Source organism: Temnothorax americanus, unplaced genomic scaffold (assembly GCF_048541705.1).
Source record: "Temnothorax americanus isolate GAGA-0224 unplaced genomic scaffold, ASM4854170v1 Scaffold7, whole genome shotgun sequence".
Classification (NCBI taxonomy): domain Eukaryota; kingdom Metazoa; phylum Arthropoda; class Insecta; order Hymenoptera; family Formicidae; genus Temnothorax; species Temnothorax americanus.
The window spans coordinates 6,887,984-6,950,972 of record NW_027509792.1 but is presented as its reverse complement, the minus strand read 5'-3'; the positions used below and the strand labels follow the sequence as shown (position 1 = coordinate 6,950,972).

The following is a 62,989-nucleotide window of genomic DNA, read 5'->3' as shown; positions in this document are numbered from 1 at the left end:
CCCCCCCCCCCCCCGGCGACCCCCCCCCGTTTTCCCCCCCCCCCCCCTCCCCCCCTTCCACCAATTCCCCGCCCCCCCCCCCCCCTACCCCTCCACAATTTTTCCCCCCCCCCCCCCCCCCCGCTACCCTCGCCACCATTTCCCCCCCCCCCCCCCCCCCCCCCCCGGGCCCCCCCGCCCCCAAATTCGCCCCCCCGGCTCCTTCCCCCCCCCCCCCTCCCCCCCCTCGGAGCTCCCGATTGACTTTATTGTAATCTACTGACAAGCGATTTTTACCCCAAAAACGGCGTTTTAAAATTCCCAAATTTTCGTTTTTTTGGTCGGAAAAACCCCACGTCGTCCGGAGGGCTTTTTTCAATATCGCTGCCCCTAAACGTATGGGGCAGGATAGGGGGAAAAAAAGGGAAAAGTAAAAGAAAAGAAAAAAATTTTCTCTTGTTTTTTAAAGTAAAAAAACATTTTTATTCTTTTTTCCCAGTCGGTCCATATTTCCTCCCACCGCGTTTAACGGCCCCATATTTATGCCAATTTTTATTGATAATAATTGCCATTCTTCCCGGATGGCCCCTTCCTTCGGGGGGCAGCAATTTTTCAACCCCGAGGGGCCCCCGGCCATTTTAGTCGAAAAGGTGCGGAAATTAACGCCTTTTCCCGGATAGGTGGATGGGTCGTGGTCCCCAATCGCCTGGCCGGCACGGTCGCCTTTAAAATTATTAACTTTTTTGTATGGGTAAAATAAAAAGTCAATGGGGAGCGGCGTAGGTGGAAAAAACGGGTACTGAACTTTGTTTTGGGGCCCTTCGTATATTACCCGACTTGGGGGCACCTGCGACCAAAATATTGTACGAAGGGGAACTCTGCATAAAAAGGAGGGGGGGGCCTTTTAACAATTTTTTCATTAAATAATAAAGGGGTTTTTGGGCCCAAAAACCGGGGGAAAAAACCACTATTAAAAAAACCCCCAAAAGCTATCTACCGCAAGGTGGGGAAAAAAGGTGCGTTCATTTTCCCCATAAAAAAGGCGGGGGCTAAAAGCCCCCCCTACATTACCGTAGTTCTTACGCCTTACGTAAAAAATTACTACAGATGTTCGTTACGCGCACGTAGGGAAAAAAATCGTGTAAATTTCCTTTTTTCCCCAAATTTAATTATTTTCAATTAAAATCCATAAAAACCTATTTTTATTTTCTTAACATTTTCATATGTTACATTTATGAAAACGAAACTATAACTTAACTTTTTATTGCGTTTTTTCTGTAGAAATTAAAATTTTTTTTGATTTTTTTAATAAAATTTTTTTTTAAAATAGAAGTCTTTGGGCTGTCACCGCAGTAAAACCCCTCGGAGTACTCTCAGATTTATTCTCGCAAATATCTTTCCCCGGAGATATATCTACCCGGGGAAAGAATCGCCGCTCTCGGCGAGCGAACTTGTCAAGACCTACTTGCAAATCGCACGAGTTATTTATTCGGAGATTCAGCTCCCAAAATCGGACGCTGTTCTATTTTGAGAGCTACATGTTGGGTAAAATGGGAAAGGCAAAAGTTGTTCCTTTGATACATAAAAGGGAAATTTTTTAAAAATGCGGAAAATAACATTGTAAAAAAAATATTTTTTAAAATACGGGGCAGAAAAAAAAAAAAATTTTTAAAATTTTTTTTTGTGCTGGAATAATTCCCGAAAAAAATTCATAATTTAAAAAGAAAATTAGGTAGGAATATTTTTAATACATTTTTGAATTACTTGGTCAATAATTAGTTACACTTTAGTTTTACATAGTTTGCACGTTTTAGTTACAGTGTTGAAATTAAATACATTTTTACATCGCGAATTAAATACATTAAAAAAAATATATATATATATATTTACATATAAAAATCTAATATCAAGGTATTTCGCAAACTAAAAACTAAATAATAATATCGCACTATGTATTCCACTTCACAACTTGTAAGTCTGTAGAAACTTTTAATTGTTGGGAGTCTTCAATCTTAAGCTCTCTAATTTAGAGCACATCCGGCACCTGCGATCAATCCATTGCTTGACCCAGAAGGTCTTTTTGTTGTTATTTAACATCCTTTTCCTTTTTAAAATAATGCTAGCCACTATAGCAACCGCAAGTTCTTTCGTTTTACGGCGACATTATGATTGTCACCACTCTCAGACATCAAACTAAAAAAATACGTAAGTGGATACGGTTTTGAGAGAACTCTCCGAAAGAATACTCTCCGGATCCCCGCGAGATGCTCGCGAGAATACAATGTCAAAAAATTTATCTCAAATGGACAGTGTCAGATAACTCTCGAGAGATATTCTCGAGAGTTTTAAGGCGCGTGTCCCACCTGCGAGTAACTAACTCTCCAGAGTAGCTCTCGAGAGTTATTCTGACACTGTCATTTGAGAGTAATTTTCTGACATTGTACTATTTTAAAAAGAAAAAGGGTGTTAAATAACAACAAAAAGACCTGCTGGGTCAAGCAATGGATGGATCGCAGGTGTCGGATCTGCTCTAAAATTAGAGAGCTTAAGATTGAAGATTCCCAACAATTAAAAGTTTCTACAGACTTTACAAATTGTGAAATGGATACATAGTGCGATATTATTATTTAGTTTTCTGTTTGCGAAATACCTTGATGTTAGATTTTTACTGTAAATATTAAATATATATTTTTTTTTATGTACTTAATTCGCGATGTAAAAATGTATTTAATTTTAACGCTGTAACTAAAACGTGCAAAGTATGTAAAATTAAGTGGTAACTAATTATGACCAAGTAATAGAGACAGTGTATTAAAAATATTAAAATATTATTATTTTAAAATTCTTTAAATTTAATGAATTTTTCGCACTTTATTCGCAAAACATAAAAATTAAAAAAACTTTTATTTCTGTCACAGTAGTATTCTACAATGGTTCATGATTTCCGCATTATTCAATAAGTTCCTTTGTGTCATCATGTAGCTCTCAAAATACGAACAGCGTTCGAGCTTGGCGAGCTGATCTCCGAGAGTAAAATAACGTCGTGTCGATTTGCGAGTAGGTCTTGAAAAGTTCGCTCGCCGAGAGCTGCGATTCATTCTCCGTTATAGGTACTCTTTAGGAATATGTCCATTTGCGAGAATCAATCTCGAGAGCTACTCTCGAGAGTTTTACTCGCAGGTGGACACGCACCATTAAAGTTATTATAACATAAACAAAAGTTAAAGTAAGGCTTGTGGTAAACCTCGTAAACTTTGACATGCAAAATAATTAAATTTACTAAAATTAAATGTTTTTATTACACATAATTCAAGCTAAACTAATTAATATTATCTAAGGCGTAAGACGTTACGGCAATGCCTATGCAATAGCCAATACGTGTGCTACCTACTGTTACTACGTTTACGCGGAGTAAATTATTGTAAGTTACTACAAAATCCCGTTTACGCGAAGGAAAATCCCGTTTACGCGAAGGAATTATCGTAAGTTTAGTATGGGCTGGCTCTAATACTTTTTCGTCGCAGTGTATAACATCGAGTCGCTCGACGTTCGCCGCGCCGCGCCGCGCCCCGCTCGCCATTCGTCTCTCGACCCCCACCGCTCGCCGCGCGCCGGGCACCGTGCCAGCCCAGCCAGCCGCCGAGGCCCGCCTCTATCGCTCCTTGTGCGCGCATTCGCTCAGACGTTTTATTTAATAACTCGTTAACTATTGCGAATTTTGCAAAATGGTACGAGACTTTTCTTTTCAGTTTGACCCAATCTACCCCTCCTATTCGAGTGGTTACTTTTATTTTTGACACCCACACTGGGAAACACGGATTTTTTGTCGGGCCAATAGCAACTGATTCTGATAGATTTTTTTGCCGTAGAATCCGAATCTGAAAACAAAAATAATGAATTGGCTCTATTTTTTAAGAAATACGGTGCTCCCGTTGTTTTTCTACAGATGTTCAAAAATGACTAAAAACACGTTTTTTGGCACTTTTGACACCGTTTATTTAAAAAACCAGAGCCAATTTAGTATTTTCAAGGCCAGCTTCTTGTTCAGCGAAACCAAATTAGTAAAAAATACCTATTCCCTTAAAAACAATCTAAAAACGATAAGATTTTGTTGACCAGTGTAATATACTTATTTCTACATAAAAAATAATAATGTTTTTAAGAATTTATAATATGCATCTGGATTGTTTTCAATTATGATATTAGAAATAACAAAGCCACAAAAATGTTTGAATTAATGAAAGATAATTTTTAATTTTTAACATAAATTACGAGAATTGTTTTATATGTATATATGAATCTTAATGGATGCACCAACTTTTTACCATAGGAGATGAGTTACCGACCGCAACTGTAATGAACCGAACGATCCATAGGTGACACCAGCTTGAATCGACCGCTTCGATCGACGAGTCCGAGGTGATGTACAAACAAGTTAAAAACTGTGAATCAAATAACGTATATCGTGTGTACATACTTTTCTAACATATCCAACTGTCTTACGCATTTTCTTTTTACATATAATTTTATTTAATAACACGATTTCTTATTATTCTCCATCTATGCGCAACGTATTTACCGCATGTACTCTACGTTTACGCAAGCGTTACTTTTGTAGTGACTTACGACGCGAAGTAAATTATCATTCCGTACAAAATTACCTTTTTAAAAAAAAGGTAAAAAAAGGCGCCAAGTACACGTATAGTAGTGTATATGTTGTTACCTAAAAAAAAAAAGAAAGTGGTAGTATTATACCTCGAAAAAACCTAAGTAACAAGTGGTAGATCTTTATATCTCGAAAAATCTCGAAAAAATCTAAGCAGTAGTATTTTTATTTCCGAAAAATTATAACCCAAGTGATACACGTCACAAAATTATGTTACCTTATCAAAAAGAAGAGTCGCGCTTCAAGTGATCTATTACAATTACAAAAAAGAAATGATATCTCTTTAAGTTAGAGCGCCAATTACAGAGAGAACATGTATATTGCCTCAAAAAATAATTGTTGCACTACATTGAAAAATCTTTACATTGTGTCAATTAGAAAAGAATGTATAATAACAATTTTAAAAGATTAAAAAATTTTATTTAAATTTAACAAGGGAATACAAGATATTTAAATACAAAGTTATTTACATGTGTATTTTTTAATGGCCACAAAGAATTACAGAAGTAACAGTACAAAATAAAAATATTTTATTAAAATACATAAATTTTTCTTGTAAAAAAACTTGGCGCTGCTAGACCTCGAAATTTTAAATAAATAAATAAACTTATTCTATACTTAATTATAAGCCGCATTATCCGCCGTCCGCGTAGTCACGCACACCCATATCACTCACTCCCACATCCACGCTGATAATCATTTAATATTACTCCCATTGTATTCTTCTCTGAATTATTTTTATTTATTGTTGTTTTTATTTATTTAAAAGGTCTAGCAGCGCCAAGTTTTTTTACAAGAAAAATTTATGTATTTTAATAAAATATTTTTATTTTGTACTGTTACTTCTGTAATTCTTTGTGGCCATTAAAAAATACACATGTAAATAACTTTGTATTTAAATATCTTGTATTCCCTTGTTAAATTTAAATAAAATTTTTTAATCTTTTAAAATTGTTATTATACATTCTTTTCTAATTGACACAATGTAAAGATTTTTCAATGTAGTGCAACAATTATTTTTTGAGGCAATATACATGTTCTCTCTGTAATTGGCGCTCTAACTTAAAGAGATATCATTTCTTTTTTGTAATTGTAATAGATCACTTGAAGCGCGACTCTTCTTTTTGATAAGGTAACATAATTTTGTGACGTGTATCACTTGGGTTATAATTTTTCGGAAATAAAAATACTACTGCTTAGATTTTTTCGAGATTTTTCGAGATATAAAGATCTACCACTTGTTACTTAGGTTTTTTCGAGGTATAATACTACCACTTTCTTTTTTTTTTTAGGTAACAACATATACACTACTATACGTGTACTTGGCGCCTTTTTTTACCTTTTTTTTAAAAAGGTAATTTTGTACGGATATCACGCCTTTTTGTAGTGTTACGCAACTTAATCTTATAAACAATATATCTTAAAATTTCATAAACCGTATATAATACAAGGTATGAAGCTAAAAGTGTTACGGACTATTATTTCTAAAGAAAACAACAATTTAATATTTTGCTCAGTTTTTTAAAAATAATAATCTGTAACCCTTTTAATTGTACACCTTGTATATATTTTTCAATTTCAACATAAAACATAATCGCAATAAAGCATGATTAATGTTAATAAGTCGTTAACTGTAAAATTCTTTATTTATTTTTATTTGCGTGTCTTACTGAATGTTGTTCGCAACTGTATATGTACCGATATCTTCAGGTATCGATATTTTTGATAATTATTTTTACGTCAGACATAATTTTAATTCATCCAATTTTTATTATGTCTAAACATAATTTTTGTCCAATTTTTATTATGTCTAGACATAATTTTAATTCAGCGATTTTTATTATGTCATGACATAATTTTAATTCTGCCGCTAGGGAAATTTTAAGTCGATTTTTATGAATCAAGCTTGAATTCAATGTTTAGGTGTCCCAGGTTGCTGATGACGAGGTCCACATAGCGCGCTCTATAGTTTTCGGTGTCCAGGTGTATTAATACCTTGAACTTGATGGCCACGTGTTCCAAGTTGCCGATGACGAGGTCCACATAGTGCGCTTCGTAGTTTTCGGTGTCTACATGTATTAATACCTCGAATTCGATATCTACGTGTCCTACATTGGGTGTGTTCAGCCGATACTTTGCTAGCCTAGCAATCGTGAGCAGTCGCTCGTTTTCGCTCGTTTCCTCTTTTTTGACTTACTGGATTAAAAAGAGAAGAAACGAGCAAAAACGAGCAACTGCTCACGATTGCTAGGCTAGCGGAGTATCGGCTGAACGCACCCATTCAGATTTAAAGTTATTAATACACCTAGACACCAAAAACTATGAAGCGCATTATGTGGACCTCGTCATCAGCAACCTGGGACACCTAGACATCAATTTCAAGGTATTAATACACGTAGACACCGAAAACTACGGAGCGCAATATGTGGACCTTGTCATCGGCAACCTGGGACACCTAAACATTGAATTCAACATATTATTACACCTGGACACCGAAAACTACGAAGCGCACTATGTGGACCTCGTCATCGGCAACCTGGGACACGTAGACATCAAATTCAACGTACGATTACACCTGGACACCGGAAACTATGAAGCGCACTATCTGGATCCCGTCATCGGCAACCTGGGATACGTGGACATCGAATTCAAAATATTAATACACGTAGACACCGAAAACTACGGAGCGCACTATGTGGATCTTGTCATCGGCAACCTGGGACACCTAGACATCGAATTCAACGTACAATTACACCTGGACACCGAAAACTATGAAGCGCATTATCTGGACCTCGTCATCGGCAACCTGGGACACGTGGACATCGAATTCAAGGTATTAATACACGTAGACACCGAAAACTACGGAGCGCACTATGTGGACCTCGTCATCGGCAACCTGGGACACCTAGACATCGAATTCAACGTATGATTACACCTGGACACCGAAAACTATGAAGCGCATTATCTGGACCTCGTCATCGGCAACCTGGGACACGTGGACATCGAATTCGAGGTATTATTACACCTGGACACCGAAAACTACGAAGCGCACTATCTGGATCTCGTCATCGGCAACCTGGGACACGTGAACATTGAATTCAAGGTATTAATACACGTAGACACCAAAAACTACGGAGCGCACTATGTGGGCCTTGTCATCGGCAACCTGGGACACCTGGACATCCAATTCTACGTACTATTACACCTGGACACCAAAAACTATGAAGCGCATTATCTGGATTCCGTCATCGGCAACCTGGGACACGTGGACATCGAATTCAACGTATTATTACACCTGGACACCGAAAACTACGAAGCGCACTGTGTGGACCTCGTCATCGGCAACCTGGGACACGTGGACATCGAATTCAAGGTATTAATACACGTAGACACCGAAAACTACGGAGCGCACTATGTGGACCTCGTCATCGGCAACCTAAGACACGTGGACATCGAATTCAAGGTATTAATACACGTACACACCGAAAACTACGGAGCGCACTATGTGGACCTCGTCATCGGCAACCTGGGACACCTAGACATCAAATTCAACGTACGATTACACCTGGACACCGAAAACTACGAAGCGCACTGTGTGGACCTCGTCATCGGCAACCTGGGACACGTGGACATCGAATTCAACGTATTATTACACCTGGACACCGAAAACTACGAAGCGCACTGTGTGGACCTCGTCATCGGCAACCTGGGACACGTGGACATCGAATTCAACGTATTATTACACCTGGACACCGAAAACTACGAAGCGCACTGTGTGGACCTCGTCATCGGCAACCTGGGACACGTGGACATCGAATTCAAGGTATTAATACACGTAGACACCGAAAACTACGGAGCGCACTATGTGGACCTCGTCATCGGCAACCTGGGACACGTGGACATCGAATTCAAGGTATTAATACACGTACACACCGAAAACTACGGAGCGCACTATGTGGACCTCGTCATCGGCAACCTGGGACACCTAGACATCAAATTCAACGTACGATTACACCTGGACACCGAAAACTACGAAGCGCACTGTGTGGACCTCGTCATCGGCAACCTGGGACACGTGGACATCGAATTCAACGTATTATTACACCTGGACACCGAAAACTACGAAGCGCACTGTGTGGACCTCGTCATCGGCAACCTGGGACACGTGGACATCGAATTCAACGTATTATTACACCTGGACACCGAAAACTACGAAGCGCACTGTGTGGACCTCGTCATCGGCAACCTGGGACACGTGGACATCGAATTCAAGGTATTAATACACGTACACACCGAAAACTACGGAGCGCACTATGTGGACCTCGTCATCGGCAACCTGGGACACCTAGACATCGAATTCAACGTACGATTACACCTGGACACCGAAAACTACGAAGCGCACTGTGTGGACCTCGTCATCTGCAACCTGGGACACGTGGACATCGAATTCAACGTATTATTACACCTGGACACCGAAAACTACGAAGCGCACTGTGTGGACCTCGTCATCGGCAACCTGGGACACGTGGACATCGAATTCAAGGTATTAATACACGTAGACACCGAAAACTACGGAGCGCACTATGTGGACCTCGTCATCGGCAACCTGGGACACGTGGACATCGAATTCAAGATATTAATACACGTAGACACCAAAAACTACGGAGCGCACTATGTGGACCTCGTCATCGGCAACCTGGGACACGTAGACATCGAATTCAACGTATTATTACACCTGGACACCGAAAACTATAAAGCGCACTATCTGGACCTTGTCATCGGCAACCTGGGATACATAGACATCAAATTCAAGCTTGATTCATAAGAATCGACTTAAAAATTCCCTAGCGGCACTTTCTGCCAAGCATAGAGAACCTACTTTTCCGTTGACTCAATATTTATTATATATATACCTAATTTTTACTTAAATAGAAATCTTCCTCCTGACCGATAAGTTTATCGACCTAATTTTGAAATACGCGCGCGATATCGAAACTGGCGATACCTGCGCCGCCAGCGGCGAAAAAGTGAAAGTGACGTTCTCTGTTTGTTACATGTATGTTATAATGAATGCGAGCGGTTGACGTAGAAGAAAGTATCTTAAAAATAAATTTTCACATTTGGACTTTGCGTCGCAATATCTCCGCTCGTAAGGCACGTAGCGGAATATTATGAGAGAAACCCCCCCCTAATTGGACCCCAAGCTATCGATCAAGCCTACTTAGAACTTGATCCGTTCACTCGTTATCGAGATCTCAACATCTCGGGTACTCGCAACCCGTCGCGTCGCGTAAAAGAGTCACGGTCGGTCTCGCTCCGCGTGTACTTGGCGCGAGACACTACCGTGTCTCTTGATAGTTACCACAAAATTCTGTTTACGCGTAAGAATTATTGTAAGTTACTACAGAAAGTAACGCTCGCGTAAACGTAGTAAGAGTATCTTTTTTATACGATTTTTTTTTAATATTTATATTTTAATACAGTTTTACTTGGTGGCGATTTTTTTTCACGCTTACGCGGAACATTTTAGCGCGTAAAAAAAGAGTTAAATATAAGCGGAAAAAAAATAAAAATATTTTACCATTCTTATACAAAATTGAGCAATTTTACTTTTCTATAAGAAATACTTTACTGTATACTTTATATGGATATAAAAATAATAATGTAAAAAATTAGAAGTAACAACAAAAAGGAGTTTATTTTGATCTTTTTGTTAAATGCTTTAACTTTCACAATTTTTAACATTTTTACAATTTTTGAACGTCAACCGGTGGGGAATACATTTAAATTTAATACCCTTTTTGCGTTTTTCATTTCAGGCACGCCGTACAGGAGCTACTCTAGCTACACCGTAGTCGAGCGCGCGCGCGAAGAGATGACTCATAACTCCTATATTTCTTAATATTTTTCCATATAAAAAATACTGTAAATGCACTTAAACATGTACTTCAATATCGTATACACCATAAACCTGATTGGCCTACCACTTTGTCACAATTAAATCCTGAAATTGACCCTCCGCTAGACTGTACTACCCCCTTAAACTGTCATTCCGGAATCTTAGGTTTGAATCCCGTTTCCCGTCAATGTGTTTTCAAAAATTGTAAAACAATGCGTAATTTTAATTAATAAAATAAAATATGCAAAACCACGAATATAAATTAAACTATAAAAATATTTAAAAAAAATAAGACATTTGAAAATATAAAAAGAAATTTTTTTTTATTTTTTGCACCGGAATCATTACTGATTTTTATCGTAATGGTTACTGTGAGATCCGTACTGGTTACTGAAAGAATGTTTACTGTAGTAGCGCGTAATGGTTACTGTAAGAAAGATTAAAAGTTGAGAATGAGCAAAAATACAGGAATTATTACTGTTTTTCGGTTCTTAGTGCAGTAATTAAGTTTGCACAACGCGACTTGCTAGTGCTCAAGATCTGAAGGATTTAATTATACGAGCTTGTTGTGCGATAAGTCCACGGGTCTTGCGCCGGGTGCATCGTGTTAAAAAAGACTACATTTTGTGAGAGGCTGGAGGGAAACCATTTATTCGAGCACGCACACTGAGGTAAAAACATGATAAATTGGTAATGTGTTGCGTACGGTCACACGTTGATGTAATTTTTCATCTGTGTGCGTTTTTACACGCAGTATGACTTTAGTACATCTGTTTAAACCTTTATACTGAAAAAGGTCTAAAAATGTGGTACATTACGGGTCCAGGCAAAAAAACCTAAAGCGCTATTGGTGGCACTTCAAGGGTGGAGCGGAAGTCCACTGTTATTACTTCTAATTTTTTACATTATTATTTTTATATCCATATAAAGTATACAGTAAAGTATTTCTTATAGAAAAGTAGAATTGCTCAATTTTGTATAAGAATGGTAGAATATTTTTATTTTTTTTCCGCTTATATTTAACTCTTTTTTTACGCGCTAAAATGTTCCGCGTAAGCGTGAAAAGAAATCGCCACCAAGTAAAACTGTATTAAAATATAAATATTAAAAAAAAATCGTATAAAAAAGATACTCTTACTACGTTTACGCGAGCGTTACTTTCTGTAGTAACTTACAATAATTCTTACGCGTAAACAGAATTTTGTGGTAACTTATGATAATTTACTTCGCGTAAACGAGTGAATTCGTAAGTCACTACAAAAGTAACGCTTGCGTAAACGTAGTACATGCGGTAAATACGTTGCGCATAGATGGAGAATAATAAGAAATCGTGTTATTAAATAAAATTATATGTAAAAAGAAAATGCGTAAGACAGTTGGATATGTTAGAAAAGTATGTACACACGATATACGTTATTTGATTCATAGTTTTTAACTTGCCTGTACATCACCTCGGACTCGTCGATCGAAGCGGTCGATTCAAGCTGGTGTCACCTAATGGATCGTTCGGTTCATTACAGTTGCGGTCGGTAACTCATCTCCTATGGTGAAAAGTTGGTGCATCCATTAAGATTCACCCATTGTGTACGTATATGTAGGGTTACGCAATTTTCTTGGATTCTGATATCGTTTTTAAAAATGATTGGATTAGATATTGCAAATCTTTAATTACGATTAATATATATGATAATATAAAACGAATATTTTTCCTAATAATTAAGTTTTGAAAATATAAGGAGGTTGGTTGCTGTCACATTGCAGGGCAGGCGGCGAGAGGGGACCATTGCGAGAGAAAACTCTAAATAATCAAATTTTTCGACGCATGAAATAAACGAGTTTTAGCAAATAAATATGTGGAATGCATTTAATTAGCTGTTTCTTAAGGTTTTAAATTAAGGTTCTTAAAGTTTTAAATTAAAGTTTTAAAGTTGTTTGTACAATTAAAATCAAAATGCGTTGCAATATGCAATATGCACTATGCAATATGCTGTTTTATTTTTACAATTTTTTGATAACTATCAATCTTCGTAAAAGTCTTTCCTAAATATATAAAAAATTATTTGCATCTATTCTCATTAAATTCTTGTCATTTTTAATAGGCTTTCGAGAGTTACATTACAGGTGTCGTAATATTTTTGCGTAATTATTTTTGCGTAATTACTCGACAACCATGCAGATAATTGTCTTCAACTTTGGCATGGACGACAGATTCCTATATAGACAATATCCTCCATAAATTTGAACTAATTCTTATCATATTGATTTGAACAACCAACCTCCTTAATGTTAAAAAAAAATTATTACAATTATTCCACCGTCCATGATCGCTCGAACCAAGATCCGCCTTGTTAAAAAGATTTTCTTGAAATTCTTTTAAATTGTCGCTGTTAGGAAATCGGCCAGCAATACCAGAGATTACAATTTCTTCTTCAGCATCGACGTTATACAAGTTCGGTCGATTCATAGTATCTTTATTTTTTCGAAACAGACAAGTTCTACAACCAATTGTCATTATTTATTTTTTGAAAAAAGAGAACAGACATAAATGTAAAATAAAGAAAATAATCAAATACAATTTAATATTATATACATATACGTACCAATAAAGAGTGGAAGCACCGTGGCAATTGAAACGCTCAAGAGTGAAGTCGAAACTAAATCATATCTCCTCTATATTTATAGTTTTTGTGTTATGTATTATACTTCTACATACATGATAATGACGCAGCCGATTAAAATTGTAAATGTTTGAATAACTGCGACGCTTCCGTGATATTTACCACACAATCGTGGAAATTATTGAGGAGTTTGCCAATGCGTATAATAACAGAATGAATTCAGAAAGAGAATATAAAAAAATTACTATGTGTTATCATTTTATGCTTGTGAGTATTATTATTGTGTGAGTTTTAGATATGTTGTAAAATAATTTAATTAAAAAGGTAAAACAATTGTTATTTTAATATCTGATATGTAAAATATAATTATTATTTATATTATATATTATACAATATATATCTTCACGTAAGTATATATATATGAACTAACATAGTTAGAACATTCTAAGTTTATTGAAAAAAAAAAAATGTTCCTTATATATTTTACATCAATTATTTTCAATTTAAATAGAGATATACAAGCTAGAATATATGCTGGCAAGCGTAAATCTACTTATTGTACGAAACTTGCACGCATACACGCACGCATTGTATTTGCTCTAATTTTGATTTTATTCGGATTCTTTTCTCACTAATTGAATATTCAATATATTAACTCACAAGTTACAGCTTAAATAAAATAAACTAAACTTTAAAACTAATTTGAAGATACAAAGTTACGAATATACGTTTCTTATTCTCGCGTTCTCTGAACTCTGGTGAGTGTGTGACTTTACTTTCTTTGTCCTGACTGTTATTTCTGTTTCAATCATATCACAAACTATGATTATTATTAATCAAATGTCACTTTTTCGTGGAAAGTTTCACTGCTGATTATTCTTCGATTTTGACTGTTAGCACATCGCTGAAGACGACTCAAAACACAAGCGAACCGTCCGATGTATTACAATTATGTATCTTATTAGTTATTAAAGGTTGATATAACGTTAACTTACGCACTGTTGACCGTGTCCCAAATCTTTTTACTTGCTACTTGTTAATTTCATTATCAAGTTTTTAATTACTTACCCATTTATTTTAATATAAACTAGCATGCCCCGCCGGGCTTCGCCCCGGCCCCGGTAAATTTTTTTTTGTTATTATGCTATTCGGGGCGGAGACGAATCCAACAAATCATAGATCATTAAAATCTGTCCAGCCGTTCTTGAGTTATAAATGGTGTAACTAACCCGACTTTGTTTTATATATATAGATATATTATAATTATTTTGCATTGTATTTTACGCATGCTATCGTGTACTGACTTAACACATTGGAATATCCTTGTTTAGATTTTATTTAGACACATATAATTTGCATAATTATTAATGTCTACTAAAGTGATTACCAAATAAACGATAATATACTTTTAACACAATCACTTTTTTATTCTCAGGGCAAGCGACAATGATTAAATTAATCGTACGTATAAAACAACTAATTACAATGTAATTCAATTCGTAATTTGTAGCGTTCTTACAATTCAATATACGTTTAATGCAATAACCTATATCATTAATTGAAATTTATATATTGTTCTGGGACATTAAATTTTTTACTGTCTAGACATTGTCATATCTACTTTATTTGCATAATGTATTCACGCATTTACGCATTCACAATAGGAATAATATCCGCTAAACTTTAATATCTGACGCATATGTAAAATCATTTTCAAATGTCAAGCGATGTCAAGTAAACGGAAAAAGAACTAACTACGTCAATGCATAAATGTCAAGGTGCTATGTATGCCAAGTTTGTATGGAACTTTCCGTCAAGCTTTTGAGTAAAATATCTCTGAAACTTTTAACCAGCTTTCTGATAATTTGAGGGCATTTTTCTGACATAATCGATATAAGCTGTCGATTGCGAGCTGTTTAACCAGTCCGAATAAAATCGGTACAGTCAATTCCGAGATTTTGATTACGTAAAAAGTGATATTTTTTGCGTTCTATTTTCAATTTTACTCATACTATAATAACACATTCAGTGATTTTGTCCCTCAAAAGGTTTTTAGAATGTGTACTATATTATTAAAATTATGCAATGTAAGTAAACATTGATATGCATACAATATATACGTAATAATTTCTGATGACGCTGGCAAGACAAACCAGAGAGCGTGGACGAAGAGGAAAAAAGGGAAAGAGAAAGGAAGAGGGAGAGGGAGATTGAGCTTTATTAGCCTTCTCTTAGCTATTTTTTATATCAAATGTCTTTACATCAATTCTCAATTCTTCTACATGAGGTACAATATATTCTTTTAACATACGTTTAAATAGTTCGATTCTTTCACATTGCTTTAATTCTGTCGTTATACATACCGATAAGTCTATATATTGACCTAATTTACCTACTAGATCGATAATAATGCGCGCGCGACTTATCGGAAATCAAGAGCTATCTACCGTTAAAAGTAATAAAAGTTACGTTTCTCTGATTGAGAGACGACGACGTATAGTATCTTAATAAAAAAATTTTCACATTTGGACGTTGGGTCGAAATATCTCCGCTCGTAGAGCACAAGGAAAAAGTAAAAATTAGAAACAAAAAATTAAACAATAAAAAAATTGTTTAAAAAAAAAAACTCCCGACTGCTGCCTAACTAGGTTAAATTAAATGCAAAAAATAAAAATTAAAAAAATTTAATAACTGCAAATTAAAAAAAGTAAAAACAAAATTTAAAATTGTTAAAAACAAGAACTTATATAAAAAAATTTAAAAACAATAACTTATATACAAAAATTTAACCAAAAACAGGTTCAATTATTTGGTAATAAAAATGTATATATATATATATATATATATATATATAATACACATATAATAATAAGTATAAAATACAAAATTAAAACTTCTAAAAAAATTTAAAATAATATTAATTATAAAATATTTATATATTATATATTTATATATTATATATATTATATATTTATATATAATAATTACCATATTATTAATACAATTGACACACTATTAGAAAGTATTATCTAATAACAAATATGATTAAAAATATATACAAATACTTGATTACTTACTCTTACTACAATTTATTCTTCTTATTATTATATTATAAGCATTACAGATATAATTATTAATTGCATATTTTAAAAGAGCAGTCGGGAGACGCCACGCCAAATTTAATACTTAATATTTCAACATATATTTTTGCTTCTCTTTTTTTGTACGCAGTTATACAACTTAAATACAGAATTTTCTTTGACATCTAAAACGTGATTGAGAAACACTTGGCGTGGCGTCTCCCGACTGCTCTTTTAAAATATGCAATTAATAATTATATCTGTAATGCTTTTAATATAATAATAAGAAGAATAAATTGTAGTAAGAGTAAGTAATCAAGTATTTGTATATATTTTTAATCATATTTGTTATTAGATAATACTTTCTAATAGTGTGTCAATTTTATTAATAATATGGTAATTATTATATATATAAATATATAATATATAATATATAAATATATAATATATAAATATTTTATAATAATATTATTTTAAATTTTTAGAAGTTTTTAATTTTGTATTTTATACTTATTATTATATGTGTATTATATATATATACATATACATTTTTATTACCAAATAATTGAACCTGTTTTTGGTTAAATTTTTGTATATAAGTTATTGTTTTTAAATTTTTTTATATAAGTTCTTGTTTTTAACAATTTTAAATTTTGTTTTTACCTTTTTTAATTTACAATTATTAAATTTTTTAAATTTTTATTTTCTGCATTTAATTTAACCTAGTTAGGCAGCAGTCGTGAATTTTTTTTTTTTAACAATTTTTTTATTGTTTAATTTTTTGTTTCTAATTTTTTTTTAAATTATGTTTTGTTTTTAATTTTTTTAATTAAATTTATTTATTATAAGTTTTTGTTTTTAAATTTTTTTATAAATTTTTAAATTTTTTTTTATTTTTTGTTTTTGTTTTTGGTTAAATTTGTTTTTGTATAATTTTTTGTTTTTAATTTTGTTTTTAAATTTTATTTTAAATTTTAGTTGAATTTTTTTTTTATAAATTTGTTTTTATTTATTAATTTTTATTTTCTACATTTAATTTAACCTGGTTAGGCAGCAGTCGAGTCTTTTTTTTTAAAACAATTTTTGTTAATTTGTTTTCTGCTTTTTTATTAAATTTTTTAATTAATTTTTAGTTTTTTAAATCTGTTTTTTATTAATTAATTTTTAGGTTTTTATTTATTTTATATTATTATAATTTTTGTTTACTTATCTTTTTGCTGCTGTGTTGCGAGGTTTTAATTATTTATTTATTTTATACTTTTAAAAACAATATATACATATATTTCTATGTGCTATGCAGAAACATATTTTTTTATAATATACATATAAATAGTTAAAAATATAGGTACTAGGCATAATCTAAATCTTATACACAATAGTATGAGATTAATTATGACTTAAGTAATTTTCTCTATTTTTTTAACATTTTTAATGATTTTTATTTATATATATAATAAATTTACAATTATATATATAACCATGTATATATAGGGTATTAGGTAATAATAAGCGGACCACTTCTCGTGGACAGGAAGAGCGATTTAAACTGAATCAATTTAAACGTCTTTTGTCGTACTGTAAGTTTCTCAATAATTAATGAGAAATTAATTAATAAAGATAAGAGAATTAACCAGTGTGCATCCACACGATTTGCCGAGAAGGAGCAGCCCAACGTTTACGTTACTATGTGCATAGCGAAATATTATGAAAGAGGAGTGCTTTATAAACAATAATGACAATGAGTGTCACTTATGTATAATTAATAATTTTTGTTATAAACATTAGCGTTCCTCCCAATGTCTCGTCGCGGCCTAATAGCAACGTTAAACATTTGACTGCTCGATCCTTCTCGTCGAATCGCACAAACGCATCTTGATTCGCGTATCTTTATTAATTATTTTATTATTAATTATTGAAATACTTACAAAACAGTAAGACTTTTCGATTCAGTTTTACCCGCTCTAGCTGCCCATCACGAGCAGTGATCCGCTTAATTATTACTTGACACCCTGTATGTATACACACATATAAGATACCTGATACCACATGGTATTTCCGAGGAAATGATTCAATAAACAAACTTGTATTAGGCAGTGTATTACTGTTTATCACACTATTTATTATATTTTTATTTAATTTTGGAAAGATTAAACTTGTATAAACAAACTTAACCTTTAACTACCGGCCAAATATGACATGTGAAAGTAAGTGAGCAATAGAGGCAGCAGCGCGCGGCGATAACATATCGTGCACGCGCGCATATTCAATGAGCGTGCTGCGATGAATAGAAAAGATAGACGTTCTGCCGAAGCCCATAGATCTCCATAAAATCTCACTAAAATCCGCCCATTGGATGCATGTCCATTGGGTTAATCAATTTCCTCTGTACACCTCAAGTCTGATGTAGCCAAATTAAGAGAACATATAAAAGTAATATAAATCGATCGGTTTTTTTCCGCTTTTTATTAACCAACGATTAATGAAATTATCCGCTATAAAAACACTGCTTTATCATAAAGAAACTTATATAATATAGACGGAATCCCTATCAGTATGTTGTAGTTTTCGAGACTAAGGTACAAGCTTCGGATATTCGGTTCGGCCTCCTGAAACGCATACTCCCTTGTCTTTTTCCTTTCGCCAACCGAGGTTGGCAGCAAGTGTTCAGTCCGGGAGAAATAAAAATCGATTACTAAACTATACATCATTTCTAATATTAAACTGTAAATAGGCCACATCTAGTAGAATATATATCAATAACAAAGAACAGAAAGACCTAACCGGAGCCCTCCGAGGGTGGTGATGTGCGGGGGGGGGGGAGGCGCCGGGTGGACGACTTGGTTCGAGGGTCTGAGGGTCGCCGGTGGGTGGGTGGGTGTGACGGGCTCGTTGGTGAGGGAGCTGTGGGGGGGGGGGTTGGGTCCGGGTCGAGCGTGGTCGGCATGTTTATTAATATAATCAACACATATCGCCTTGACAAGGGGTACCGCGCGAATAAACATCGTGCCGCACGCGCGATATCCACTTAGCGTGCCTGCGATGAATAAAAAGATAGACGTTTGTGACTGTTCCCGAAGCCATAGAGGCAAACTAAAATCCCTAAAACTAAAATAAAAAAACCCCCTAAATGAACCCCATGTGGATGCATGTCATTGGTTAATCAATTTCCTCTGTAACTCAGTCGATAGCCAATAAGAGAACATATAAATGTAATATATCGTTTTTTCGCTATTTTATTAACACAACGATTAATGATAATTATACGCTATAAACCCTGCTTGATCAATAAGAAACTTATATACGGAAGCACATATCAAAGTATGTTGTAGTTATCGAGAACTAAGGTAACAAAGATTCGGCCTCCGTGAAACGCATACTCCCTTGTCTTCGCCAACCAAAGGTTGGCAGCAGTCGAGAGAATAAAAATTGATTACTTAACTATACATCATTTCTAAAATATTAAAAATGTAAATGGCCAATAATGCTGATTTCACGGCGGTGTTTCGTTCACTATGCACTGCATGTCAATAAAATTAAGCAACTCAGCTGAATATTTAAATAAAAAATGAAACAAAACTATAGAATATTCAATCGGCAAACAAAAGTAAGAAAACACCATTTAGGAAATACAAATATACTCGAATCAAAGATATTTTCAAGAAAGAATTATATGTAACATTTATCAGCAATATATATTGACAACCGTTATGTCGACATTTCAAGTGCAAGTTGTACCATTGCAAAGAAATAACCGTAACTCAAGACAGCACGCACTAGAACGAGGAACGTTACAGTATAACGCGCTGGAAGGGGTGAAGCGTTTCCACGCATCTGCGCAGTCCGCTGTCACGCGCGCGCAATCCTCTTCACAAAGTATTTCTTTATGGGAAATAAACATCTGTTATTATTATTACGTTGCTGGCATATTCAAAATCGATTACATTAATATCCGCAATCAACATTATAGACATAAATTATGAAATTTGCGTTGAAATTTATATATCAGAAAATATAAAATGTGAAATATTCAATCGACCAACGAAAAGAGTATAGGGGAATGCATACTCACTGATGTCTCCACCCTGGTAACCATATCCGATAGAAAACGATTAAAAACGGCTATATCTGTGTCGTTTTTAATCGTATCTTATCGGTTCTATCGTTGCATATTTAGAAAACAGATAAAACATTAATCGAATCGAATCGGTTTCTATCGTTTTAGGTCCGAATAAGAAAATAACTATACAAATTTTATAGTTATGAATCGTTTTCTATATGTACAATTATTGCCCATCTGAATCAATCGTATATACATGTTTCTTAATGTTAATACCCGAGCTCTCATTTTGCCTACTCTTACGTCGTATAAGCAAATGCCAAAGATCGACCACGAGCTATTCCCTCACTTGCGAGATTTGCAATTAGCGGATGCGGATCCATCTAACCAAGACCGTATTGACTTATTGATAGGCGCGGATATCTACGGTTCTATCCTATTAGAGGGGTTACGCAAAGGTTCTGAAACAGAACCAGTCGCCCAGAGAACCATCTTCGGCTGGGTCATATTCGGTCCTTACAGTTCCATTAGGAATGTGGACAAGACTACTAGTCTGCACGCCACGGTGTCTCCTTCGGTGGACGACGAACTTCGCAAATTCTGGGAGTTAGAGGAAATTCCCTTTACGCGACCGCTCACTAAAGAAGAGGAATATTGCGAAAATCTTTTCGTGTCAAGCCACTATCGACGACCCGATGGGCGATATGTAGTCCGACTGCCCTTTAAAGGGGATGCTGTAACTGAATTCGGGAACTCTTTGCAGATTGCAGTTAAATCTCTGATTCGTCTAGAAACTCGTCTGTCGAGAGACCCTGCCTTGCATGAGGCCTACAATCGTTTCTTAAATGAATATGAGCAACTTGGGCACATGGCTCGAATCACGCCTTCAGACCAAGTTGGAAGTTCGACGTTCTACATGCCCCACCATCCTGTTCTTCGCGAAGCTAACAGTTCAACCCCGCTGCGAGTTGTGTTTAACGCTTCCAGCCCTACTAACGTCGGGCTTTCTTTAAATGACCAACTCCTAGCAGGTCCTAAGTTACAAGAGGATCTTACTTCTATACTCTTACGTTGGAGAACACATCGATACGTATTTATTGCCGACATTGCCAAAATGTTCCGGCAAATATTAGTCCATCCCTCTGATACCGATTATCAGAGGATAGTATGGCGCCCCTGTCCTAATGGCCCAATAGTGCATTGCAGGTTACTCACCGTTACTTACGGACAGAAACCATCACCTTATCTAGCCAAACGCTCTTTGAAACAGTTATGTAATGACGAAGGGGCAAGGTTCCCACTAGCTGTGTTGGTACTCGAGGAGAGCACGTACGTCGACGACGCGCTGTTTGGAGCGTACGAACAATCTCAAATACTTGAAATGCGCAATCAATTAAATAATTTATTGAAATTAGGAGGCTTCCAGATGAAAAAATGGGATACATGTTTCTTTATGAATCTCCGCGTTATAAGGAAGCCCCTTTTTCGAGTCGTCAGTTCTCTTCGTTAGTAGTTGCAGGAGAAGGAATGAAGTAGTTCTGTATAGAGAGTTCGCTTACGTTTAATTGTACAGTTGTTTTTGCTGTCACAGATTGAGTCACAATGCCTTGGCGCAGTACAGTCTGCAGTAATATCGCAGAGGAGGGAGTGCTTACGCTCCTTATAATTATTTAGCGGACGTCGCGTAACGAGAGTATTAGCCTCGTGCGTTCACTGGGCGTGCTCGGAGCCGACTCTTTTTCCTTCTCCCGAATTCGGAGCTTAGATCGCTACCGCAATCGGCGCTTTCGGTATCGCCCGATCACTGCTGTCCTCTTGCGCCTATTTTCATAACCATCGCAGACTCATTCCCGAACATCCCGCTCGCCTCTCTCCGAAGGAGAGATAGAAAATGTGTTATAACAGCGCGACCCTTGTACGAGATCGAGTTATAGGATGAACTTAACTTACGTAGATCTACGATTTACAGATATATAACTTATAGATATATACTAGGAATTCAGTTTACACATACAACTTAAACCTAGGAGAAGATACTTATTAATCTATTTAATCTTGAAACTACACAAACGAATACAAAGGGGGACGGATTGGGCACGCCGCCCGCCGTGTAACTACTCACTTTTCTGAGATTCGTTATGAGAGATGGGTAAACGGCACAGTTTGGTGATGGGCCGCTTATAGATTCCCGAGACGGTTTTGACGTCTACCACCCGTACTCGTCCGTCTTGGTCCGGATACAACTTTTGTATCCGTCCCAGTTCCCACTTAGTAGGAGGTAGTAGCTCATTTCGCACAATTACAAGCTCGTCTTTAGCTAAGTTAGCACAGCTCTGTTGCCACTTTGTTCTCTGCTGTAACGTATGCAAATAGTCTGTTGACCATACTTTCCAAAACCGTTCCTGTACAAGACGCACCCGCTGCCAACGATCGAGTCTTCCCTCAGATAGATCCAGCACTGACTGTTCCGGTACTGATATCAAAGGGCCTCCAATCAAAAAAATGACCAGGAGTGAGAGAGGAAAGGTCATTGGGGTCATCAGACAAGGCAGCGATAGGCCGAGAATTCAAGCAGGCTTCTATTAGCGTTAAAAGAGTAGTGAACTCTTCGACGGAAGGAGTGTGAGAGCCCATTATTCGTTTCAAGTGATGTTTTACGGACTTAACTCCCGCTTCCCACAGACCTCCGAAGTGCGGGGCGGAGGGAGGAATGAATTTCCAAATCACGTTGTCGGTAGCCAGATGGGCTTGTAGATTCGTATCGCTAGAGAGTACTTTGAAGGCTCTGGCCAGTTCACGGTCGGCTCCATGAAAATTGGTTCCGTTGTCGCTGTAAAGTACCGAAGGAAGACCACGCCGAGCCGAGAATCGTTTAAAGGTGGCTAGAAAGGCGCCGGACGAATAGTCATTTACCAACTCGAGATGAATTGCGCGAGTAGAGAGGCACACAAAAAGTGCAATGTACGCCTTATAGGTCTTTTGGCCGCGACCTACTTTGGGCATAATTTTAAATGGACCGGCATAATCAACACCACAATGCTGGAAGGGGCGCGCCGGAGTTACTCGCGGTTTAGGTAGAGAACCCATCACTTGGGTTACGGGGTCTGCTCGTTGGCGAACACACACTACGCAATTTCGTATGAGGGACCTGACTAAATTTCGAGCAGTTATTATCCAAAATTGTTGTCTTATAGTTCGGAGCGTCAACTGCGTTCCTCCGTGGAGGCAACGTTTATGGGCTTGCTCCGCTATGAGGTCCGAGATTCGGTGTCGAGGTAAAATGATGGGGTGCCTTTCTTCGAACGAGAAAGGCGCGTGTTCTAAGCGCCCGCCTACTCGTAATAGTCCGTCCGAATCAATGAACGGAGTCAAACCTTTCAAACGACTGGATTGCGGTAGGGGCTTTGACAACTTAAGCGTTTTAATCTCTTCGGCAAAATATAGATCCTGGACCTTGGCTATCCAAAGGGAACGAGCTCGCCTAATGGCGTTAGCTAGTGAGATTGTTTCGCTTTTCGGGATGGTGCTCGAAGCGCCTACACGTTTTCTGAGGTTATAAGAAAATATCATGCAGTAAGCTGTTATTCGAAGAAGGCGTGGCCACGAAGAGATTTTCGTCGGTAGGTCCCATTCGAGAGACTCGCGTTTTACTGTCAGAACTTGAACGCTCTTTCTTTCCGGGATAGTCTCTGCCGGCATCGCAGGATTATGCTCCGGCCACGAAGTAGAGTGTTGGCTGAGCCAAGGGGGTCCCTTCCACCAAAGCAGCCTTCCTCTGAGAGTAGTAGCTTCTACTCCTCTGGAGGCACAATCAGCAGGGTTCAATTTTGAATTGACGTATCCCCATTTAGCGAGAGGTAATCGCGTTTGTATATCAGACACTCGATTCGCGATGAATGTTTTCCAGAGGGACGGGTGCTGTCGCAACCAGGCAAGAATGTTCTGAGAGTCCGACCAGCAATACACCGGCACGGATAGCAATTTAAGAGCAACTTGTACGAATTTAACGAGTCGAGCGAGCAGTGCAGCAGCGCAGAGTTCTAGTCTGGGGATGCTAACAGTTTTAATAGGTGCAACTTTGGTTTTACAAATCAGCAGAGTTACGTCAAATTGATCCATGGAGGTTATTACTCTAATGTAAACTACAGCAGCATACGCTCGGCTGGAAGCGTCTGAGAATCCGTGTAGTTCAAGACCTAAAACTTCTGGGCCCTGCGTAGTCCACCGAGGGATCGAGATCTCTCGTAGCTGCTGTAAGCCGCTATAATATGTATCCCACCACTCTAATAGGTCGGTGGGCAAGGGTGTATCCCAATCGAGTCTTCGCATCCACAACTCCTGAAGAAAGATTTTTGCGGAAACTACCACGGGAGCGATCAAGCCTAATGGGTCAAAAATGCGAGAAATAATTGACAACACTGATCGTTTCGAAGCCTCTTTAGGCTTGCAAAACTTGAGGGAGAATGAGAAGGAGTCGTTGGAAGGATTCCAAGACAAGCCTAACGCCTTAAGAGAAGCGTCTTCTTGAAAGGACACACTAGAGAGATCCAGACGTTCACTTATAGGCACATCAGCGAGAAGCTCCTCATGGCTAGACGCCCATTTTTTCATCTGGAAGCCTCCTAATTTCAATAAATTATTTAATTGATTGCGCATTTCAAGTATTTGAGATTGTTCGTACGCTCCAAACAGCGCGTCGTCGACGTACGTGCTCTCCTCGAGTACCAACACAGCTAGTGGGAACCTTGCCCCTTCGTCATTACATAACTGTTTCAAAGAGCGTTTGGCTAGATAAGGTGATGGTTTCTGTCCGTAAGTAACGGTGAGTAACCTGCAATGCACTATTGGGCCATTAGGACAGGGGCGCCATACTATCCTCTGATAATCGGTATCAGAGGGATGGACTAATATTTGCCGGAACATTTTGGCAATGTCGGCAATAAATACGTATCGATGTGTTCTCCAACGTAAGAGTATAGAAGTAAGATCCTCTTGTAACTTAGGACCTGCTAGGAGTTGGTCATTTAAAGAAAGCCCGACGTTAGTAGGGCTGGAAGCGTTAAACACAACTCGCAGCGGGGTTGAACTGTTAGCTTCGCGAAGAACAGGATGGTGGGGCATGTAGAACGTCGAACTTCCAACTTGGTCTGAAGGCGTGATTCGAGCCATGTGCCCAAGTTGCTCATATTCATTTAAGAAACGATTGTAGGCCTCATGCAAGGCAGGGTCTCTCGACAGACGAGTTTCTAGACGAATCAGAGATTTAACTGCAATCTGCAAAGAGTTCCCGAATTCAGTTACAGCATCCCCTTTAAAGGGCAGTCGGACTACATATCGCCCATCGGGTCGTCGATAGTGGCTTGACACGAAAAGATTTTCGCAATATTCCTCTTCTTTAGTGAGCGGTCGCGTAAAGGGAATTTCCTCTAACTCCCAGAATTTGCGAAGTTCGTCGTCCACCGAAGGAGACACCGTGGCGTGCAGACTAGTAGTCTTGTCCACATTCCTAATGGAACTGTAAGGACCGAATATGACCCAGCCGAAGATGGTTCTCTGGGCGACTGGTTCTGTTTCAGAACCTTTGCGTAACCCCTCTAATAGGATAGAACCGTAGATATCCGCGCCTATCAATAAGTCAATACGGTCTTGGTTAGATGGATCCGCATCCGCTAATTGCAAATCTCGCAAGTGAGGGAATAGCTCGTGGTCGATCTTTGGCATTTGCTTATACGACGTAAGAGTAGGCAAAATGAGAGCTCGGGTATTAACATGATAAAACTCGGAACTGCAAGGGCTTAATGTAATGAATGTACGATAATTGGAGACATTAGAACACCGACCTCCTAATCCCGTGACGCGAACTTTAGTTTTCTGACGCTTAGAATGCAAAGCCTGTGCTGCCCTTTCCGTTATAAAGGTGGCTTCGGAACCTGTATCTATTAGCGCCCGTATCCGTAGCGCACGACCTTCAGTCGTCCTAACTAAGACTCTGGCCGTGGCGAGTAAGACTGGAGTTGTGATTGGATTGGAGACCCTTTCAATCTGCACCTTTAATGCCACCGTGGAATTCGGCTCACTTACCGGAACGTCAGACTTAGAATCATTAGCTTTCGAAGTTTCCAATTCCTTCGAAGAATTAGGCTCGTTTCCGTAGTGTAGAAGCGAGTGGTGTTTCCCTTGGCAGTGAGTGCATCGCTTCTGTGAAGGGCAGGTACTTGGAAAGTGTCCCCTTCCGAGACAATTATAGCAACAGCGCTGTGTCTTTACAAGATTTTTCCGCTGATCTACGGAGAAAGATTTAAATTTACTACACTGATACAAAGCATGAGGTTCTTGACAAGCCATACATTTGTGAGAGACTTTTGAGACGAGGGACTTCGTGGTTCCTGTACGGGGATTTTTACTATTAGAATCGTTTCTGACGTCGGAGATGGCTTCGAGCGCACGCATTTTTCCGACTAGAAATTCACTTAATGTTGAATAAAGCGGGGGATCATTTGCACCTCCTAACTGTAGTTCCCATTCCCGCATAGTACGAGAATCTAATTTACGCACCGTTATTGCAACCACAAAGTCATCGTCCACTCGGCGACCAATATTTCGCAAGGCATGCAAGGAATCATTAATCGTATCGTAAACACGCTTTAGTTCCGAAGCTGATTCGGATTTCATTGAAGGCAAATCTAGAATCGAATTTAAATGAGCTGTTACTATCGCACGCAGATTGTCGTATCGCCTTTGTAATTCGGACCACGCGGTTCTATAATTTGCGTCCGTTATCGAAATATTTTTTATCACGAGCGCAGCCTCTGCCGTCAAGCTAGCCTTTAGATAGTGTAAACGTTGTACGTTAGAGAGGTTCTCGTTTGACGCGACCAATGACTCGAATAAATCTCGAAAATTCGTCCATTCGGTATATTGACCCGAAAACTTAGGGAGATTAATACGTGGCAACGGTATAGCGACAGGATTGCTTTCGCTTATAGTAGAAGAATGAATATTATGACTATAAGTCGTTACGGGTTTTTCCATTTCGTCTAAGGCCTGAACCAGGAAGTCCGCCGCTTCTAGGTAAGTATCTTCCGCAGCGGAGAATTCGTCCTCCACGAAGTAGGGGAGAGCGGTCCGTTGCTCCGTAGTTGCAGCAGTCTTGATCTCGGCGTTTAGAGTTTGGCATTGTGTCCAACGCTCCTTCAAGATAACCAGCCGGCTTCTTGTGACGGCGGGAGTACGTAGCTTCATCGCCATCTTCTTGTAATTTTCAATAGTCCGTTCGATAGAACGGATAACATCTTGTTGTTCGGCCAGGAGTCGCTCCATATTTGATATGTGTGTGAATTGAGTACTTCAGCCAGTTGTGACACCAGAAAATATGAGAGTCACTGTTATTGTAAGAGGAATTCGGAGACTCCGAGAGCGTAACAGCAGAAAAAAATGTTTATGTGTTAGTCCTTGGCGAACGAGCTGACGTGGCCCAGAACATTCCTCGAGCCTTGAACTCGGCTAACTTGCGAACGACTCGAATTTTAAGTCTTCAGGATTCACGGAGGCCGGTCTGAATCCGGCTCGAAGGACCAAATGTTTCTTTATGAATCTCCGCGTTATAAGGAAGCCCCTTTTTCGAGTCGTCAGTTCTCTTCGTTAGTAGTTGCAGGAGAAGGAATGAAGTAGTTCTGTATAGAGAGTTCGCTTACGTTTAATTGTACAGTTGTTTTTGCTGTCACAGATTGAGTCACAATGCCTTGGCGCAGTACAGTCTGCAGTAATATCGCAGAGGAGGGAGTGCTTACGCTCCTTATAATTATTTAGCGGACGTCGCGTAACGAGAGTATTAGCCTCGTGCGTTCACTGGGCGTGCTCGGAGCCGACTCTTTTTCCTTCTCCCGAATTCGGAGCTTAGATCGCTACCGCAATCGGCGCTTTCGGTATCGCCCGATCACTGCTGTCCTCTTGCGCCTATTTTCATAACCATCGCAGACTCATTCCCGAACAATACACGATATAATATGTATCGTTATTTATGGTAATAATTTTACCGTATGCATTAATACGGATATATAAGAATGAAATGATAGACATTTTATCGATATTTATATGACTTAACCGAACCGATACATCTATCGTTTCTTATCAGGATTTTCTGACATACAACTTATCATCTTCTTTATGGCAGCAAATCGGTTCGTTTTCTATCGTATATTAATGATATAAATTGAATCGTTTGAAAACCTTCTACTTTGCATACGTTTGTATAAAGTTAAAGCGATAGACATCTCGTCGATATTTATACGACTTAACCGAACCGACACATCTATCGTTTCTTATCAGGATTTTCCGACATACAACTTATCATCTTCGAAAACAAAGTTCGTCGAAGTATTTTTATGTGTGTGTGTGTGTGTGTGTGTGTGTGTGTGTGATTTGTTATTAAGATTAAAATAATAAAATATTTTATTTGTATTTTAGTGCAATTTTAAATAAGACGTTTCTAATGTAAATGTTGTTTTTATTTCTCTAATAACCGTGAAAATTTTGGCCCTTGGCTTCCTGGTGCTGTTGTCGCAATGGTAGAAGCTTAATTATTTCAAAAAAAAAAAAAAATGCAGTTCTTTCTTTATCATAGAAAGATCTCTGATACGGTTTATTTTTCTTTTACACGGTTATAATCCGGTGGCATGCAGAGTAGCAAACATCTAAAGATGTTCTGACTGATATATAGCTGAGAAATTTCAAATTTTTCCAATTTTTTTCTGACAGGGCATCGTAAATAAACGGTTCACTATTAACCATATTAAAAAGACAATTATAGCTACTTTAATACCATTAAAAATTATAGAAACCGATGCACCACTAATAAGAAATTTAGGATGCAAGCCCATGTGTATTGTATCGAGAATTTTTTATAGAGTATCGTGAATAAACGAAACTTCAATTATGTTAAAAACTGATTGAGACCGATATAAAGGTAATAAGAAATTTCCGATAGAATCCCAAGTATTTTGCAACGTGAGTTTCTGATAAAATACCGTAAATAAATGATTCACTAATTATATTAAAAACAATAGAAACTGATATATAGCTGATAAGATATTTACGATAGGATTCCAAGTATTTTGTAACGTGAGTTTCTGATGATAGAGTACCGTAAATAAACGATTCACTAACCATATTAAAAACGATAGAAACTGATGTGCAGCTGAGAAGACATTTACGATAAGATTCCAAGTATTTTGTAACGTGAGTTTCTGATAGAATACCGTAAATAAACGATTCACTAACCATATTAAAAACGATAGAAACTGATGTATAGCTGATGAGACATTTACGATAGGATCCCAAGTATTTTGTAACGTGAGTTTCTGATAGAGTACCGTAAATAAACGATTCACTAACCGTATTAAAAACGATAAGAAATTTTTTTATCGTTTTCTATCGGAGATGGTTACCAGGGATGGCTTCTCCCTCGGGCACGCAACCACAATCTACTGAAATGCTGTTAACGTCTATACTGTCAGGGATGAAGGAATCTGACAAGAAATTGATTACATTTATGGAGGATCAACGAGCTATGAGTAAGGAATCGAATAATAAACTGGCGGCTTTTATGGAGGATCAGCGTAATATTAATAAAGAGATAAACAACAAACTGAGCAAGCTGAACCTTATCGCAGAAACAGTTGCTCAAAACTCTCAGCGTATTACCAAGCTGGAGCAGGATTGCTCGACTCAGGCGCGTGATATCCAAGCTCTAAAAACTGCTCAGGCGCGTGATATCCAGGCTCTAAAAACTGCTCGGCCCTTTGAGCGTTTCGAAGACAAAAATAAGTTAATCGTTTCTGGACTGCCTGCGGCGTCATCGATTGCCCCGATTGAGCTTGTCGGCAACGTATTTAGTGGCCTTGATATACAGCATCTCTCCTGCCACATTCTTAATGTTAGACCCATGACACGGAAATCTCAACCCGTAGCAACTCCCGGCCGTTCCACGAAGACTGGTGACAGTGGTTCGCTTGTCGTCACCGTGGCGTCTGGTGCTGTCCGTGATATTGTGATTGCCAAAAAACGTGCACGACGCACGCTGAGGCAGAGGGATGTTTGTGGCAATGACTCGGATAGGAGCGTGCACGTAAATGAGTTGCTCCCTAAAGACATTTACGAATTGCTTCAACAGACGAAGCGTGTAGCCAAAGACAGATCTTACGCGTATGTCTGGGTGCGGGGTGGTCGTGTTCGTGTCAGGCGCTCTGAAGGTGAGCCCGCAATTCTGATTTCCTCTAAGGCTGATCTCGATAAGCTTGTTTGATGTGTTGACACCAGTCACTTGGCGTTGTCTGATAAGGCTATATCATCATCTACACATTGTTGCTCTACTTCAGGGACCACTTAATTTCACGTGGCCCAATTTAACGCCAATTCTCTGCGTGGTCACATTGAATTCATCAGACTATATTTCAACGCCAACCATTATCATGTAATTTCTGTGTCTGAAACTTGGCTTCATGCGGGCGTTTTTGATGACCTTGTGGCCCTAGATAATTATTTTTTGTTACGTCATGACAGAGCAGGACGAGCGGGCGGAGGAGTAGCATGCTATATAAATAAATTGCTTAAAGTTAAAGTTGTAGCTACCTCCAGTAATCTTAACGATAATTCACCTGAGTATCTAATTATTGAGATACGCTTTCCGGATGGCGAATCAGTGCTATTTGCGTCTATTTATAGAAGACCTTAGGCCCTCTTCTTTCATGACTTTGTTGAGACATTAACTAGATACTCACACCTGTATAAAAATGTAATTATCGGAGGTGATTTGAATTGTGATTTATCATTGACCAGTTATAAAACGAACTACTTGCGTGAGCTTATGTCCAGCTTATCATTACACATTATTAATTCTGAACCTACTTATCACCGGCTACCTCAGACTCATGGCTCGATGTTTTGATTATAGATGATGCTGAAAAGCTTTTATCTTTTGCTAAATCTCAGAGTCCTTTTATTGCTGATCATGATATAATAGAGTTATATATGTTACTAAATTCTAATTCGATGTCTGAGCGCACTATTTCGCGGCGAAACTACAGGGGTATTGACTGTTCTGAGTTCTTAGATTATTACCTTGTATCCATTGCTGGTACAATGCGAATTGAAATTGATGAAGTGTCTAATGACGCTGATGTTAATAGATTCTGCGAAGTGATGTCTCGCAAGTGTTAAACCTGTTAAAGGCACTGGATACTTTTGCTCCCACTCGTGTATTTACAATTAAGAAGCTTCCAGTGCGGTGGCTGACGGGTGATCTTAGGACTCGGATGCGTACTCATAATCAGCTATATAAGCGGGCAAAACGCTCTAATAGTTTACTTGAATATGCTACTTATAGACTTTTTCGCAATCAGCTTAATGAAGACATTAGACGCGCTAAAAGTGAGTTTCAACTTAAATCTCTTGAAAACATCACCGATCCTTCAAAACTTTGGAGAGAACTTGCTCGTCTGGGTCTAGTGAAGTTTACCTTGGTTTCTCGTTTACATTTCATTACTCTTCATCAACTGAATTCTTACTATGTTTCTGTTTCCGCCACTCTGTCACCTTGCTCATTTACCGACTTTATTTCCGCTATTGATCTGGTCCTTTGACTATCTCAGCGTCCTGAGTTTGTTTTCTCTGCTATAACGTCTGACATGATCCATAAACTGGTTTCTGCGAGACCTCTTCATTCATACGCATCAGGTGTGGATGACTTACCTCTTTACATTCTGCGTATGTCTAATTTAACCGCTCACTAGAAACCTCGATCTTCTTTTCCATCTCAGTGGAAGCGGGCGCTTATCCGTCCTCTCTCAAAGATTCGGATTCCTTTATCCCCATCGGATACGCGACCGATAGCTAATCTGCCTGAACTGTCGAAAATACTCGAAAGGATCGTTGCTTTGCAGATCACAGATTATTTAAATAAATATAATCTCATTAATCCTAGACAGTCTACGTATCGCTCGAGTCATAACACCCAGTTTGCTCTTCTGCGAGTGTGGAATAAGATCAGGAGGGCGATTGACAATAGATTCATATTGATTATGATTCTTTTTGATTTTAGTAAAGCGTTTGAAACAGTTCCGCATCTTCAACTTCTTATCAAACTTAAAGAGTTAGGAAACTAACCCAGTCCTTATATGGATTTATTCATATCTGACAAGTCGTTCTCAGGCGGTGGTTGATGATGCGGAGGGTCTCTCGTCTTGGCTTTTTACGTCGTACGGAGTGCCGCAAGGCTCTGTTTTGGGATCGCTTTTGTTTTCCTTGTTCATAAATGATATTGGCAGAGTATTGTTGTATTCAGAGCATATGATATTTGCAGATGATGTACAGATATATCGAGCGTGTCCACCCTCTGATATTTTTCACAATCTCAGCTTGATCTCTAAGGATGCAAACGCTATCTTTGATTATGCCTCAGTAAATGGTTTGAAACTAAATCCTGTTAAATCCAAGGTAATTATATTCGGCAGCAATAGAAACACCAATAATATTGATCTCAACCTTTTACCACTTATCATAGTTAACAACGTACCTTTACCATTTGTTAGTGAGGTGAAGAATTTAGGGGTCGTTTTTGAGTCAAATCTCTTTTGGAGGAAGCACATTTCGCTTGTCTCGCAAAAGGTTCACTGGGCGCTATATAAGCTTAAGTTTAACAAAAACTCTCTCTCTCTGAGCTTAGAATCAAGTTAGTGATGACTTTAGTTTTACCTCATTTGGATTATTGCTGCCTTGGGTATCATGGCCTAAGTGAGGAGCTGAACACAAAACTGCAGAGACTCGTAAATTTTTGCATCAGATTTATTTGCAACTTACGACGAGATAAGCATGTTACTCTGTACAGACGTCGCCTGGGATGGCTTTCAGTCAAAAACAGACGTCTTTACTTTCTTGGATGTCAGATGTACCGCATACTTTATATGCTCTCACCTGTGTATTTAAGGGAGCTATTTACACCTCTTGATTCATCGTTTAGGAGATCCAAACAATTAGCCACTTCTTCAAATCACATTTTTCATATCCCTGCTCATACAACAGTTACGTACAGAAACTCCTTCCAGCTTTCGTCTATTTATTTCTGGCATTTTCTTCCTGGTAATATTACTTCGGCATCATCTCTTGCATCCTTTAAGTGTCTTCTTCGCGCGTATTTATTGTCGTCTGAATCAGAGTGACTGGTGTGCAATATTGTTTCCGTTAATTTTAAGTAACGTTTTTTTAGGTTATACATAAATTTAGTTTTAAGTAATTTTAGTTTTAAGTAAATATTAATTTTATGCAATGTTTTTTATCATGTTTATACTCTTCTTTTTCAGTTAATATTAAGTTGTTGCATATAATGTCATTTGCTGTATTGCATCTTTGCCCTATAACTTATGTTTGGGCATATTAAACAATCAATCAATCAATCAATCAATCAATCTCTCTCTCTCTCTATCTCTCTCTCTCTCTCTTTTTCTCTCTCTCTCCCTCCCTCTCTTTTTCCCTCTCTCTCTCCCTTTTTCTCTCTCTTTCCTTCTCCCTCTCTCTTCCAAAAAAATCGGTAACAAAAAATTATATACTTTATAGCAGTCCCCGGGAAATTCTACTCCTACTTCATGTATAATTCTTTGAGATTCAATCAATTATTTCCCGAAAAATTGGAAAAATTAAAAAAACCGATTTCCAAAAAGATCGGTAACAAAAATTGTACACATCATGGCGCTCCCCATAAAATTCTACCCTTACTTCTTTAAGATTCGGCAATAAATTCCCGAAAATTGAAAATATTTCTGTACCAGTTTCCAAAAAAATCGGTAACGAAAAATTATACACTTTATAGCAGTTCCCGGAAAATTCTGCCCCTGTTTGATCTATAATTCTTTGAGATTCAGTGAATTATTTCCCGAAAAAGTAGAAAAATTAAAAAAACCGGTTTTCAGAAAATTGGTAACAAAAAACTATACACATAGTGGCACTCCCTGGAAAATTCTACCCCTATTTCATATACTTTGGGTAAAAATTCGGTTTAAGGGTTTGGGCTAGGCGTTGATGAGTGAGTCAGTGAGTCAGTGAGTCAGGACATCTTCTTTTATATATATAGATATATATTAAAATGACTCACAAGATTAAAAAGCTCTGGCGACAAGAGACCGGAAACCGTGTGATCGGCAAGCTCAGGAGCTTGCAGAGAGGAAGATTGAGACACGACGGTTACGCGAGCGACTCGGCAGTTCTCGACGATGATGACGATGTGTGGGGAGCGAGTTCTGTTTCCGGACAGGTAAGAAATCATCGGAGATTGTTGGCTAGATATCGATTTAAAAAACTTATTCTAGTAATAAAAAATAGTGCAAATTAGAAATTTGCACTTGGCTTCCTCATAGAAGAAGTGATGTCTCAAGATGCTAATGAGGCCTTAAATAATACTTTATTGATTTAAAAATAAATTATTTCTATTTTTAAAACAAACTTTAGCAAGGTTCTATTTATGTACAAAACTTTAATGATTTAAAAATAAATTATTTCTATTTTTAAAACAAATTTTAGCAGGGTTCTATTTATGTACAGATTCTCAAAAATTTCAAACGTCTGTAACTCTGGAACTAATTAACTAAATTTTAATTAATTATATATAAAATAGGGGTAAAAAAAACTGGAAAATACAATAGAATTAGGTATAGATCGCTATCTCAAATATTGAAAAAGTTACAGTAAAACACACTTAAAAAAAAAAAAAATTTTTTTTTCAAAGAACCCTTTTACAGATCATCGCCCAATTCAATACCAACCTTCGTTAAATGATTTTCTATCGATTAAAAAAAAAGAGCCCGATATCTCAATATTTACGGAAGTTTAGAGCACATACGGACAACATATGCACACGCATACACACATACATACAGACGGACATTTTTTTAAGATGATTTTTCGACGTTTTAGAACATTCTAAATACATTCAGAAAAACAAAAAAATTTTTTTTTACGAAAACAAAGTTTCTTCTATGAGGAAGCAATAAATCACAGAAAAAGGAGCATATCGAGCCGCAACAAGGTGGAAGTGTTGTAAAATTCTATATTAAGGAAACAAATTGACAAACGTTTCAGGCCCTTATGGGACCATCTTCAGTGTCAAAATAACAATTAAGTCTAAATTTTGAAAAAGTTTACACGTTACATACTCTTACACTAAACTAAAAAACAAAATACTCTTCTCCTAAGGAGTTTGTAAGTCAATTTTAAGGTAGGTGTCTCGCTATACGTGTTAGTCATGTGACTGTTTGTAGGTTTTCACGTTCAGAAATATATTCCAGGCCATTTTTGCTAAGGAAAAAATAATTTTATGACCTATGGTGTAAAATTTCATACGTGACAAAGTATGTTACTTTTTCCAAATTATGTGATTTTTCTTATTTGACTCCGTTTTGATCAGCTGATCATGCGAGTCGTCGAGAAAGGTTACAAGTGAGGTTACATCTCCTTTTCGATTAAATTTTGACAATTACTGAAAAACGGTTTCAAAACGCATGACAGGGGTGTCAATCACTATCCAATTCGGCTAAGAAAGACGAGTCTCATAACCTGCAACTACAGTGATTAGCCAGCGGCGTTGCCAAGTTTTCCCAACTTCACTTCGACCAAAAAATGTCTGCTCGATTACCACATTTTCACTCAAATAAACTAAAAAATTAGCAGCGAAATCTCCGGTAAACTATATATTTTATGGTTGCATCGGATTCTTCGAAATCTAATGTACAAAAACAATGTTTTTTCTCACTTTATCTAATCGAAAAATGCGAAAATATGTGATTGAAGCGCCCGGAGGTGTATCTATAGAAAATAGCTCCTATGGCAAATACTGTAATTGCGCCCCTATCGAAACATCTGACACCAATCTTTTAATATAATTGTACACCATAATTAGGTAAAAAATACATACGTCAAGTTTGTTCTTTTATTTAACGTACATTATAATGAAAATTATAAATGCACCTTCCTTGCTTTTACTGATGAAAATTGGTCTATGATATGCTCAAAATCAGTTTTCTCAGTTTCTTCTCTTTCTATGCTCAGCAGAGCAAGATCTTACAATCTGCTTTGACCCATGGAAGCTCTCAAATACGAAAGTATTGGTTTCAACTTGCTGAATGATCTCTTACAGCTGGCGATGGAAACTGCGATTGTTAGCATTATCTGAATAGCAATGCGGAGATTGGGAAAGACGCTCTCATCTCCATACTGAACAATAAATTCGAGAAGCTCTTGAGGTCTTGATATTTTCATGTTGGACCAACTTTGATAGCAACATTCTGCAATCCAAAATTTCTTCATATAGCTGTTGTCCATCAACATCACGGTTGTAGAATTTGCTCAAATTTTCGCACTTTATCTTTAGGCCATTATTATCAGCATCGTAACACAGTCCCTTAACATCGAGAAGGAACCCAAACTTGGCGACAGTGTCGTGCAAACGAATGAACCTTTCATTCATTTCTCTATGAAGACGGTCAAGTGTCCCCTTCATAACTCTTTCCATTTCCTCTTTAACTGTTAATCCAGCATCTTTTGAGTTCTCATCCGCCATTCGTTTCTTTCGTCTCTGACGTCTTTCAACTTCAACATTCCATTCTTGACAGAGACTGAATCCTTCTTTGAGTGACTCACTATAACCAACACTTTTCTTTCATCATCAAAATTGTTAGAATAAGGTTTTATTTAATATGGTACACCGTTTCGAGAACGTACATAACTTATGGAACGCGCGACTTGAACGTGTTAACGTGTTAACGTTACGACGACTATATAAAACTGAAAACAAAACTATACTAGACGCGCGCGCTGCAACAGGCAACAGCCAAGCGGAGACAGAGAGAGATAGCATGTGTTGCCAACCTAGACATTACAAAACTTCTAGTCATTCTACAGGCAGGGCGGACAACTTACAATTTAAAGCGTTTTTCCGTTCTATCTCAACACTTCCCCTAAAAACTTTAAATTAAAAAAAAAATAATCGCAACAACTAAACATTAGCTCGTATAAACCTAATATATAAGAACTCTGTACTTAGTGTCCAGTATCCACAATGCCTAACATTTCACGTAGACGCTCATATTGCACACGCGGAATCGGCTTGGTTAAAATGTCAGCTACCTGATTGCTACCAGACACATGTTCAATATTTAGTTGTTTCTTTTGATAACATTCGCGTACAAAGTGAAAACGCACTTCTATATGTTTAGAACGCCTGTGAAAAATAGGATTCTTTGCAAGCTTTATAGCACTAGCATTATCAACTAAAAGTACAGGCTCCTTTTTCAAGGGCGAAATCTCATTAAATAACCGTGTTAACCATACAGTGTCCTTTGCTGCTTCACTAGAAGCAATATATTCCGCTTCAGTGGTTGAAAGGGATACACAGTCTTGTCGTCTACTCGCCCAAACAATTGCTCCTCCACTGTATTTGAGAACGATTCCGCTGACCGATCTTCGAGTTGTTGTGTCACTAGCGAAGTCTGCATCACTATATGCCTCAAGCTCACCAGTCTTCCCGGCGACGTCGTAACGGATTCCTAGACCAACTGTACCTTTGATGTATTTAAAGATTCGTTTGGTCATCTCCCAATGCTTCAGTCTCGGGTTTTCCATATACTGTGATACATGATTCACAGCGTATGCAATATCAGGTCGGGTTGCGACAGCCAGATACAGTAGACATCCTACGGCTTCTCTATATGGAACATCAGTTAACTCATCACCAGCTTCCTCTGTCAGCTGACACTTTTCTATTGGTATGGAAACAGGGTTTGCATCTTCCATGTTGAACCTTCTAATTATCGATGCTGCATACGCCTTTTGGTTGATAAAAATAGAGCCATTTTCCTGACGACTGATCATCATGTTCAGAAATGAACCAAGGGGTTCTATAGTTATCTTAAATATGCCTTCCAGATTGCTTAGAAGTTCACTGATGATAGTTTTACTTGTTGCAGCCACCAGTCCGTCATCAACATATAAGACAAGAATTATCTTCTCATTACCAGATTGTTTGTAGAACATACATGGATCAGCTGAACTTTGCTTAAATCCAAATTTGGTCATGGCTTCCTTGAATCGATCGTTCCAACGTCTGGGTGACTGTTTCAAACCGTACAAGCTTTTAAGAAGCTTGCAGACACGATCAGTACCGTCTTCATAACCTTCGGGCTGATCCATATAGATGTCTTCCTCAATCTCACCATTCAAGAATGCAGTCTTTACGTCGAATTGTGCTAGATCCAAGTTTTCATTAGCCGCAATACTTAGCACTGTTCGAATCGTATCAAACCGGGCAACAGGACTAAACGTTTCGTTATAGTCGATTCCTTCCCGTTGACTAAAGCCTCTAACAACGAGCCTAGCCTTATAGCGACTAATTTTTCCTTCAGCGTTGTGCTTGACACGGTAAATCCATCGATTTGAAATCGTTTTACGACCAGCCGGCAATTCAACCAATGACCAAGTTGAATTTTCTTCCAACGAAGCCATTTCCTCTTCCATGGCCTTCTTCCAGTGTTGCTTATCTGAGGAGTTAAGAGCTTGCACAAAGTTTTCAGGTTCATCTATTTCAGCGAGCATTGACTCAACCAGTCGACGAGGTGGTTTCAACGTAGCTCTATCACGTAGCTCACGCTGAATCAGCTTCGGAGTTTCCACTGGTTTATCCTTTTCATGAAGGTCTTCAGATGATGTATCTTCAGTTGAAGAGTTCGATGATGCGCCTTTTTCATCTTTTATCTCTTCACTTGTAGAATTTTGTTGATCTGAGATCCAAGCAAGTGTCTTTCCTGGATGTTCCGGTTCAAATACAACATCCCTACTGCGAATAATTTGATTGATGGACTTCAACCAAATTCTATAACCTTCAATATTATCCGAATAGCCAACTAAAATGCCAGGCTGAGATTTTGAGTCCCACTTCTTACGTCGTTCCTTCGGCACATGAACATAACATGGCGTTCCAAAAACGTGAAGATTTTTCAAGTGTACACTCTTTCCTGTAAACAGTTCATATGGGGTCTTGTCCTGAACACGACTCGGTCCGGTTCGATTGAGGATGTACACGGCTACGTTGACAGCTTCCGCCCATAAGAACTTCGGCAAATCCTTGGATAATAGCATCGTACGAGCGAGTTCAACCACAGTTCGATTGGTACGCTCAGCACACCCATTTTGTTCTGGGGTATAAGGGTTTGAGATTGCTTGTGTGACGCCACTCGATTTTAACAGCTTCCGGACTGCTTCATTGTCAAATTCCAAGCCTCCGTCGCATTGAAAGGTTTTCACTGATCTTCCGCATTGATTCCTCACGACTTGCAACATTTCATTGATCTTTTCAACAGTTTCAGACTTCTTTTTCAGGAAGTAAACGATGCGTAGCCTTGAATAGTCACACGTAAAACACACAAAGTATCTTGACCCACCAAGTGACGCTGTTTCCATGGGACCACATAGATCGGCATGAATAACTTCACCAGGTAATTCAGCACGCTGTTGACGTAGTTGAAAACTGTTTCGATGTTGCTTCCCCTCAATGCAGGAACCACAAAACTGATTATCGTCGTAAAAGTCAATCTGATTTTTCACGAGAAACTTCTTTACATGATTTTTATTCTGATGACCGAGGCGTTCGTGCCATATGTGTAGAGAGTCTTTTGATGTCAAGTTAACCTCTTTTATGCATGCCTTTTCAGGCAGTCTCACACGAATTACCATCTTGAACAACTGGCTGACACGCACTCCTCGAGCTTTAATAATACCGTCTTTTACGAACTCACAACCGTCCTTCGAAGAATTGAACTTCATGCCCTTGTCCAAAACTGAGATTACCGAAAATAGATTTCGACGAGCAGCTGGCACAAACAACACATTTTCCATTTGTCCTGGCAACCACTTTCCGTCAACTAGAGTTTCAATCTTGATTGTTCCTTTTCCTAGGGCATCCATTGTAGTTTTATTTCCAATGTAGATCTTCGCTGGTGTATTAAAATAGTCAAACGATGCAAACAAGTCACTTCTGTTTGTCACGTGATCCGTTGCACCGGAATCCACTATCCACGAATCATTGTCGAGCTCAGCTGTCAAGGTTTCGCAAACAAAAGCTTCTTCTTTAGAATCACTATCTTGCGTTTTCTTTTGTTTCCTAGGGCAGTTCTGACGAAAGTGCCCCTTCTCTCCGCAATTGTAGCACTTATAATTCTGCTTGCTTTTCTCTTTATCATTAGGCTTTGACTCACTTGATTGTTGTGACTGTCCTTTCTTAGCGTTACCACTATTATTTCCGCGATTGTGTCTTTTAGATTTGCTTGCCACCAGTGCAGCCATTTGTTCCTGCTTTCCGACTCGAATCTTCCGGCGTGCGTCGTCAGAGGTTAATACTTCGAGTAAATTACCGAACGTTTGCTGATTCTCTGCTCTTGCCCACCATGCCTGACGAAGACTCTCATATTCCTCTGGCAATGTATCCAGCAACTTAACCGTTAGCGATAATTCATCCGGCTTTACATTTAATTGCTGCATGCGTAGAATTAGTCCCTCGAATTTGGCAATGTGAGTCACCATGTCATTCGACGGATCCATATTGAAATTGAAAAATTCCGATTGGACAGTATGCGAGGCTTGTTTCGTCTGTTGTTCATAAATTGTGTGTAACTTCAGCCACATATCCCGCGCAGTCACACATGAAACCAGAAGCGCCATTACTTTCGTATCCAGCGTCTTGACTATAATTTGACTCGCGGCACGATCGGCTTTGTCCCACGTTTTGAGACCTTCTCGATACTGATCCTGTTGCTGAGTTGTCGCGTCCGCCGACAGCAGATTCGGTTTTAGAATTTCACCGATGCATACTTCGTATGCATTTTCCGTTCCACGTAGTAAATTCCGCACAGCGAACTTCCAGACGTTCCAATTATCCGCACCACGCAGCTTCTCGATTCCTTGATATTCCATCTTCCGGTCGTTTCCTCACAGGACACAGAGACAATGTCAATGCGTTCTTCCCGCGTTCACGCCCGTACACGAGATCCGCGCTCACGAGACAACGCCCACGGTAGACCACGTTTTTGGCAACTACGTACTCGGTAACCACGTTCACGGCGAACCACGCTCACGGCGAACCACGCTCACGGCGAACCACGCTCACGGCGAACCACGCTCTGCTACCATGTTAGAATAAGGTTTTATTTAATATGGTACACCGTTTCGAGAACGTACATAACTTATGGAACGCGCGACTTGAACGTGTTAACGTGTTAACGTTACGACGACTATATAAAACTGAAAACAAAACTATACTAGACGCGCGCGCTGCAACAGGCAACAGCCAAGCGGAGACAGAGAGAGATAGCATGTGTTGCCAACCTAGACATTACAAAACTTCTAGTCATTCTACAGGCAGGGCGGACAACTTACAATTTAAAGCGTTTTTCCGTTCTATCTCAACAAAAATGATCTCGGAGGGCTTTCAAATCTAGGGCAGCATCGTGGAAGTTCATGCTAGGATCTTGTTGTCTCTTTTGAACACGGTCAATGCGAATTAATACTTTATTCCAAAATCATAGCAAAATCAGAAAATCATAACTTAACATACGATTGTACAGTTGCTTTGCGTCACTTCTTGTTTCACTGGTCTCATTTACGTTGTCTATCATATCCAGAAGAACTTGAAGTATCTCCTCAAAGTACTTGTTGACGGGCTTCACTGCTTCTGTTTTTGCACTCCACCTGGTTTCGGACTCCGACTTAACAACCACAGGTACGGCATTTTTGAGTTTTTCCCAACGCTGTGTTGAACGAGAGAAGAACACATAAAGAGCTTCGATAACTCCAAAAAAACGTGACTATCATTATATCCTGTTTTGCTGCATGTACACCTACCAGGTTAAGTAAGTGATTGTTACAATTCACAAATATTGCCAGGTTGTTTTTTTCACTTATTCTTTGATGAACACCACTTTTGTGTCCAGCCATCACAGCAGCGTTGTCATAGCACTGTGATCGACAATCTTGTAACTCCATTTCGTCCTTCTCCAGCTGCTGCAAAATGTCTTCAACCAAACCCTCAGCATTCTTCCGACTTATATGAATAAAATTAAGGAAAGATTCTCTAATACGGACTGTTTTCCTCTCAAAATCAACTTCCACGTATCTCACTACTTCTGACATCTGTTCACGGTGTGCTTGATCAGGACACTCGGTGAAAGATAAGTCGTAGATCTAGGATGATTTTCCACATGAGTAAGGTGTTCTTTCATGACAGGGTCAAAAATGGCCAGTAGTTTTAGTAAGCCAAGAAAATTACCCACATTGGAGTCATCATCTAACTGAAGTGACTCCCTGTGTCCTCGCAAAGCCAGGTTCTGAGTCGCAAGGAATTTTATACAATGAAGGATTCTTGTTAAGATATCACGCCATTTCTGCTTTTCCCTCTCAATCTGTAACTGAAGTTCCGCGTCAATAACTCCACTGTTTGCAACTAAATTTCTTTCCATTTTCTTCCACTGTGTGAAGCACTCACGATGATTTTTGGCATTTTCATGCATGCTAATCTTTTCAGGCGCTTTCCACTGCTTGAATCCATTTTCCTGCTCCAATGTGGATTGATGGTCTAACTGGGAAAATAGAAGACAACAAATACAAAATGCAGACTTTTTAGAAGGAGAATAGATCAGCCATGAACGAGTCACTTCCTCACCATGACCATTTCCCAATTTTCTCTGGAACCAAGTTTTATTCATTGAGCGGTTATTTGTTGGTTGGAAAGGTCCCTCATTGTTCTGAAAATACTTCGAACCCAACTTTATTATTTCCGTTCTCAACGCATCAAGCAGAATTGCTTTTCCGGCATTCTTATCGAACTTCAGAAGTCCAATATCATGCTGTTCAATTATTTTTGGTATGACAGTTCGAAGCTCTTCAGTACCATCCAGTTTACTAATTTTAGTGTCGTCAGGTTCAATTTCGTCAATAAACTCAACGTCATAATCATCATCACCATCGTTTTCCTTTCCCGTCATGTCCACGCATTTTCTTTGGCAGCCTCGCTCTCCATGTCATCATACTCGGATTTATTTAACTTGCCTTCCTCTTTAGCTTGTGACGCAATTGTACTTGATCCATCTTCGGATTCTAACAAACTTGTAGCTGATGCTGGCGACTCTATAGAACATGTCGAACCACCTGCTTCCCGTAAAAAAATTTTTCTTATAATAGTATACATAAATTCATAGAATTATAATAAAAAATTATGTATCAAATATATATATATATATATATATATATATATATATGTCCATACATGTTTTTACATTGTATATTTCTATATATTTTTATATAATTGTGCATAATTCTATAGATTTATATATGCTTTTATGGAAAAAAAAATTTTATAGGAAAAAAATTGCTTATATATATATAATTATATATATATATAATTGAATATAATTTAATATAATTATAAATAAGCAATTTTTTCCTTTACAATTTTTTTTCTATAAAAGCATGTATAAATCTATAGAATTATGCAAAATTATCTAAAAATATATAGAAATATACAATATAAAAACATGTATGGACAAATTTGATATAATTTTATATAATTATATATAATTATACATATTTATATGCTTTTATATAAAAAAATTTTTACCGGGTTCGTGCTTTTCAAAGAAAGTCATAAAGAATTTGGACTTTTTGGTTTTCTCCGCTTCTACCTTTCGTCTCTTACGTCCTTCAGCTCCATTTTCCTTCTTCTTCGTAAAAAGGAACGTTTCATTTTTAATAAAAAATAAGAAATTTACCACTGAATTAAAGATATTGTTGTATATTGAATTCAGCGTGCTTCTGCTCTCTATACCTAACATGCGTTACTTATGACAATATAATCGAATGAAGATCAAACATCTATAGTAAATGCGTTGCATCAGTTGTTTGACAATGGCTGTTTATGTTACGTAGCAACGATTGTCATTTTGTTTTGCTATAGGCAGCATCGCAGCATATGCTTTGCTCACTATAGATGTTTGATCGCGCATTTGGTTATATTACAAGTAACGCATCAACGCATGTTAAGTATATAGAGTAGAAGAGCATGTTAAATTTAATATATTCAACAATATCTTTAATCTAATGGTAAATTTTCTTATTTTTTTATTTAAAATGAAACGTTTCTTTACGAAGAAGACGGAAAGTAGAGCTGAAAGGCGGAAGAAGGTCTGGCAGCTCAAAATGATAATTGTTCATAGTTAATTAACGTTCAGTTCTTAATTATTCATATACATATATGTATATACATATAGACGTATATACATGTATGTATATGTATATTGTAAGAGTTTTAGTTGTGTATGAGAGAGAGAGTGAAGAAGAAGACTAGCGTGACGAACAAGACTGGGCTAACAGAAGCTAGCGAGTGGTTGAAGCGAGATATTGTAAAAACGAGCTGTAAGAGCTAAAGCAATAAAAGGCTCTAACAATATGTACATACTTTTGGATATATATGTATCCATATATACATATATACGTATATGTAATAAATCAGAAAAATTTAAATATCTAATTCGGTTGTCAGACTGTTTTGACTTTTATATGCATTAATATATCTAATGCATTAATATGTCTATCGCATTAATATATCTTGAAGATGTACTGAGCAAAACTGCGCCCCCCTTCAAGTGGCGCTCATGGCACGTGCCATGTCTGCCATACCCTAGATACGCCACTTTGAAGCCGTGATAGAGCCTTCTTTTTCGTGCCGTCTGTATGAAGTAATGCAAAATTTGTGATTTTTGAGATCGATTTTCTAGAGTAAATGTCCACTTCGGATTCAACGTTGTTGCGTTAATTTAGTTGCGTTAATTTTAGTGTAAGAGTATGTAACGTGTAAACTTTTTTGAAATTTAGACTTAATTGTTATTTTGACACTGAAGATGGTCCCATAAGAGCCCGAAACGTTTGTCAATTTGTTTCCTTAATATAGAATTTTACAACACTTTCACCTTGTTGCGGCTCAATGCTTCTTTTTCTGTGATTTATTAATATTATATTATCAACAGAAAGAACTCATAAAATAATTATTGTGTGTGTATTTTGAAAGACTACAGTTTTCTTATGTAAAAGTATATTTAATAAACTGTTAAATTTTGACGAGATTCCAATTCAAATATTGAATTGTAATCTAAAAAGATGTTTTTAGCGTGAAAAATATCATACTTATTGCAAAAAGTATTTATTAATTATTTCGAATCTAAGGGCCATTCACCATCTCCGATTAACTTGATCCTCCGATTAAACTCATTCTTCGTCACTTTCTAATGTCCATTTCTACCAATGTAGATTAACTTTAATCGCGAGGTTTGACTTACTTTTTATCTTTTTCTAGTTCTTAAAATTAAAGAAAGATAAAAGGTAAGTTATTAAATCAAGATCAAAGTTAATTTGCATTGGTAGAAACAGATATAAGGGAGTTAAAAAGAGATGAAGAGAGTGAAAAAGAGATGAAGATGAGTGAGTTTAATCAGAAAATCAAGTTAATCGGAGACTGTGAAATCGGCCCTAAGATCCTTTATGTGGATGGCCGTGACAAAGGAACAATATTGCGGCGCGACAGCGCGACGACGGCGCGACGCGCGACGGCGCGGCGCGGCGGCGTCGCGACACTCGCGGCGGCACACTCACGCACATTAGTATATACGCGGCTCACTAGCGTGCGTCCATTTAAGAAGCGATGCTGACTGGTTAATCTTTAATTAATAATAACTACTTTATTAAGCATAATTCGATAAAATTCAGGACTTTTCGATTTTTGACAGTTTTTTATGAGAAATATCACACCATGTGTAAATAGTGAGCGCAATCGAATTAGGTGACATCCTATATAAGCATTGTTTCTCAGTTTTTAAGTTGAAAAAACCAAAGAGAAGTTCAAAGTATTATAGATATTTTAATCTTTTGTCGATTGTGTGTTCCCGTTTCCGGATCTCCGACATCGTGGCGACTCCGTGACGTCTGTAAGTTTTATTTGCCAATACAGTCTCCCATCCACGCGAATCCCGCATCCCGCCTAACCCGCCTTGGATCGAGCAGAGAATCCGATATATGTATAAGACCAGCTTACAGCCCACGTATACCGCATTCGTCGCTGATAATTCTGCCAGTGTGATTTTGGTGCGCGCCGCGAGTATTCGAGCGGTCTCCAACGAACGTTCTCAAACGAGCGTTCTCCTGACACAACAGGTACGCCTATTAACAGATCGGCTCTAAACTATAAGCTAGTTATGATTTCCACAACAAAAAAAAAAGTTTTTGGCAGAATTTATCGCCAAGGAATAGCTTGTGTTTGAAAAGAAGATGACCCAAGACCTTGATTTTGGAGCGAAGTTATTGTAAGTCTCGAAATATTAGCTCATTTGCTACCGCTGGAAAACGATTACCGGTACCGCTCGCTACAGACCTTATTTTTACGCGGGTACGCACAGTATGCTGCACATTTTTACTTCCGTACACATAGGAACACACACAGGAAACAAGCAACTAAATATGTTACATAAAGTGTTACATATGTATGATGATATAAAGTTGCGTTATACATGTATCATGATCCTCTCCTGAGAATCGATGCGTCAAACATATGATAGTGGACGCGTTAAAATTCGCCATTGTGATTAAAAATAAAACCATCGTTATAGAATTATTAATACTAAAAGAATATTTCACGTGTGATGCAAATTATTCACTTTTTTATTGCTTTTATTGTGAACGAATAATTGTTTTTAACCAAGATTTATTTTATTTCTACGTTTGACAAACTATGCCTGAGAAGCACTACTACGATTAGCGTTTTAATGTTTTTTTTTTTTTAAATCAGCAATTATGACTTACAATGATATAGCAATGATATAGCTCCAGAATACGGAAATTCTTATTTTCTTACTGTCAATTTGTCAATTGTAACAGAAATTGAATAAAGTAATATAAAATAAAGTTGCGATAATATATCTGTCAGCTGATTTCAACTTATACAGTAGTCAATTTTACATACGTGAGAAGTTATTAATTTTATCAAATAATGTTAACAAATCTAAGTAGGTATCTTCGAAGTGATGGATGTGCTTTGGAGCTTAAATTTGCTTTTACTTTTATGTATGAGAGACAATGATATAAATATAATTAATGACTATCTACAAACTGATAATTGATTGACTGCGTTAAATTCCGACAATTATGTAAGATAATTCACTAACGTTATGCGCTGAAAATGATCTAAAGGAAAGGCCGAAACGTACGCTAATCTTATTAGTCTAGATTATAATAACTTATATATTATAGCGCAAAATTACCGCGCCTGGCTTTTATTCCTAAATTTGTTAATATCATATAATTTTATTTAAGAAAATTTTTATATATTTTTATTTATTGTTATTAATTTTACTAATACGAATATTTTAATCAATATTTTAATAATAAAAAAATTATCAATATTAATTCAAGAGAGAAAGAGAGGGAGAAAAGTAGAGACAGTAGAGCAAAAATAATCTATTTCGTACGACTCCCACGACTTAATTAACATCACTTAGACTGTTCATAAAACGCGATACCAAGGAAAGAGGAAGAAAATAGAAAAAAAGAAAAAGAATACATAAATATAAAGTAGAAATAAGTACTGTGCCACGAGTTAAAATTTTTTTTATTAATGCAAGAGAAACGACATAATCGTTTTATTAAAAACCTTTTCCGTTTGCACCTATCACATTTTGCCATCTTTCAGGCAGCATATACGGATGCCACAGCAAAAGAATGTCTCTTTTTTTGACGCGACAAAGTCGTCGATCTATTTTCTAGCTATAATTCTGCTTTATTTCCAAAATGTGTATAGAAGAAACTATACTGTATTGACCGGAAGTAGTAATTATAGACAGCGCGATATTTAGGGAGTACGCTGGATGAAAAAGGACGTTCCATTCGAGATATACAGCGTTTATTTGACATTAATTAGCAACATATGGAGCTTCACGTTATTGTGATGCAAAATAACTTTGTCATCATTTTGAGGCACATGCTGGACCTTTCTTTCGAAGTGCCTAATTAAAACGGTTTAATTGATGCACGTATAGCATTTCCGCTGTGATTATTTGACCCGGTGGAAGAAGTCCATCACTCATAATCACCACAGTACCCCATGTTCATTATATTAGATACATACTACGTTTACGCGAGCGTTACTTCTGTAGTAACTTACGATAATTCCTTCGCGTAAACAAAATTTTCCTTCGCGTAAACGGAATTTTGTAGTAACTTACGATAATTTACTCCGCGTAAACGAGTGATATATCGTAAGTTACTACAGAAGTAACGCTCGCGTAAACGTAGTAACAGAGAAGTAGCTTCTCTATCTGCCGTGTATGTTGCGTTTTGATATCAAGGTCATTGGTTACCTAGAATCCGCCCACGATTTTTTGCGTTTAGGGTTATCAGAGTATACCTTTTTTGTCGCCTATCATGATTTACCACAAAAAACTCTTTTTTCGTCTCGTCAACGGTGCGAGACTGGCGCCAAAATGTCGCGCACAATATATTCTCTTCAGTCAACTAATCGATACGGTACACATTTTCCTTCCTTTTAGATTTTCTCCATCGCATATACCATTGTTTGGAAAGAGTGGTTTGAGTCACTTCAGGGCTACGTTCGTTTTAACGTTTTCAGCGTTGAAAATATCATTCTATCTTTTTTTGTTTAATATTTGATGTGGCAATTATAATTTAAATAATACATTCCATTTAAATGATTACGAAATGACAGATATCGTTCGGTTTCTACTGGCAATCGTATTATGTCGATGTCGATAGTCTTCGCTAACGGAACACTAGCTTGATTAATTATATAATGCAGTTGACAGCAATCTACTCCAATGTTCTGCTTAAATCTGTCGGCAAACTGCTAAGATACTGCTTTTTTTTTTGCTTTTTAGATTATTTGCTCCAAATCCCGTTTATCCCTCCACCTTGTTTAAAATGGATAAGAAATCAATAGACATATCATTAAGATTGTTACAAGGTCATCTGACTATACGTTTTGTTCCTTGAAAATTATCTGTATCAGTCGGTGCAACAATCCGTTTTTTTTGTACAGAATGTTCAAGCAATGTATGTCATTAATAAAATCGCATATTCTACAGAGAAAACTGAGTTGAAAGGTTTTTTACAGTTTTTAGATATCTTTAATATTAAGCGAGATATTTTTTTCAAGTTAAAGTTTGAATAATTTTTCAAATCAAGCGTTACGATTTACGCACCATGAGCTTGGTAGTTTGGTCAAGAGCGAAACCGCAGATTCCTCTACTAGTCTCATGCCTACGTACTTGTGTAGAGTGAGTTTTTGCTTTATTTAAAAAAATACTCTAAACGTAACAAAATATATTCTCTACATTACAGTTTATTAACACATTTTAAGCAGTGTTCTTTTGGCTTCGTAGCTGTACACAACTATTCAGTCTTGAGATTTCAAGGCAATGTCTTTCTTTTATTTACGGATTATTCAAACATGCACCGCCTTATTTATTTGATTTGAGAAATTATTCAAAATTCAACTTATAAAATATCTCGCTTAATATTAAAAATATTAAAAAACTGTAAAGAACTTTTGGACTGAGTTTTTTTATGTAGAATATTTGTTAATGGCATACATCAATCGCGAACATCTTGTGTAAGTTTATTTTTATTGTTCGACAAGATAACTACGTCGTTCAGCTTTATTGCTGCACTCACGAATTTATTATTTAATCTACTTATTCTTTCATTGTTATTTCTTTTCAACTTTATTGCTCAATAACAACGTTACAATCTTATATATTGCGATAAAAATGTTTTAGTGATATGAAAAGCGTAAGGTTGTAACATATATAGTAGCAATTGCATTCGTGTGAGACTTGCAGCGACTTATATAATTATGTAATATAAGCGTAATACTAGATTTTACGTACGAAGAACGGACAGTGCAATTAGATGATTAAAAATGTTACATAAAATTATAATTTATCTTGTATTTCTTTGCAGTTAGATAATAACGAAAGAATAGTTAAACCATTGTAAAATGGAAATAGAAATGGAAAAAATGGAGCCACAACCAAATTATATGTCAGCACCATACTCTTATCAGCAGCCGCCACTATCAATGCCACCTTCACCACGTAAGTGCAAAATTATAAAAAGAAGTCTTAACTAATAATCAAATTATAGAAAGCGAGTGCATACATACAATATTTATGCATACCTAATTAATCATCTATAATTAATATTTTTAAAGTTTAACACGTCTAATGTGGTATATACAGATACGGTACATACGATTATAACGCCGACAGCCTTTAGCAAGGAAAATCAACGTATGACCTGTCCACGTTGCAATGTTAATATAAATACGCGCGTAGAATCAGCACCGAACATGAAAACACATCTAATTGCGTTTCTACTCTGTATATTCGGGTAAGATTTCGATATATAGGGTAAGAGAATTTTACCGAAAAAAAGATCTGATTAAATCTGACGTTCTTTTGCAGATGCTGTTGTTGTGCACCGTGTCCTTACTTCATGGATTCTTGTATAATCCACAAACATTACTGTCCAGCGTGCAGTTCTTACCTTGGAGAATCGATAAATTAATCAATTCCATTTACGATTGCCTAAATAGCCAAGTCTAAAAACCGAAACACAGACTTTTGCATAACGCATAATGCATAAACATAAAAAAATTGATTGGTCCATATACATGTGCATAAGAAAATAGACCAATACATTTTCTTATGCTTATGTTTATGCACTGTCTGGATATACCCTAAGAGCATGTTTTGTCTGTATACTGCAAACTGTATACTGCATGTTATACTGGCATAATTTTTGCAGTAGCAAAGCTATACATAATCTGCTCCGTGTCAGATAATGTACGCAGAACAGAAATCTAGCAGAATCTGACAGCATGATATGATAGCAGATATATTGTTGATTATTCTTCTGTTTTCAAAAAAAGAAAAAAAAATTATATTAAAAATCTGAAAAATTATGAGAAAATTAAAAATTTTTATAAAAATTCTGATTAATGATGTAAAAAATTCTGAGACATTTTTCTACCAGGGTAAATAATCAATATGTCTCAGATAGACATATGTCAGCATATTGTCAGCATAATAATGAAATAATGAATTTTTAAATTGAAAATGGCTGCATAGATATTTAAAGATGCGTCCTCATATATGACATAAATGTTATCAGCAAATGAAAGAGGTCTTCTGATGTTATCAAGCGACACAGTAGCGTCGCGACGCCAAGTACATAAAAAGAGAGTTAGCAGACGACGCTACCAAGTAGCTTATCCGGAGTTTTCGAGCCAATCGATTTTCCGAATAAAATATCTCAAGAAAGAAAATTGCGATCAAAAATCTGACGACAGTTTTCTAATATAACGTTGATACGAGCTTTCGATTGCGATCAGTTTGATTAAGATTGGTGCAGTCAATACTGAGATCTCGAAATCTCACATGTCAAAAAGTGAATTTTTTCGGCGACATCTCACAATCAGGAAAAAGTTCAGATTTCAGTCACACAAACACATCACACACGCAAAGCCAGTTTGTCCCTCAAAATGCGTTTATACCGCTCTGGTCAATGCAACTGCGTTCACACGCTCACATTCCTTGACGCTAATTAGTTATCTCGCTTATATGCAGATTGAATCTCAAAATTATCATAAAAGTAAAATTGATATTTGTCACGTTCTGACTGTTATAGTTCGTCCGTTTTTTGGTCAATGCATTTAAGCAATTTACCAGGGATTTGGACAAGTCGTGTGAAGGATATTATTATTATTTTTATTATTCGGGACCGAAAAGATATCTGAGTTTATACGTATGGTAACGAGGATCAGCTTTATTTATTTGGTTATAATTAGGATAATCAACGTCAAAATTGACAGGAATAGGTTTAAAGGGGGGTGCGTTTTCTAATTGTTGCAATTGTTGGAGGAAGGGGAGAGGATCTTGATTAGAAATGACTGCTTGTTTAATCTGGAATCTGATTTGTTTAATACGAACGCGCCTACCTCCTTTCTTCGTCATTCAGCCGCGTTCACGAAAATGAATTTTAAGCTCGCCACACTCTTCGGCAGCGCTCAAAACCAATCCGCCACACCCTCTGCTCGCCACATTCTTCGTCAGCGCTCAGATCGTCAGCGTAGAGGTCAAATTCACTTTCGGGAATTTGTCAAGATTATTGCCTTTTTCTGGGAACCAACTCCGTAATCGCCACGCTTTCGGCAGCGAAAGTACTGGATCGCCACACTCTTCGTCAGCGCCCCAGCACAGATCGCCACGCTTTGTCAGCGGAAACCGCGAGTCGGAATCCCAGAAGTGTCAGTGATTATTACGACCTCCAAGAATCAACCCCGTAATCGCCACGCTTTCGGCAGCGAAAGCACTGGATCGCCACACTCTTCGTCAGCGCCCCAGCACAGATCGCCACACTTTGTCAGCGACAACTGCGAGTCGAGTCTTGGAAGTGATCGATTTGTTGATTACGAAATGAGATTCCAGATTTTTACACTTGTTTCTTTTTAACTTATCTTACCTTTATTCTATATAAATCTCGATACAACTTGTGCGTGAAGCGCGGTCTTATGAGGTATGATAGTGTAGGGACTAAGTCCCAGAATTGAGCGCGAATGCTCGAACTTAGCGTATAGCGGAACGTAGGAAATAGGGTTAGGAGAGAGTCTAAGAATTACGTCTAGTCAAGACCGAAGTTAAAACTTATCTGCTTTCCGCGGCGTTTTTCCGCCCTATTTATACTCGAAAAAAGACCGGAATCTCCCGCGCGAGATTCCCGCCTTTTTCTTACGCGTCTTAAGGGGGGAGGTATTCTAGAAGCTTCTAGAACATTCTAGAAGCGTAGTTTCGGGCCCATCTGGCCCCCAGCCCTTCAACGGACTCTGATAAGATAATCTAAACATTTACACTAACCCCGGCCGTTTCCTCGGAATTCCGAGCCTAGCGTGCGTCGTCTAAGCCTTCAAGACTTTTAACGTGCGTCGTCGGAAATATAAAATTTCCGTACGTAACATATTAAATATGATGTTGGTTAGTTATCTCAACGGCTTGTCAATGCGTGTCAAAAAAGGTTAAATTTGTTTCGCGTTTGACAGTGCGAAATTACAGAAAGAGTTCCAAGAAAAAATTTTTCAAGAGAAAGAGAGAGAACGGAAGGGGATACAAAAAGAGGTATATATTCCAAAAATATTCTAACATATATTATACTAGATTTTTCGCCCGCGCTTCGCGCGGGCTCAGAATCTGTTCTCCTCTCCCCAAACTTACTCATTAATTAGGAGCACCAATAGAACCCCATAAAACCCAATTTTCAATCCCATAGTAGCCATCTCCATAAAATTAGTAATCTTTTGGTACCAATTTCATCAAAATCATCAACAAAAAATTAGAAAAATTTTGGCACCGGTTTCAAGAAAATTAATCCATTAATAAAAAATTATCCATTAATAAAAAATTAAACTTATCCTCTAAAAATTTAAAAAATTTTGGCACTGGTTTCAAAAAAGTCGGTCAATTAATAGGTACTTATTATTTCTCAAAATTTTAATAATTTCCAAGCCGGTTTCTAAAAATTGGTAACAAAAAATTATCCATAAAAATTATCCATTAAAAAAATTATCCATAAAAAAATTCAGCTTGATATCTCAAAGTTTGCGGAAATTGGAGCAATCACGTATATTTTTTTTTAACAGAAATTGTAAACCACTTTACTATTAGCAATTTTTCTAATTCTATTACATTCTCTATTTAGTTCTTTTTACCCCTATCTATATATATAAGTACCTGACGTATGTATGTCTGTCTGTCTGACCGCGAACTACTTGTTATTTTCCGAGAAATTAGAAAAATTTCGTAACCAGTTTCCAAAAACCGGTCTTAATCGTTCGCGACAGTCACGAATTAAAGTGACCGGTTAATTCCCGAAAATTTTGAAAAATTTTTGATACCGGCTTCCAAAAAGATCGGTAACAAAAAATTATACACTTTATAGCACTCCCCGGAAAATTCTACCCGTTTCATATATAACTTATTGAAATTTGGTCAATTATTTCCCGAAAAATTAGAAAAACCGGTTTCATTTAAAACTAATCGACCTATGAACGATTTAATTCCCGAAAATTATAAAAAAAAAATTTTTTTTTTTTGCCTTTGCAGCTTCCTCCATTTCATAATTTAGTGCTGCTCTACGTTTTCGATTTTTTTAAACAAAAATCGGAAACGTTTCAAGAAAATCAGTACATTAATAAAAAATTAAACTCGCAGTTTCAAAAAAATCAGCATGTACAATTTTTTGAGATTCGGTCAATTATTTCCAGAAAAATTGGAATAATTTTGGAACCGGTTTCCAACCGGTCTTATATTACATGGAGCACAATTTGCGCGGAAAAGCGGAACAGTATAGTGACAAATAGACATTTGTATTCATTTCTTAAAATTGTGTTCATTTAATTCATTGCAATTTTTATTAATATGCTTATTTTTTCAACTTATCTATTAAATGCAAGCATTTTAATCAATAAATACCGTTAAAAATTAATATTTTATAATTCTCTGTTCTGCTTTTCCGCTCAAAATATGCTCCATGTAATATAAGGCATTCAAAACAGATGGAACGGATCGACGAAAATCTAGTAAATTTTGTCTTCCGCGCTTCCGCGTTTCCGCGCTCCATGTAATGGCACCCTTAGCCCCGGAGGACATATGTAATAAAACACGCAAATATGTGCTAGCGTATATTTACATTTAACGCCAATAGATTTCCGCATCACCCTTGAGGTACTATTGTAAATGCGTTTTTTTTTTTAGTGGTTTCCCTAGTAGAGGTTTATTCCACTATAAATAAAAATAGCTGTACCACTATAAAATAAAAATTTTGGTACCAATTTCGAGGGAATCGATCGCAATTTACTTTTTTGACATTTCAAAACGTACCTCGTACTGCACACTTACACTCATACTAAAAATTAATTATTATTTGTAAAATTACTTTTACAATTTTAATATTTATAATTCTTTATGTAAAATTTATTTAAAAATTTTTAAATATATATTTTATTAACATTTTAATTATTATATTATTCATTTATACAATTTTATAATTTTTCAATTTATAAAATTTTTCTGTATATTACATTTTTTGTAAAACATTTTTTACTTCCTTCTATTAGATGTCCTTAATTGCTTAATTCATCAATCTTAATTTTTACACTTTCTTTTCTGGTTGCTCTAGAAAATGCCACATAAAGTTGACCATGAGCAAATACAGGATGTGGCAAATAAATCCCAACTTTTTCTAAACTTTGTCCTTGTGATTTATTGATTGTCATAGCAAATGACACTCGAATAGGAAACTGTCTTCGTTTAAACTTAAATGGCAGTTCCAAATCACTTGTAATTAAATCTATCCTTGGAATAAAGACAATCTGTCCTCGAGCAGGACCAGTTAGAACCTCTGCATAAATTAGATTATTTTTCAAATTAGTAACAATAAATCTTGTGCCATTACAGAGTCTTTTTTTAGTATTTAAATTTCTTAATATGATTATTGTAGCACTGACTTTTATTTTAAGTCGATGAACTGGCATTCCAGAAGGTCTCAGAGAGTTTAAAAACTCAGTTGGAAAATTTAATTGCTCTTGTGGATCATCACTTACAATAGAGTCAATTGAGAGGTACTCTTTTTCTTCTCCTTCCATTAGACAAAGGATTTCGTCATTAATTTTAAATATATCCTCATTCTTAGAACAAAGAATCGTTCGATCTGGATTTTCTTTAATCTGTTCCATGGTGATTCTATCACCAAAAATTTCAGCAATAAGAGATTCTTTTGATATAAAATTCTGGGGAATTTCAATTGTATCGAGATGTAGTTCATCCGTATTTGATAATTTACCATCTCCGAGTTGCATTAGCCAATTTGCAAATTCTTTTTTTTCCCCAGTTCTCATATTTTGCTTTAGTTTAACCTGAGTTACATTCCTCCATATAGAACTGTATTTTACAGTCGACTCAATTTGATAATTTACCATCTCCGAGTTGCATTAGCCAATTTGCAAATTCTTTTTTTTTCCTAGTTCTCATATTTTGCTTTAGTTTAACCTGAGTTACATTCCTCCATATAGAACTGTATTTTACAGTCGACTCAATTATGGCTGCTTTCTGTGCATGTGGCACTACGGGAAGATTTTGTCTAAAATCTCCTGCAAATAAAATTGCAATAAAATTCTTTGCTTTCTCTTTTAGCTATTTTATTACCATGTTGTATTTCATATACATTTGTTTCATTCACATTTTCCGTTTTTATTCAGTTTCATTTTATCCATGCTGATATCTATAATTATAAATAGATCTTTATATATCTATAAATATATATATATATAAGTATAAGTATATTTACTAAAATAGGGAAAAAAAAAGAATAGAGAGATATATAAACTGAAAAAAGAAATAAATATTATTTAGTATTTACCATTTCTAGATTCTTCGATTTCTCTTCTACTTATTTCACTCATGCTGTTCGTGTTGCCATTTTCTAATGCAATCTGTTGATTTATTTCACCACTGATAACACTTTGTATTTTATGTCCATTTGTTTCACTTATAATCACATTTTCCATATCCATGATAACATTTATTTCATTCGGTTTTATTTCATCTGATGACATTTAACATGTGAAACCAGCTACTTATGTATATAGTCAATTATTATAAAATGACTCACGTAAAAAAATATAAAATCACCTTTAAGGAGTGATTTTAGCAAAATTTAGGCTTAATGAATAAATTATGTGTGCGCGCGTGTATGTGTGTGTCAGCATATACAATTCTTTGAGATTCGGTCAATTATTTCCAGAAAAATTGGAAAAATTTTGAAACCGGTTTCCAAAAAAATCGGTAACGAAAAATTATACATTTTATAACACTCTCCGGAAAATTCTACCTCTGTTTCATATACAATTTTTTGAAATTCGGTCAATTATTTCCGGAAAAATTAAAAAAAAAAAAAAAAAAAAAAAACCGGTTTCCAGAAAATTGGTAGCAAAAAACTATACACATTATGGCACTCCCCTGGAAATTCTACCTCTACTTCACATACTTTTGGTAAAAATTCGGTCCACGAATGAGTAAATGCGCGTAGGTGCGTATGTTGCGTACGTATAGGTGGGTGGAAAGATCGGTAACGAAAAATTATACACTTTATGGCAATCCCCGGGAAATTCTACCTCTACTTCATATAATTCTTTAAGAATCGGTCAATTAATTTCCGAAAAATTGGAAAAATTTTGTAACCGGCTTCCAAAAAGATCGGTAACAAAAAATTACACACTTTATAGCACTCCCCGAAAAATTCTACCCCTGTTTCATATATAATTCTTTTAAATTCGGTCAATTATTTCCCGAAAAATTAGATAAATTAGAAAAATTGTTTTCCAGAAAATCGGTAGCAAAAAATTGGCCGCGACATTTTCATCCTCGGAAAATTCTACCCCTATTTCATATACTTTTGGTAAAAATTTGGTCCACTAACAAATGAGTAGTTCGCGTACATACGGACAGACAAACAGACAGGCGACGCGACTTATATATATATAGATGTATGCATTATGTAAGTATGCATGTATGCATGTATATATTTAAAAGACTTTTCGATCCAGTTTTGCCCGCTCTGCCACGAACAGCACATATTACATGATACTAAAATATATTAAAATATTTTTAAAATATGCATCATATTACATATTACGTGTGGCGAGGCATTGGAAGGAGTGGATAACAACGGCTATACATGAACGACATTCGTGCGTAGTCATTGTTATTTATAAATGTCATACTAGCAAATATCATACTAGTCATACTATCATATACTATCATATACTATTATATTTGTCTGTCCGTTTGTCCGCGAACTACTCATTCGTTAGTGGGCCGAATTTTTACCAAAAGTATGTGAAACAGGGGTAGAATTTTCCGGGGAGTGCCATGATGTATATAATTTTTTGTTACCGATTTTCTGGAAACCGGTTTTTCTAATTTCTTCAATTTTTCGGAAAATAATTGACCAAATCTCAAAGAATTACATATGAAACAAAGGTAGAATTTTCCGGGGAGTGCTATAAAGCCCGTATCAGACTACAGACTGCGAAGGCCGACCCGACTGCCGATCGCGACTGCCGACTCACATCTAGCCAATCACAACGAAGCGCCGACTGACTAGTCGGCCGACTCGCATTTTAGACCTTGGTTTATTTCTTGACTCATCGACTCAAAGTCGGAACCAATAGAAATACAGTTTCCGATCACGTGATAGTTTAGTTGTAAATTGTAATGTTCCGCGGGTGTCCTGTGGATATGGTAAGAGATAATCTCTCTGCTGGTGGGATACTTTTTCTAAGATGAGTATTTTGTTTTATAATCAAAGGTGCAACTTTATGAAGAAGCTCCTCAAAGGTGACAGTGTCCATTCTCAAACATCTGTTCAAAATAAAAACAAAAACTTTATATCACGTCTACTCTTATAAGTTCTAATACCTAAAATGTTTAATTTTTTAATTTTAAAATACCTGCGAAATTTGTTTGGATCTTCAAGACTTAATTCAGTAAAAAGGTTGTGATGTATTCCTTGTTCTTGCCTCCGTGCTATCCATGGCTTTACCCATAACCTTTGCTTTTTATATCGGATTTCTTCTATTATAAACACGAAACATAGAAGAACAAGTTTTTTTTGTTTTTTCAAATTTTGCATGTATTAAAAAGAATACTTTCTTTTCAGTAATATTGATGCCATATTCTCATTAAAATTTGCTTAAATACAATCAGTCAGCATCGGCGACTTGGTGACAGATTGGGCAATGTGATTGATCGATTAGAGTCGGCAGTCGCGATCGGCAGTCGCGATCGGCCTTTGCAGTCGGTAGTCTGATACGGGCTTAAAATGTATTTTTCGTTACCGATTTTTTTGGAAGCCGGTATTAGAAAATTTTCCAATTTTTCGGGAATTAATTGACCGAATCGCAAAGAATTGTATATGAAGTAGGGGTAAAATTTTCCGAAGAGTGCTATAAAGTGTATTATTTTTTGTTACCAATCTTTTTGGAAACCGGTTCCAAATGACTGAATGACAAAGAATTGTACATAGAGTAGGGGTTGAATTTCCCGGGGAGTGCTATAAAGTATATAATTTTTTGTTACCGATCTTTTTAGAAACTGGTATCAGAAGTTTGACGAATTTTTCGAGAAATAATTGATCGAATTTTAAAGAATTGTATACAAAACAGAGGTAGAATTTCCCGGGAAGTGCTATAAACTGTATAGTTTTTCGTTAACGATCTTTTTGGGAATCGGTATCTTTTTGGAAATCGGTTATGAAATTTTCCAGAGAGAGAGAGAAAGAGAGAGAGGGGGAGAGAGAGAGAGAGGGAGAGGGAGAGGGAGAGAGAGAGAGGGGGAGAAAGAAAGAGAGAGAGAGAGAGGGGGGAGGGGGAGGGAGAGAGGGAGAGGGAGAGGGAGAGGGAGAGAGAGAGAGAGAGAGAGAGAGAGAGAGAGAGAGAGAGAGAGAGAGAGAGAGAGAAAGAGAGATCGCTTTATTTATTATACGCTCCAGGATAAATCCTCTTAAGCGCAAAAGCCATAACATACAATAAAATACATGACTAAAAACTAAATTACATGTGTGTGCGTGCTATTACACGCGCGTTTGCAAGCATTAAGGATTTAAAGACTAGAGTCATTGCTTAATAAGTAATTATATAATTTGTGTTTAAAAATAATTAACGACTCTGAATTACGCAGATCAGGCGGAAGACCGTTCCAAAGTTTAGCCGCTCTATAGCTAAACGACCGTCTATAAAACTCCATACGACACAGAGGCAAAGTGAGAACGTCACCCAGAGCTCGAGTATCACGCTGAGTCATGTTGCATCTATATTCAAATTTATTATATAGGACACAGGGAATCTTAAAGTGCAAGATGGAGAAAGTTAAGTTGCCAATAAAATAATTCCGCCTTGAGCTTATTTTCAGCCAATGAAACCTTTTAAAGTATGGAGTGATATGTTCGTCCCAGCCAGCTTGAAATATAAAACGTACGCAGGCATTAAATGCTCTCTGCAGCCGCAAGTTTTGCTCATCCGTTATATCAGTGAGGACAGCGCAGCAGTAGTCAAAGTGAGGCAAAATCAGGGCGGTTATCAACCGTACCCGAAGAGCAAGCGGAAGCAGGTGCTTGCACAGCTTCAGTTGGTACAACGATGCATTTACCCTAGAGGTCGTTCTGGTGACTTGCTTTTTCCATGAGAGAGTACTAGAGATCATGAGACCCAAACACACCACAGATTCGCTAAACTGGATTGCATTTCTATCTACAAAAATTTTTGGCAAATTGTGTTTATGAATTTCGTTCACATATTTCGTTGTCTCCATAATCATGGCAGTTGTCTTCTTTTATCTTGAATTTAAGGTCAATTTGTTGGCAGTTGCCCAGTCAACTATACTTGAAATGTCCTGGTTTATACATTGTATCGCGTCACGCAAATATCTAGGCTCCACATGCAAGTAGATCAAAAGGTCATCGGCATAGAAATATCAAATACTTTTACTTCGCCAGTGAGTAGTAAAATTACAAAAATCCTTTGTTGCGACCAAACTGGCTAATATTTATTTAACAAGCACAACGCGTTTCAACCGAGATTCCGGTCCTTCTCAAGTGCGTACAATAAATTAACGCTTGCAAAACACTTCATTATACACAATGTGGCAGCAATGAGTCTACGAACTAAAATACAAAAAAAAAACAAAAAAAGGTAAAATAATAAATTAATAAACTAAAATGACGTACGAAGAGTAAACTCAGGAATGAAATAGCAACGCTTACATGTTTTGTGTGTCAAAGGCGATAAAAGATATGCGAGTCATATTAACCAACGTGAAATTCGGTGGTGTGTTCACTGTAGGTGACGACGGACGACTGAGCGAGAAACAAAGGCAGAGGTAACCGAAAACGCTCACATTAAGTTTATTATTTTATCATAATTGCCCGGAAGGTTATCGGTGTCCTTTTGTAAATTGATAGTGTTATTGTTTTTCTTAATAAACACCATTTCGGCTATCTCTCTCTTTTTAAAATGTTTCTTGCTATGTAGAACTTTGGGACTAATCCAATTAAACTCGTGATTGCACGAGGTCTTGTGTTTGCTGACCACAGAATGATTACTGGGCATCGGCATAGAAATTGTATTTACAGAGAGAGAAAGAGAGAGAGAGAGAGAGAGAGAGAGAGAGAGAGATTATTTTAACTTGCTAGTTATATAAAACCCAACTGTTTGTCTGTTTGTCCGTCCGTCCATCCGTTTGTCCGCGAACTACTCATTTGTTAATGGGCCGAATTTTTACCAAAAGTATATAAAACAGGGGTAGAATTTTCCTGGGAATGCTATAAATTATATAATTTTTTGTTACCGATTTTTTTGGAAGCCGGTATCAGAAATTTTTCAAATTTTTCGGGAATTAACCATTCACTTCAATTCGTCACTATCGTAAGCGATTAAGACCGGTTTTTGGAATCCGGTTACAAAATTTTTCCAATTTCTCGGGAAATAACAAGTAGTTCGCGGTCAGACAGACAGACATACAAACGTCAGGTACTTATATATATAGATAGGGGTAGAAAGAACTAAAGAATGTAATAGAATTAGAAAAATTGCTAATAATAAAGGGGTTTCCGATTTCAGTGAAAAAAAATATACGTGATTGCTTCAATTTCCGCAATCTTTGAGATATTAAGCTGAATTTTTTTAATGGATAATTTTTATGGATAATTTTTCGTTACCAATTTTTTGGAAACCGGTTTGGAAATTATTAAAATTTTGAGAAATAATAAATATTAATTGACCGATTTTTTTTTAACCAGTGCCAAAATGTTTAAAATTTTTGGAGGATAAGTTTAATTTTTTATTAATGGATAATTTTTTATTAATGAATCGATTTTCTTGAAATTAGTGCCAACATTTTTCTAATTTTTTGTTGATGATTTTGATGAAATTGGTACCAAAAGATTACAAATTTTATGGAGATGGTTACTATGGGGTTGAAAATTGGGTTTTATGGGGTTCTATTGATCCTCCTAATTAATGAGTGAGTTTGGGGAGAGGGGAATAGATTTTTCGCCCGCGCTTGGACAAGCGCAGGCGAAAAATTTAGTATGTTCATAATTGTTAAGTTTGCTACATCGATATATGGTATGGACTACGCGATCCCATGAAAGCCTTTAAAAAGTGTCCGGTAGAATTGACCTCTACCTCGTTCGATTAGAAAAAGACAGCTTGACCTTTACCAGTCGCTATCTCTTTTCTTCGACCGATGTGAGTCACCGGTCATATTTTGCTATACCTGATCAGTCCATACTATGGCTGCGTTCCTTTTGGACGTTTTTGTGCGTATTTTATAACATATAATGTGTAATAAAGATAGAATACGCTTTCAGCACAAAAACGTTCAAAGGAAATGCAGCCTATATGTCGATGGTTTGCTAGCTTTAAATTGCGAGCGC

The 62,989-nt window shown here is 36.8% G+C and overlaps 3 protein-coding genes and 1 long non-coding RNA gene across 7 annotated transcripts; 2 read left to right on the top strand and 2 right to left on the bottom strand.

Annotated features, from left to right (window-relative positions):
• Nucleotides 1-2,909: 2,909 nt before the first annotated feature.
• On the bottom strand, nucleotides 2,910-13,287 carry LOC143905951 (uncharacterized). 2 transcript variants are annotated; one of them, XR_013259391.1, is made up of 3 exons: nucleotides 13,145-13,287; nucleotides 12,849-13,039; nucleotides 2,910-3,857 (listed from the first exon to the last, which is right to left on the bottom strand). It is a non-coding gene; the product is annotated as an uncharacterized LOC143905951 (long non-coding RNA). The 2 variants fall into 2 exon arrangements; XR_013259390.1 differs by lacking the exon at nucleotides 2,910-3,857 and adding an exon at nucleotides 10,904-12,085.
• A 7,328-nt stretch (nucleotides 13,288-20,615) lies between these two features.
• Nucleotides 20,616-21,809, top strand: LOC143906119 (uncharacterized). The gene has a single exon (XM_077421920.1). It carries the CDS (start codon nucleotides 20,616-20,618, stop codon nucleotides 21,807-21,809), a length of 1,194 nt encoding a protein of 397 aa, XP_077278046.1.
• Nucleotides 21,810-22,741: 932 nt separating this feature from the next.
• LOC143906118 (uncharacterized) lies at nucleotides 22,742-27,619 on the bottom strand. Its single transcript, XM_077421919.1, has one exon. The coding sequence runs from the start codon at nucleotides 27,617-27,619 to the stop codon at nucleotides 22,742-22,744; it is 4,878 nt and encodes a 1,625-aa protein (XP_077278045.1).
• An 18,437-nt stretch (nucleotides 27,620-46,056) lies between these two features.
• LOC143906074 (lipopolysaccharide-induced tumor necrosis factor-alpha factor homolog) lies at nucleotides 46,057-54,554 on the top strand. 3 transcript variants are annotated; one of them, XM_077421862.1, is made up of 4 exons: nucleotides 46,057-46,362; nucleotides 50,405-50,538; nucleotides 50,683-50,833; nucleotides 50,908-54,554. In XM_077421862.1, exons 2-4 carry the CDS (start codon nucleotides 50,442-50,444, stop codon nucleotides 51,008-51,010), a joined length of 351 nt encoding a protein of 116 aa, XP_077277988.1. In that variant the 5' UTR covers nucleotides 46,057-46,362; nucleotides 50,405-50,441; the 3' UTR covers nucleotides 51,011-54,554. The 3 variants fall into 3 exon arrangements, with proteins under 3 accessions (XP_077277988.1, XP_077277986.1, XP_077277987.1); XM_077421860.1 differs by lacking the exon at nucleotides 46,057-46,362 and adding an exon at nucleotides 46,430-46,588; XM_077421861.1 differs by lacking the exon at nucleotides 46,057-46,362 and adding an exon at nucleotides 46,601-46,737.
• Nucleotides 54,555-62,989: the final 8,435 nt, after the last annotated feature.

Coding starts and splice junctions, on each gene's coding strand:
- LOC143906074 (XM_077421862.1), top strand. CDS start 50,442: ATGGAAATAGAAATGGAAAAAATGGAGCCACAACCAAATTATATGTCA. Junction 50,539..50,682: donor ATCAATGCCACCTTCACCAC/GTAAGTGCAAAA, acceptor TGGTATATACAG/ATACGGTACATACGATTATA. Junction 50,834..50,907: donor TTTCTACTCTGTATATTCGG/GTAAGATTTCGA, acceptor GTTCTTTTGCAG/ATGCTGTTGTTGTGCACCGT.
- LOC143906118 (XM_077421919.1), bottom strand. CDS start 27,619: ATGGAGCGACTCCTGGCCGAACAACAAGATGTTATCCGTTCTATCGAA.
- LOC143906119 (XM_077421920.1), top strand. CDS start 20,616: ATGCCAAAGATCGACCACGAGCTATTCCCTCACTTGCGAGATTTGCAA.